The following is a 71034-nucleotide window of genomic DNA, read 5'->3' on the forward strand; positions in this document are numbered from 1 at the left end:
CGTTCTGTGGTCAGAACCACTGCTCTCGCCTCCATAGATCAGCATCATCTCTTGCTACGTGTCGTCCAGCTTCTTGTTGAGTATTATTTGCTGCTGCATATTGTTTAACTGGTGGAAAGTTGCTATTCCAGCTAGAAAACAAATGCCACCGCTTCGATTCAAGTGCATGCATGCATGTGTGCCAATCACAAGTAAGGTTTTCATCCAGAGGTAATTAATAAAATTGTCGCGTATCGTTTGCACCAATCCGTATCAATGGAAGTAGAAATAATACCACAGACAGTGCCCAACAGATACTTGGTAATCCAGAAAGGTTGCCTTTCTGGACTGCATGCATCACTGCATGCTGCAGCACAAAGCGAGTTCAACTGACGAGAACAAACGTGAGACTGACTATACACATATACAATACAACGTCTGTTCCAGAATTAATGTCATAATGGGTTTTAGGGAATGACTTGGAACCTACTATAGAGTCTCACTTTTAATTTCAGGCCTCAGGCCTTAGTATTTGCGTCAACGTCGAAAAATTAATTACACGAGCAATGCGATAAGAGAATGTTGATTGACACAATTCCACCCTCTATCTCACTACCGTTTCCAAACAGTATGCCACATCTCATCTCTAATATACATGTACATGATAAAAACCAGAGGTAGGCATAATTGAATAAGGAAAACAGGAGCTTTCAATTGATACAGACCGTCAGTATTACCATACTTTAATGCTGGAACTCAGAATCTAAGTCGTTTCACCCCATTTGCGCATGCGTGCTCCGTAATAACTAAGACTGAGGTGCTGGCCATCTCACGCGAATTTGTATCATGCATTCATCCAAACCACAATTTGAAGCCTGGTCTGCTGCGTTGCAACCAATCCTACTTGAATGGTCAAGTTAGAAAGACGATTAGAGCTTGAATTGGAACAAGATGAGGAACCAGCTATGGACATCATAGTTGATTCCCATAGCTAGTTGCAGGGGCTCAGTAAAATTTATAAAATGGCCACTCCAACCTTGGATGCAGCCACAGTACAGTATCAACAACTATTGACCAAATAGGCACGAGTATCCAGCCGGTCATTTCCTCCGACAGGACAAGGTCTTTCTTCCTGGAGGGGGAGATGACCGGCTGGACACTAGAGCCTACTGACCAAACTGCTTGTGTGTTAATTTAATGTAAAAATACCAACGTAATTTAGTGCCTATTACCATCTGTTATAAAACCGTAATGTAGGTTGGCTTACTGCTAGACAGCAAGTGGCCAACCAAAGCTGGAAAAACCATTGAAATACTAACAAACTGCATGGTCAGTTAGAATAACCAAGAAGACATAAACCATTTTGTCTGCAAGAGCTTTATTATGTCATATTATTATTATCTCACCACTAAATATACAATTACTACTAATCGTTAAATGTAATGACAAGACAGCAACATCAGTTAGGATGTAGAACCATAAAGTGGGTTCGTGCTGTACTTCCCAGTAGAACCCGTCAACGTGCGACGCTCACTTGTATCATACATGTTTTCACTGATTCTGGGAGTCGCTCCTTGTGGCAGATTCATCACCTCGTACGTGCCACTCCCATTAGCATCTCCACCCGATGCAAGCAATCTCTGATCTATAGACTCGTATATCTCATTACCAGCATCTGTAGCCATGCAACCATGTGACTGTTCGGAAACAATTCGTTTTGGCAATGGAGGCCTGAATCAGATGAAAAATTGGTCAGGCAGTGTGCATGGTTGTCAAAGTACACTCGAACCTCCCTAACACAGACCTCCAAGATCCCGGCACCTCCCTAGACCGGACATCTTTACCAACGCATACAAGGCCTTGGGACTTCAAGGGTAAACACTTGGAGAGAAGAAACTCCCCATATAAACACGTACAGTTCCTCAGTTTACGATAGCAGATAAACTAACTAAAGTTGTGCAGACTTTTACATCTACTAAATCCTAGTTTGATACTTGTTGTTGTGGCAGCTGTTTGCTCTTCGTAAAAAGTGGTACGATTCACATAATTCAAGATTCGATTGTTCAATTTTTGCTTTTGAGTACGTAATTGTAGCACAAAGTACCTATACGTTACAGTGCAGCACAAGCGTGCACTGTACTGTACGTAGAACTGGAGTATCAGACCTTTACATTACACCAGTCTGGGATTCCAAGAATAGCATGTGTTACCTCTTTCTATCTTCTGGTCCCATACTGCACAGATTAGAGAGGTTCGAGTGTAGGCCACATTACAAGTGTCAACATTAGTAAACCAATACAGTCAAATCCACTCAAACAGCCATCGAGTAGAACAACCACTCGTGGTAACTCTCAAATTTGTTTGCGTAGCGTGCACTGCCTTCTACATCAAGTGAGCAACAAGTAGAGTCATCCCCAGTATATGGTGGTTGTCTCCAAATACAGCAACAATGTCCTATTCGGATTCAAGTCTCTCGTATTCAGACCGTTTAGCTCCTTATCTTCTTCCTCTGCTATTTCTGGTCGGATGAAAAGATAAGGAGAGAAAAAGGTCTGACTATGTGAGACTACTCTGATGGCATAGTCTGTGTATAATAGCAATGAGCATCTAACCAAGTGAAAGTACCAGTATTATATGTATATATATATATATATATATATATATATATATATATATATATATATATATATATATCACCTGACAACAAGCTCTTACAGTGTAATCATGAAGCCTACATACCTTAGGTTTCAGCCAATTAATGACAACACTGTACTGGCAATTACTTTCTTCAAGCAATTAGTTGGTAAAAATCAAAATGAGTCAAACATGTAAGTGTCTGCTGACACCACATTCATGTTGTTCTTTGACTTTGTACTGCCAGCATTATCTCTCCTTAGTGCTTAGTGGGCATAAAAGCAACATTGTGGTTTCCAACAACAAAACCCATTATCTGCAGGTTTGACTGTACAGTATTTCATAATTTATGAAATTCAAAAACTACCCACATAGATGAGTCGCAAATGCTACCTAATAATATCCAAGTTATGATTTCAAGATACCAACATGTAAATTCATGTAATTTCAAAATTGATTGCTTGCATTGTTTGTTCAATATCTCAAATAATATAATTCAGCAAAACAATGTGTAAACAAACCAAGCAAATGCTTCAAGAACCAATTTCATCTCACACACACGATTGTAGATCACTAGACTTCACACTGAGCTTACTTGGTAGCAAGACGTTTGACAACCACAATTAGCAAGATGACAACGAAAAAAAGAAGAGTCAGTATCGCTGATTGAATTCCCACCATAGCATCTTCAACACCTGCTCCTCTCACAAAGCAAATGTTTTGAAATATTGACACTGTTAAGATTAGCAGATGCAGACAAGAAGATCTGGCTGCCATAATCTGCGCAAAATAATACCAATTAACTCAACTGTTTTGAACTAAGCATCCTATTATGTACTGGAAATAATTCAAACGAGTGCAAAATTAAGCTCCCACAGAGGTCATACAGAAGCTGCAATCAATGACATTTGGTAGAGGTAAAGGTCTATCTGCAGTAGCTAATGAAGTGTCTGTACCACGTACATCAGCTCACCATACAAACCAGTTGACTAATCACTGCACACAATTGTTCAACTGATTCCATCATATCACGACCTGATTCAAGTACACTACAGCAGTTTTGCTTAGGAAACGAGCTACGACTCAATCAATCAATACCTTCAATATTCCATGTAATATCCAGCAAGCAAATGTTAGTGTAAGTCAATCAATTTATCTGTATCCTAATATACATAAATAAATTTCTGTTTTCCAAAAAAATAGTTCATGTCCAGAGTATAAACTGGGTCGCCTTCAATTGCGAGTATTATTTTATGAAGTATGTAACACTTCGCTCACATTTCCCTTGTCCCGATGACTTGATACCTCGCTATCAGCCACTGTACACTTGAGCCGGAAGTATGACGACCCCGCTGGAGAAATCTATAATTATCAGATTGACTCTCCTTTCGTTGAGTTAGCAAACAACTTACCTCGTTTGTACACGAAAGTCGGCGTATCTGAGTGTCTCCAAGACTCTCACGTCACGCTCACGCAAGACATGACCCTTATCCGGGATTCTAAACTTGTCACTACTCTGACACTCACTCCGCCCTTGTCATTCCCCGGATTGTACCAAACAGTTATATTTATCGCACGTCACAGTAATCAGTCTCAGACATTAAGCTACTAATGAGTCTTAAATCAAATTGTCTTTCCAATAACTATGATATCGTAACAAATCTCTCTTCACGAGAATTCAACTGCATTCCTCAATTCAGCAAGGGCTCGTTGAATTTCGTTCTCGACGGCCAACAGGGACCCTAAGACAATAATTCAATTGCTCCAGTCTGTGTACAGCCATGCAATCAATACAATGATGTGAGTGTAGGTACAGTACCTGTGTTTGCACTCTCTTGAGCAATCAATGATACCACAACTGGATGATAGTTGAACTGAACAAGCTATGTACATGACAACACACATCTATTACTACAGTAATGTGAGAGCAGCATTCAGTTGAGTTATTTTAAATTAATTAATTAATTCAATTAATATTAAATAGGTTTGTCACTACAGGTTGGTAAACTTTCGTGGATGCTCACACATAATACAGTACTAGAGACTAGTGTTGTGTGATATAGTAGCATATCAATGATCATTGTAAATATTAATTTATCGTGATGCAACAATTATCACGGGTCAGTGGGTGATTGGGATTAGGCCATTCAATTTTTGGCATTCTAATATTTACAATTCTAATTTTTCTTTCCCACTTTTTGTTTTGTTTTTTAATTATAATTTTTGCAATAAACAGTTACTCAAAATGGCTAACTTTCTTTACTTTCTAAAATTTAAAATTTAAGGTTTAATATATTAATTTTTTTAATTTCTATTTTATTATTTTTAAGCTTGTATTTTCTTATTTTCGATTTCTAAGTTTTATGCTCTAGGGTTTAATGTATAAGTTCTATGTGCGCTTGTGCTGCAGACAATGACGGCCATCAGGATAATTTTAATAAAAGACTTCAAGATGAAATATTGAACAAAAATGCACATTTGACACCTTATCATGTAGAAAAACTAGTCTGTCAACATTTCCGGGAAGAAGTCTGTTGAGTGGCTTGAATGGCTGACATACAGCTGATGGGCCAGTAAGAGTTACTTCATCTAGCATTGCCTTTCTTCACATGATGTTGCAGTGTCATGAGCTAACCACATCTATTACTAAAGTAATGGTGGGCAAGTTCAGTTAAGGTATGTTAATTTAATTAATTAATTTATTTATTTACTATTAAATAGGTTTGTCACCACAGATTGGTAAACTTTCATATATGCTCACACAGATTACGGTTGATAGAAACTGGTAGAGTTATTGTGGTTATGTTCTCACATCCAGAAAAGGGCTGTAAACAGAGGGGCTAATGTTTGCTTGCATTAGCTAGTTTGACCTCCTCGACAATAAAAAGCATTTTCCATTTTTTTGTGGAGACAACATTCATTTGCTATAAGGGCCCAGCCCATAGTAAAAGACACATGAGTTGCTTTTCCAGTGGCAAGAGTGTGCAATACCCCGTTACAACTGACTAAAGTTTCTTCGCCACGTTTGAATGGCAATGCAAATACAAACAGTGAGCATGCATAACACACCTCTCTACCAACTTCTACCAGATCACGAGCTGGTAGAGGTCGATAGAGCTGGTAAAGACTTCTGGTAAAGATGGGAGTCAATAGACCGCGTCTACCCATTTCTACAAGTTCTGACAAGCAACCGCACTCCACACTAACTACTTTCTTGAAATATACCTGATGACCAGAATACATGCATATAATACTCTTGTTCTGTGACAGTCCCAATTTGTTAGCCTAAAAGTACACAAAATAAAAAAACCACCACACTGCCCCAATACAAAGATACCACATACCTGTTCAGACGCCATAGCAAATGTGCTCAAAAATGCAGGTTTCAATGCCAGCTGTGGTACCGACCCAGAACTAGCTATAACAAAACCCACATTTCCCAAATATTCGTATTTGTATTTCCTAAGTTATAAACTGTACGAAGCAACACAAGTTTACCTTTTGCAATAGGAATGCCATCCTTGTCTGTAACGACAATGGCCTCTAGACCCTCAATCCTAAAGAACAGCCAGTTAGTTTGAAGGCGAAGGTAGTGATAATATCAAGTCTACTCACGTTGGCAGAATCAGTTTGAAATACTCCTGTACTTCCTAGATTAGCAGCAGAAACGATTATAGTATGAGTTTCTACGAAATAGTCTACAGGTCGGCACAGTAAGTCTATTGATCGCATGCGAGTACAGAAAATATCAGAGTAAGTTGGTCTGGTGCCTTGCTGCTTCGAAAATAGTAGTAAAACAGTGAGAAATCACATACCTCTGCCATCTTTATTGCAATGACCCGGATAACCCCGCGAGGATACCCAGACCGCTGTGTGCTCGGGGGGCTCGTACCGGGTGCACAAACTGTAAGTATGACAAGTTTAGTGGGACACACGCACCTCTTGTTCAGTTGTGTGACGTAGCTGGCGGCTGCAACTTCAAATTTATTTTGATAATATCGCTCTATGTCATAAAATTGCTATCGATCTAATTAATTAGCACACAAACAAAATCATTGACATCAAGCAAGTAAACAATAGTATCAGCTGAAGCAGTTCTTAGGCAACCTATTGCTATATAGGCAGCGCACAGCATCATATTACAATCTTTAGCTAACAAACAACAGTAGCACCAGCAGGCAAACGTTAACTAGCGTGTAAACTACGTCCTCTCTCCGAAAGGACAATAGTTGTCGCTCATTTCTTCCAGTCTGATCACAATCTCGTGAAACGTAGGTCTGGAGGTCTCATCACACGCCCAACAGTCACGCATTAGCTTGACGTAGTTGATGTGTTCGTTTTGTGGAACGTTTGGCCTGACGCCACCGAGAACGGCTGTTTTCAAGTCGAGAATAGAGTGGAAACTGCGATCAACATACGGGAGTTCTCTCGACCAAATTTCCCACATCACAATACCAAAACTAAATATAAATAGTAAATAGTAAAATATAATTATCGTTTACGTAGTTATATAACAATGAGAAACGTTTGATATGTGCAAGAAACCATTTCTCTCACCTTTCAGGAAGTAGCGGATCAGATAGGGAAACACAACCCCTTAATTAATTAACTGTTAATTAAATATGTAGCTCGTTAAATACCTAGACAATTAGTATAGTCAAGAGAGGAGGTAGAATTAAAGGTAGCGTACGTCCGTCCATTGACGAATTTGGTCTTCTAGACCTTCTTGGCTTTGTTTGTGTGCTGCTATATAGTTGAATGTTCTTTAAACGATGACTTATACAAGCTGCTTTTGTGAATTGATGTCCAAAGCCCTAGATATTAAAGATCAGGTGGACTTTACATGGCTAGCTAGTTTGTTGCGTTTTTCGTGGTTCAAGTACGTATCTTTATTTTCTATTGACTGTGTGAGACAAAACGAGTCGTTTTAGAATGATGTTTTGAGCGTTATTCCGCGCTGTTTTCGGTGAGTAGCCACCACAACATCTGTGCGACGTAGAAAGCTAGCGTGCGTTAAAGGCACGCTCATAGCGAATTTTGTCTTCTCTACACCCAGACCTCAAGGCAGTCAAACGTAACGGTAATCAGACGTCTTCAACTAATAGTACACCTTACTCTGAGTATACACCTTACTCTAACCCTAAGAGGATTCTGAAAACGCTTAGTGTCAAAATTCCTATGCAAAGCAGTGACCAACAGTACTATATGATAATAAGACTATCACACCTTCTGATTCGAACGAAATCTTAGGAGTTACGACCTGTGGCAGCATTACTCCATCAAGTAGCCATGGTCGAATGAATCCGTGAAATGTCGTATACCTCCCAATGCACTTGGGCTAGCTGATTTACGCCATGCAGAAAAAAGCGCATAAGCGGTGCTTCCATGCACCACGAGAAAGCAAGAGAGGGAGCGATTCCCTGCTGCAGTATCCCCACAGCCGTCACAGTACAAACTATACGTTACAACGGCTACCGACTGCTCCTTCCACCGACAATATACAAGATAGAAGCCGACGCTATATATACCACCCCTTTATACGAATTTGTCTCAACTCGTTTGGCAAAGATGGTGCATGAACAGTACACCGCCAACTGGGTACTCCCACCCCACCAGTCGCTTCACTCTCTCTCTCTCTCTAGAGCTTCCATTTAACCAATCGGCTCACACAAGTTGTTGGAGTAGTACGAAAAGTTGTAGTAATCACAAATTTCACGTGCAAATCCAAGTTGGGGATACCGGAGTCACGCCGAAGGAAATTTTAATAAAAAAGTCACGACCTCTCAGAACAATCAGACACATGTATATCCGAATGTTACACACACAATCGCTCAAGCCAGACTGAAGCAGGCACGTGGTTCAAATACGGGGGTTAGAAAGTGCTTATTGCCTAAATAGTAAGACCGTTCATGAAGGTAGCACTGCGCTAGCTTTCTGTCTTCTCTGTATAGACACAATCCTACCTGTACACATCTGCTGATGTTCCATATCCTTGTCCACTCAGTATCTCTGGAGCACACCAACTTGGTGTTCCAACCCCTGATGACAACTGATAATCTGCACCAAGCAGTGGAGCTGTCAGGTCGAGTGGTCTCGCTCCTCGTACTGCCTCTTGACTGATTCCTTCATCTTTCACCAATCGAGCCGATCCGAAGTCGGCCACCTTGACTACCCATTGTTGACTCACCAACAGATTGCTGCTCTTCAAGTCACGATGCACTCGAGGTGGACGTTGACTGTGCAGAAATCTCATTCCTATGGCCGTGTCAATAGTAAACCTCAACTTTAGATTATCTTCCAAATCTATTTTCCTATTTTTTAAAATACTAGTTAGTGATCCTCTCGCCATGTACTCTACTACAAGGAACGGACATCCATCGTCGTGATACCGACCTCCTCCTAGAAACAGAACAATGTTTGAATGTCTGATGGCTCTCATCACTTCGATCTCTCTCTCGAGCTCTAACTCGATACGATCGAGTTCCATATGTATTCCTTGCATCTCCTTGACAGCTACCATCATTACTCTATACTCTGCTTGGTACACTTCACCGTATCCACCAGGACAATCTTTATCAATTCGTTTTCGTAGTTTTAACTCTTTGGAATCAATGTTGAAAACATTAGTCAGTTCCATCAGTTCGTTGTCTTTGTTCTTTATTATGACTTTGTCATCTTTTCTCGCTTTTCTAAATTTTTTGTGACCAACACAACAATTAGTACGAGAAGTGCCACCCCTGATACGAGACCAGTACCAGCGACATATACATAGTAGGCGGTCACGGTGCACAATCCTATATTGTTTTCAGTAAATCCAAACTGACACTCACAGCTAGGAGAAGAACTCGGCAATGTGACATAACACGTACCATATCCACAATAGTTATCCACACATCGACTGCAGGTGCTAGAACCTTCGTGTTCTGTTGTGAGACCGTCTGGACACGATGAACAAGAAGAATGCGAAGCTACCGAAAACTGACCGACGGGGCAATTGTAACACATTTCATGTTGAAGATTTTTGCTGGTCATACCTGCTGGACATGAAGGTTTAAAGTAGAAGAAGCCATTCCTGTCGCCATGGATCTGACTTGCTTCAAGCGGCTTTACCGGAAGTCCACCAAAAGACAGTAAAACATCGCTCCAGACAACACCATAAGTTCCAAATACGCTGATGTGTTGTTGCGCGGGTAACTGTAACCAACTGAGTGATTGGGTCGTAAATCCATACACCTGCCGTTTGTCTGTCTTCTTTACAATTAATATCAAAACTAGTGAGACTGTTGAGCTTTATAGGAAACTCATTGCTGCAACTTCCTGTAAGCAACATTTTGTTGCCGTAAGCATGTGATTGATGAAAGCAGCGATTTCCTGGACTTTTTCTTTGTAACGAATTTGCACCCATCCGGTGTGGTTTGAGTGATTGTATGTCCACAATGTGTTTAGACATCTGGATAACACATTCTTATCATCAAAATTTGTATAAAAAATTCAGTGATAGTGGAAACTGTTTCTTATCCACCATACATATACAAAACGTTATAAATGTTTACTAGTGACATTGCATAAGATACGTTAGGTCGTTATCGATCTATTCTTTTCCACTGTGATCCATGCTGTTGATCTGCATGGCAAGTTTACTAAAATGTTATTTAGAGGTGGAACACTAAAAGTCCAAACATCATTTAGAAATTTCATGTCAAGATTAATTCCTCCATATATCAATCACCATTGTTTGTGCGTCAATTGCTGTAGCAGCGTGGAATATTCTTCCAGAAGGCTTCTTTCCTTTAGTCGAGTACTTTATCCACAATCTTGCGGTCATTTGATTGTAGTAGCCCCAAACGTCGTTTAGCGGTTCAACATCATGGAGTGCATATAAGCTTCCCTTAGACGTATACGAGTATGTGTGCATCAACCCTCCATATACGACCAAAATAGAATCAAAAAGAACGGTGGCAGTACAAAATGCTTCGAAATACAGTTTTGTCGTGTCACTACTGCCAAGCATCTCTGTTGACCATTGTAACGTTTTCAAATCTAATTGGTAAAGATGATGATCAAGCTTAAGTTGACTTTCGTCGTTGATTACATCTAATGTTACTGCACCATACAGCAATATTTCTTGTTGTTTTTGCATGAAATCGCCCGTGCTAAGAACTCTTGGTTTAACCGTACTCAACTTCGGTAAAGGCATTTTTACAATGCTCCATTGACTGTCATCATCAGACAACATCAGTAACGACATCTGGTTTAGGTTACTTGGCGCGAACAACTGTCTACTGAAAATAATACCATAATTTCCGACTTTGGTTATGATAACCCTTCTGGCTGTTACCGTTGGTAGCACAAAATTTGGGTTTTCAATATGAGACCACTCTTCACTATCCAGATCAAAAGCAACAAGAGGATAGCTAAAGCCATAACAACAACACAAAACTAGAAAGTGACACGATTTGTTAGAATTCGAAAAGTAGGTTGCCAGCGAAGAATATCGTAATTTGTCGCTCAAATTAAAGTATCTTTTCCACCAAGCAGTTGACACCCGATATGACCACACTTCTCTTGCCTTCAATGTTACGGGAGTATTTGTAAGATACTCTCCATAAGCGTAAACGACAGTGTTGCCAAACACTGAAATGATTGCAGGAGAAATGAGTTTCGGTGAATTCTTATCTAGAAGTATCCACTCATAAACAAGAGAAACGTCGTCTTTGCACCTCAAAAGCCACAAATCGTTTAGACTATAGTTAATCGTTGACGTCCACTGTTCCTGATTATCATAAAATCCACTATATACAGTTATAGATTCTTTGCAGATGCAAGTACTGTTGGGTGAATGCACTACCGTAGCAACGTGTCTGCATCGAGGAGTGACGTAGTCGCTCTTGTTGTGAGAATGAATGATGGTGTCGAGTCTCCTCCACGTTTTATCCTTCATTCTAAATATCCACGTCTCGTTGTTGCACTTTCCGTTTTGTGAAGCCAGTGAAGATGAAACGCCGCCGAAAAGTAAAACCGACGTTCTACAAAGAGATACGAGTGCGTGATGGATGATACCTTTCGGTCCCGATTGCTCTCCAACGGTCTCCCACGAATTCGTCTGTGTGTCGTAAAGCCACGTTCTGTACTCAGAGTGACTGCTTTCCTCTCCATACATTAGCATCATCTCTCTCGTCGTTCCGTCCAACTTTTATCAAGGATTTCAGTAGCCACTTCATATTTGATGTCCCGTGGAGTGTTACTACTCCAACTAGAGAACGAATGCCATTGATTCGCTAGCGACGTCTTCCATGCAGAAGTAAGGTTGCGATGTTCGGAAGAGTTGACGACCTCATCTCCACCCGCCGTCTGCACCAATACACACTCAAGCAGCAAAACGAAAAACATTTAGCAAATACTTGCAGAGACTGAACAGGTCGTCGTCATTAAGTACGAGCACATCTCAAATGAAGATTAAAAGTTACGAATTCAACTAGCAACGCTAATTATATATAGGTGTCTAGATAAATGTTGATAGATTTATACCTTTCATTGTTGTTAATTAACGTTTTGAGAAACTTCGCTCATTAACCTAGCTACAAGACTCTAGGTGTTACTAGAAACACCACAGCACTGCCCTAATGAATTAAAATGAATTAGCAGAGCGTTATCACAAGGACCTTCATGTGGTCCCGGATGTGAATTTTAATTTTCAACTGCAAACAAAAATGGTTCCTGACAATGTAAATTCAATATTAAATTCCTGTTTTTTCATTTTTTAAGAAATTGATTTAGCAGTTATTGCAAACCATTTTATTAAAATCCAATTTGCAAAACCAAAATTGAAAATAAAATGGACGTTTCGTACACTGAATACACTGTCTCAATACAAAGAAACTAGCATATCTGTTCAGACGTACGCCATAGCAATGTGCTCAAAAATGTAGCTTTCAATGCCAGCTGTGGCACCGACCCAAAACTAGCTACAAGAAAATCTCATTTCGAAAATATTCGTATTTCCTAAGTTCTAAACTGCACGAAGCAACACAAGTTTACCTTTTGCGATCGGAATTTCATCCTTGTCTGTAATGACAATGGCCTAGCTCTAAAATTGAAAATGAATGGACGTTTCATACACTGAATCTAGACCCTCAATCCTAAAAAAACAGCCAGTTAGTTTGAAGGTCAAAGTAGTGGCAATAGCAAGTACACGTAGGGTAACAGAATCAGTTTGAAATACTCCTGTGCTTCATCGATTGGCAGCAGAAACGATTATAGTATGAGTTTCTACGAAATAGTCTACAGGTCGACAAAGTAAGTCTATTGATCGCATGCGAATAAAGAAAATATCACATACCTCTGCCATCTTTATTGCAATGACCCGGATTTGGAGTATTCGGATACCCAGTCCGTTGTGATCGGGCGTTCGATCATTGCTCGGTACGCGGTATATATCGGTACTCAGTGCTTAAATCGTAAGTACCGGTATGACAATTTTAGTGGGATACACGCACGACTTGTATACTTGTGTGACGTAGCCAGAGGCTGGAACTTCATATTACGATAAATAATATCGTTACAAGTTGATAGAGTCATAAAATTGCTATTGATCTAATTTAATTAGACCAAACAAAAACAAGCAAGTAAAAATATCAGCTGAAGCAGTTTCTAACTAGGCTTTAAATTGCTACATGCGCAGCACAGCATCATATTCTAATGTCTATCTATAGTAACACTAAGCAAACGTTTAAAGCGTAAGCTACTTCCTTTCGCCGAAAGGACAATAGTTGTCGCTCATTTCTTCCAGTCTAATCACAATCTCGTGAAACGTAGGCCTGGAGGTCTCATCACACGCCCAACAGTCACGCATTAGCTTGACGTAGTCGATGTGTTCGTTTTGTGGAACCCTTGGCCTAACGCCACCGAGAACGGCTGTTTTCAAGTCGAGGATAGATTGGAAACTGCGATCAACATACGGGAGTTCTCTCGACCAAATTTCCCACATCACAATACCAAAACTAAATATAATAAAGTAAATAGTAAAACATAATTATCGTTTACGTAGTTATATAACAATGAGAAACGTTTGATATGTGCAAGAAACCATTTCATTCATCTTTTAGGATGTAGCGGGTCAGATAGGTAAACGTAATCCCTTAATTAATTAACTGTTAATTAAATGTATAGCTCGTTAAATATCTAGACAATTTAGTATAGTCAAGAGGAAGTAGAAAGATATAGCGTGGGTCGTCCATTGACGAATTTGGTCTTCAAGACCTTCTTGGCTTTGTTTATGTGCTGCTATATGTCTGAATGTTCTCTAAACGATGACTTATACGAGCTACTTTTGTGAACTGATGTCCAAAGCCCTAGATATTAAAGGTCAGATGGACTTCACATGGCTAGCTAGTTTGTTGCGTTTTTCGTAGTTCAAGTACGTACCTTTGTTCTCTATTGACTTGTGAGACAAGACGAGTCATTGTAGAACAATGTTCTGAGCGTTATACTGCGCTGTTTTCGGTGAGTAGCCACCACAACATCTGTGCGACGTATAAAGCTAGAGTGCGAATTCAGTAAAGGCAAGATCGCGAATTTTGTCTTCTCTACACCCAGACCTCAAGGCAGTCAAGCGTAACGATAATCAGACGTCTTCAACTAATAGTACACCTTACTCTGAGGATACACCTTACTCTTACCCTAAGAGGATTCTGAAAACGCTTAGTGTTCACAATTCCTATGCAAATCAGTCACCAACGGTACTATATGATAATAAGACTTTTACGCCTTCTGCTTCGAACGAAATCTTAGGAGTTACGACCTGTGGCAGCATTACTCCATCAGTAGCCATAGTCGAATGAATCCGTGAAATACCGTATATCTCCCAATGCATTTGGGCTAGCTGATTTGCGCCATGGAGTCAAGTGCGCGTAAGCGTTGCTTCCATGCACCACGGGAAAGCAAGAGAGGGAGCGACTCCGTGCAGTATCCCCCCCCCCCCAGCCGTCACAGTACAAACTATACGTTGCAACGGCCGCCGACTGCTCCTTCCACTGACCGGATATAGAATAGAAGCCAACGCTATATATATATACCGCCCCTATAGTTATACGAATTTGTCTCAACTAGCTAGTTTGGCAACGTCGGCAACAATGGTGCATGAACAGTACACCGCCGACTGGGTACTGTACTCCCGCCTCACCAGTCGCTTCACTCTTCCACGCCCTATAGCTTCCATCCAACCAATCGGCTCACACAAGTTGTTGGAGTAGTACGATAAGTCGTAGTAATCACAAAACTTTACGTGCAAGACTAGGTTGGGGATACTTGAGTCGCGCGAAAGAGAATTTTTAATAAAAAGTCACGACCTCTCAAAACAATCAAAAACATGTATATCCCGACGTTGCACACACAGTCGCTCAAGCCAGACTGAAGTAGGCACGCATGGTTCAAATACGGGGGTTAAGAAAGTGCTTATTGCCTAAATAGTAAGACCGTTCATGAAGATAGCACTGCGCTAGCTTTCTGTCTTCTCTGTATAGACACAATCCTACCTGTAAACATCTGCTGATGTTCCATATCCTTGTCCACTCAGTATCTCTGGAGCACACCAACTCGGTGTTCCAACACCTGACGATAACTGATAATCTGCACCAAGGAGTGGAGCTGTCAGGTCGAGTGGTCCCGCTCCTCGTACTGCCTCTTGACTGATTCCTTCATCTTTCACCAATCGAGCCGATCCGAAGTCGGCCACCTTGACTACCCATTGTTGACTCACCAACAGATTGCTGCTCTTCAAGTCACGATGCACTCGAGGTGGACGTTGACTGTGCAGAAATCTCATTCCCTTGGCCACGTCAATAGTAAACCTCAACTTTAGATTATCTTCCAAATCTATTTTCCTATTTTTTAAAATACTAGTTAGTGATCCTCTCGCCATGTACTCTACTACAAGGAACGGACATCCATCGTCGTGATACCGACCTCCTCCTAAGAACAGAACAATGTTTGGATGTCTGATGGCTCTCATCACTTCGATCTCTCTCTCGAACTCTAACTCGATACGATCGAGTTCCATATGTATTCCTTGCAGCTTCTTGACGGCTACCATCATTTCTCTATACTCTGCTAGATACACTTCACCGTATCCACCAGGACAATCTTTATCAATTCGTTTTAGTAGTTTTAACTCTTTAGAGTCAATGTTGAAAACATTAGTCAGTTCCATCAGTTCGTGGTCTTTGTTCTTTATTATAACTTTGTCATCTTTTCTCGCTTTCCTAAATTTTGTAACCAAAACAACGATCAGTAAGAGAAGTGCTACCCCTGATGTAAAACCCGAAGCGGCGATATAGAATGTGGCCACGGTGCACAATCCTTTATTGTTTTTAGTAAATCCAAACTGACACTCACATGTAGAAGAAGGACCCGGCAATGTGACATAACACGTACCGTATCCACAATAGTTATCCACACAACGACTGCAGTTGGCTGGACTGCCAGAACCTTCGTGTTCTGTTGTGAGACCGTCTGGACACGGTGAGCAAGGAGAATGGGGAGTTGCGGAAAAGTGACCGACAGGGCAATTGTAACACATTTCGTGTTGAAGATTCTTGCTTGCCATACCTGCTGGACATGAAGGTTTAAAGTAGAAGAAGTTATTCCAGTCGCCATGAAACTGGCCTATTTCATACGAGTTTACCAAAAGCCCACCAAAAGACAGTAAAAAATCGTTCCACACAACACGAAAAGGTCCAAATGGGTATTTGTAATATAATGGTTGAGCGGTCAACTGTAACCAACTGATAGTGATCGGGTCGTAAATCCACACACCCGCCGTTTCTCTGTCGTCTTCACAATTAATCTTAACAAAAAAAGTGTGACGGTTGATCGTTATTTCAAACTCATTGATGCAACCTCCTGTAAGCAACATTTTGTTCCCGAAAGCATGGGACTGATGAAAGCACCGATTTCCTGGACTTTTTCCTTTGTAACGAATTTGCACCCATCCGATGTGGTTTAAGTAGTTGTATGTCCACAATGTGTTTAGACATCTGAAAACCAAGTTAAAGGTTTCTTCAATATTTGAATAATAAACGTCATCCAAAGTAAACACTGTGTCTGATCCACCATACATGTACAAAATGTTATCAATATTTACTAGTGACATGGCATAAGATGTGTTAGGTCCTAAAAAATCTATCAATCTCCACTGTGATCCGTTTTGTTGTTCTGCCAAGTCTATTGAATTTTCGTTTAAAAGTGGAAGAGTGAAACTCCATAAATCATGTAGAAATTCTATGGTAATGTTATTTGTAGCCAAACCATGAAATGCTATTCCTCCGTATATCACCATTGTTTGCACGCTATTTGCCGTAGAAGCGTGGAATATTCTTCCAGAAGGCTTCCTTCCTTTAGTCAAGTACTTTATCCACAATCTCGCGGTCAGTTGGTTGTAGTAGCCCCAAACGTTGTTTAGCGGTTCAATATCATGGTCCATAAAGTGTATCGGTTCAAGATCATGATCTGGGCTTGCCTCCAACGCGAATATTTGCTTCCACCCTCCATATACGACCAAAACAGAATCCAACAGAACCGTGGCAGTTGAAAATGCTTTGAAATACAGTTCTGTCGTGCCACTACTACCAAGCATCTCTGTTGTCCATTCTAACGTCTTCAAATCTAATCGGTAAAGGCAATGAACAAGTTCGTCTACCCTGGTGGTTGTATCAAATGTTACTCCACCATAGAGCAATACTTCTTCTTCTTTTTGCATGAAACCGCCCGTGCTAATAAAAGTTTGCTTGAGCGGACTCAACTGCGGATACGGAATTGTTTCAAAGATCCATTTACACTCATCAGACAACATCACCAACCACATCTGATTTAAACTACCCGGCAAAGTCCAATGTCTATCAAAAATGATACCATGATTTCCGACTTTAGTCATGAGAAGCTTTCTGTGTGCCGTTAGAAGCACAAAATATTTGGTTTCCAATTGAAACCACTCTTCACTAACCAGATCAAAATCAATAAAAGGATCAAAACTATTATATCGACAACACAAAAGCAAAGAGTGACACGATTTGTTTGAATTTGAAATGTAGATTGCCAGTGGAGGATATCGTAATTGTTCGCTATGATTGGAGTGTCTCTTCCACGTGCCAGTTGACACCCGATATGACCACACTTCTCTTGCCTGCGATCTTACAAGAGGGTTTGCAACATAGTCTCCATAAGCGTAAACGACAGTGTTGCCAAACACTGAAATGATTGCAGGAGAAATGAGTTTCGGTGGATTCTTATCTAGAAGTATCCACTCATAAACAAGAGAAACGTCGTCTTTGCACTTCAATAACCACAAATCATTAAGACCTTTGTTCGTACTTGACCTCCACTCTTCCCCATTATCGTAAAATCCGCTATATATAATCATAGATTCTTTGCAGATGCACAAACTGTTGGGTAAATGCACGACCGTAGCAACGTGTCTACATCGAGGAGTGACGTAGTCGCTCTTGTTGTGAGAATGAATGATGGTGTCGAGTCTCCTCCACGTTTTCTCCTTCATTCTAAATATCCACGTCTCGTTATTGCACTTTCCGTTTTGTGACGCCAGTAAAGATGAAACGCCGCCGAAAAGTAAAACCGACGTTCTACAAAGAGATACGAGTGTGTGATGGATGATACCTTTCGGTCCCGATTGCTCTCCAGGTGTCTCCCACGAATTCGTGTGTATGTCGTAAAGCCACGTTCTGTACTCAGAGTGACTGCTTTCCCCTCCATACATTAGCATCATCTCTCTCGTCGTTCCGTCCAGCTTTTTATCTAGAATCTCGGTAGCCGCTTCATATTTGTTGTCCTGTGGAGTGTTTCTGCTCCAACTAGAGAACGACTGCCATTGGTTTGCTAGCGACGTCTTCCATGCAGAAGAAAGGTTGATGTGTTCGGAAGAGTTGACGACTTTATGTCCATCCGCCGTATGCACCAATAAATGCTCAAACAGCAGAACGAAAAACATTGAACAAATACTTGCAGCGACTAGACTGGTCTTCATCATCGAGTACGAGCACATCTCAATGAAGACTAAAAGTTGCAAATTCAACTAGCAACACTAATTATAAGTGTCTATAGATAAATGCTGTTATAGATAATGCTAAGCTTTCGTTATAGTTGTTATAGTTCTGCGTAATATCACTTCTCAATTAACCGTTTACCAACAAAACTAGTTAAATGTGCTCTTACTTCAGAGAAACGTCTGAAACGTTTACAATGTATTTTCATTAAAGCATAACTCCTTTCAAATGAAAGAAAAGTGTTTGGCTGACTTTCAAATGGAAACCGCCTGCACAAACGAAAATATTACACAATCGCTATTATTTTCGTTGTGTTTTATCGGTACACTATTGATTGTGTACCGTGATTGCAGTACATGATCTGATCATCGAGCGAATAGAAAAGCATTCGTTGCAGTGACAAACGGGGAGTTCTCTATACGCAGCTGACTTCGGGTGCCCCTGTACTCATGCACGTACTTTTTGCAAAATGAGCAATGTGCCTAGGATTCAGGTCCTAGAAACCATCGTCGTTACAGACAAGGACGTAGAGCAGTCAGTTAGTTTGTAGCTCAACACAGCTTTATCAACTCGATCCAACTATGTAGGCAGAATCAGTTTGAAATACTCTTGTACTTCCTAGATTAGCAACAAGCAGACACAACTAGGATGAGCTTCTACAAAATAGTCGGCACTAGCTTCGACACTAAAAGTCCTTAGTCCTTCCTTTGCTTTTCGTGGTCCTTCCACACAAGGATAGCAACGGGGCTGTATTACGTGATGTTGTCATACGGAGACAACGGAGACAACATCACGTGATACAGCCCCGCTGCTATCCTCGCGTGGAAGGACCACCGAAAGCAAAGGAAGAACTAATGTTAATTAATAAGGCTAAGTCGGCACAGTAAAGAAAATACGTTGGTCTGGTACCTTGTTGCTTCGAAAAAAGCAGTAAAACGATCATAAATCACACACTTCTGCCATCTTTAGTGTAATAACCGGAATTAATGTGCTCGGATGCTCAGACTGGCAGTACTCTGTGTTCGGGCGCTCGATATCCGGTGCTCGATATGTCCAAACTGTAGACAAGTACTAAGTACCTAAGTACTGTATGGAAAGTTTAGTAGAACACAAACACCATTTGTTAAGTTGTGTGACGTAACTGACGGCTGGAACTTCAATTTCGTTATTATTAGCTAGAAGTCCTAAAATTGCCATCAATCTAATTAACCAGTACACAAACAAAACCGTTGTAATCGTAAACAAGAGTATCTATTAGCTGAAGCAGTTCTGACACTGCCTATTGCTAATTATGAATCGAAGATAATGCATTATTCAGTTTTTAGCAAACAATTAACATTAACGCTAGCAAGCAAACGATAACGTGTAAACTACTTCTTTTGGAAAGGACAATAGTTGTCGCTCATTTCTTCCAGTCTGATCACAATCTCGTGAAACGTAGGTCTAGAGGTCTCATCACACGCCCAACAGTCACGCATTAGCTAGACGTAGTCGCTGTGTTCGTCTTGTGGAACGCTTGGTCTAACGCCACCGAGAACGGCTGCTTTCAAGTCGAGGATAGACTGGAAATTGCGATCAACATACGGGAGTTCTCTCGACCAAATTTCCCACATCACAATACCAAAACTAAATATAAAATGGTAAATAGTAAAATAGAATTATCGTTTACATATACATATATAACAATAGATATGTACAACAAACCACTCAGAAGTGCTACGCTCTCCGCTCAGCGATTAGGAAGTATGTCGTGTCAAATACAAATAGACACGACCTTCTAGATAACAAATTACAGTTATGCTTACATGTCTTTTCCTATTAGAAAAATTTAGCAAAAGCATGCCAACTACCTCTAAAACAAGTAGTTGCATTGCTTGCAAGATAAACCTTTTATTGAGAATCTGAAGCCAGTCAAGCAGAAAGCTAAGTGGTCTGAAGATCACTTGCTCAATGACGCAATTTTTCGGCCATAAACTTATTTGTCAGAGCCAAAACGTCTAAGACTTTCCGAAAACCCTTTTTACTCATGCGTCCACCTACGCGATGAGTGTCTCATCTTACTCTACTGAAAGCTTTCCAGCACCGGCAGGAAATGCTCTAAAACATGTTCGAATATTACCAATGGAGGTCTCACAGAGTGATATCCTATTTCAAATGTCACTGCTAGTCGGCGCAACCAACAAGATTTATGCAGTTTTGAAGTTAGCAATGTAGAGACACCGAAATTTTGATATAACAATAGGTGCTGATTTTAAGACGTTGTTATTCCTCTTACCGGCTTACATGCAAATTTACAAACATTTTGCAACTAAAATGCTGCAGAGAAACAGGCTCAGTTAATCTGAAAAAGCTAAAGTATTGATTGATTGCAATGCAGCGAAGTATTTCTAAATATCTAAACACACATCTGAATATTTAGTTAAGAACAATCCTACCTGTAAACATCTGCTGATGTTCCATATCCTTGTCCACTCAGTATCTCTGGAGCACACCAACTTGGTGTTCCAACACCTGATGATAACTGATAATCTGCACCAAGAAGTGGAGCTGTGAGGTTGAGTGGTCCCGCTCCTCGTACTGCCTCTTGACTGATTCCTTCATCTTTTACCAATCGAGCCGATCCGAAGTCGGCCACCTCGACTATCCATTGTTGACTCACCAACAGATTGCTGCTCTTCAATTCACGATAGACTCGAGGTGGACGTTGACTGTGCAGAAATCTTATTCCCTTGGCCGTGTCTACAGCAAACCTCAACTTTCAATTATCTTCCAAAACTACTATGTAATCTAGACATGTACTCTACTACAAGGAATGGACATCCATCGTCGTGATACCGACCTCCTCCTATGAACAGAACAATGTTTGGATGTCTGATGGCTCTCATCACTTCGATCTCTCTCTCGAACTCTAACTCGATACGATCAAATTCCATATGTATTCCTTGCAACTTCTTGACAGCTACCATCATTTCTCTATACTCCGCTTGGTACGCTTCACCGTATTCACCAGGACAATCTTTATCAATTCGTTTTCGTAGTTTTAGAGTCAATGTTGAAAACATTAGTCAGTTCCATCAGTTCGTGGTCTTTATTCTTCAGTATGACTTTGTGATCTTTTCTCGCTTTTCTGATCTTTGTGAGCAAAACAACGATCAGTTCTACTCCTAATACAAAAGCAGAAGCAGCAACATATATATATATATATATATATATATATATATATATATATATATATATATATATATATATAGTCAGCGGTCACGGTCCACACTCCTTTGTTGTTTTTAGCAAATCCAAATTGACATTCACAGCTAGGAGAAGAACTCGGTAGCGCGATGTAACATGCACCGTATCCACAGTAGTTATCCACACATCGACTGCAGTTGGCTGGACTGCTAGAACCTTCGTCTTCTGTTGTGAGACCGTCTGGACAAAATGAACAAGAAAATTGGGCAGTTGCAGAAAACTCACCGACGAGGCAATTGTAACACATTTCATGTTGAATATTTTTGCTTGTCATGCCTGCTGGACATGAAGGTTTAAAGTAGAAGTAGCTTTCCGAGTGGCCATAGATCTGACTTGTTTCAAATGTCTGTACCGGCATTCCCCCGATAGACAGCAAAACATTGTTCCACACAACGTTAAAACTTCCAAATACGCTGATGTGTTGTTGAGCGGGTAACTGTAACCAACTGCTAGTGATCGAGTCGTAAATCTATACACCCGCCGTCTTTCTGTCTTCTTCACAATTAATTTCATAAAGATATTGTGACGATCGAGCTATATTGCAAACTCATTGCTGCAACCTCCTGTTAACAACATTTTGTTACCGAAAACATGTGCCTGATGAAAGCAGCGATTTCCTGGACGTATTCCTTTGTAACGAATTTGCACCCATCCGGTGTGGTTTGAGTGGTTGTATGTCCACAATGTGTTAAGACAATTGAAAAACACCTTAATATTATCAAAATGTGCGCTAAAACCTTCAGCTAAATTGATAACTGTTTCTGATCCACCATACATATAGAAATGTTACCAATATTTACTAATGACATGGCATAAGATACGTTAGGTTCTAGTCAATCTATTTTTCCACTGTGATCCATGCTGTTGATCTGTTAAGTTTATTAAATTGCCATTTAGAAGTGGAATAGTGAACGTCCAGAAATCATGTAAAAATTTTGTAGCCAATTTACGATATATTGTAATTCCTCCATATATCACCATTGTTTGTGCATCGATTGCCGTAGAAGCGTGCAAAATTCTTCCGGAAGGTTTATCGCCGTTAGTCGAGTACTTTATCCACAATCTCGCGGTTTTTTATTGTAGTAGCCCTTAACATCGACTAGCGGTTCAAGATTAAAACCCCAGCGGCCGCCCTCCGTTTGCACCTGATCCAACCCTCCATATACGACCAAAACAGAAACGAAAAGTACCGTGGCAATAGAAAATACTTCAAAATACAGTTCTTTCGTGCCACTGCCGCCATACGTAAGCGTATCTGTTGTCCACTGTGACGTTTTCAAATCCAATCGGTAAAGACGATAAGCAAGTTTGTTTACGTAGTTGATTTCATTTAATGTTACTTCTCCGTAAAACAATATTTCTTGCTGTTGTTGCATAACACCGCCTATGCTCAAAACTCTTGGTTTGACCAGACTCGACTTCGGTAACGGCATATTTTCAATGCTTCATCTACTGCCATCAGACAACCTCAGCAACCGCATTTGATTTGGATTACCCAGTAACGTTCACTGTCTTCCGTAAATGATACCACGATTTCTGACTTTGGTCATGATCATGTCTGCTGCTATTGGTAACGCTAAATTTGGATTATTTATGTCAGATGATTCTTCACTAACCAGATCATAAGCAATAACAGGATTGGAATTATTAAGACGACAACACATAACCAAAAAGTGTTCCGATCTCTTAGAATTTGAAAAGTAGATTACAAGTGAATAATATGGTAAATCTTCGCTCAACTAGAAGTGTATCTTCCACGTGGCAGTTGACACCCGATATGACCACATTGCTCTTCCCTTCGCACTGTATCCATAAGCGTAAACGAAAGTGTTGCCAAAGGCTGAAATGAGTGCAGGATACGTTAGTTTCGGTGGATTCTTATCTAGAAGAATCCACTCTTACACAAGAGAAACGTCGTCTTAGCACTTCAAAAGCCACAAATCGTTATGACGTTTGTTCCACTCTTCCCGATCATCATAAAATCCGCTATATATAATCATAAATTCTTTGCAGGTGCACGAACTGTTGGATAAATGCACTAGCGTAGCAACGTGTCTGCATCGAGGAGTGACGTAGTCGCTCTTGTCGTGAGAATGAATGATGGTGTCGAGTCTCCTCCACGTTCTATTCTTTATTCTAAATATCCACGTCTCGTTATTGCACTTTCCGTTTTGTGACGCCAGTGAAGATGAAACGCCACCGAAAAGGAAAACCGACGTTCTACAAAGAGATACGAGTGTGTGATGGATGATACCTTTCGGTCCCGATTGCTCTCCAACGGTCTCCCACGAATTCGTGTGTATGTCGTAAAGCCACGTTCTGTACTCAGAGTGACTGCTTTCCCCTCCATACTTTAGCATCATCTCTTTCATCGTTCCATCCAACTTTTTATCAAGGATTTCAGTAGCCACTTTATATTTCATGCCTCGTGGAGTGTTTCTACTCCAACTAGAGAACAAATGCTATTGATTCTCTAGCGACGTTTTCCATGCAGAAGTAAGGTTGTGATGTTGGAAAGAATTGGCAATCTCATCTCCATCCGCCGTCTGCCCCAATAAACGCTCAGGCAGCAAAACGAAAAACATTAAGCAAATACTTGCAGCAACTGAATAGATCGTCGTCATCGAGTACGAGCAAATCTCAAATAAAGATTAAAAGTTACGAATTCAACAAGCAACCCTAATTACATATAAGTGTTTAGATAAATGCTGATAGATTTTTGTCTTCGATAGTTGCTATCGTTTTGTGTAATATCGCTCGTTAATTATCGTTTGCCAAGCTAAATCTCAACAAGATTAGTTGAACGTTGTAAAACTGCATAGCTCTTACTATAACTAGAAGACCGTCTCAAACGTTTGCACTTCCTTTCAAATTTTAATTAATTGCTTTTTTTAATGAGAAATAGAATGTTTGGCTGACTTTCGAATGGAAACTGTACAATCGCTTCCAAATGAAAAAATATTACACAATCGTTAGTGTTTTCGTTGCGTTTTATCGGTACAACAGATTACAAGTGTACTGAGATTGCAATAAGATACATGATCTGATCATCGAGCGAATAGAAAGCACGCGTTGCCGTCACGTGACAAACGTAAAGTCGCCTTTAAGCAGCTGACTTGGCATGCTCATGTATAGTCACGTTCGTACTTTTTGCAAATGAGCAATGTGCCAAAATGGCTAATACACACACACACACACACACACACACACACACACACACACACACACACACACACACACACACACACACACACACACACACACACACACACACACACACACACACACACACACACACACACGCACATGTTTAGATATATGTTGAAGTGACTGAAACATATTCAAATATACGTTTGAGATAACTATAGTCAAATTTGATCTGACATTACAACAACTTGGTGTGACAATGAATAGGCTTGAGTTGACATTAGTATCAATAGTATCTATAGTATCAGCTGCAGCAGTTCTGATGCAGTCTATTGCTAATTATCTAGACTAAATGCATAACAGCGTATTCTAGTGTTCGGCAAACAAAGAACTCTATTAATTAATTAAACGACAGCAAGCAAACGATAACGTGTAAACTACTTCTTTTCGCCAAAAGGACAATAGTTGTCGCTCATTTCTTCCAGTCTGATCGCAATCTCGTGAAACGTAGGTCTGGAGGTCTCATCACACGCCCAACAGTCACGCATTAGTTTGATGTAATCGCTGTGTTCGCCTTGTGGAACGCTTGGCCTAACGCCACCGAGAACGGCTGCTTTCAAGTCGAGGATAGATTGGAAATTGCGATCAACATACGGGAGTTCTCTCGACCAAATTTCCCACATCACAATACCAAAACTAAATATAAAATAGTAAATAGTAAAATAGAATTATCGTTTACATATACATATATAACAATAGATATGTACAACAAACCACTCAGAAGTGCTACGCTATCCGCTTAGCGATTAGAAAGTATAGCGTGTCAAATAAATAGACACGACATTCTAGATAACAAATTACAGTTATGCTTACATGTCTTCTTCTTATTAGAAAAATTTAGCAAAAGCATGCCAACTACCTCTAAAACAAGTATTCGCGTTGCTTGCAAGATAAACCTTTTATTGAGAATCTGAAGCCAGTCAAGCAGAAAGCATAGAGGTCTGAAGATCACTTGTTCAATGACGCATTGTTTTCGGCCATGAAGTCAGAGCCAAAACTTCTAAGAACTTCCGAACATCCTTTGTAGTCATGCGTCTAGCTACAGCGATGACTGTCTCATCTTACTCTATTGAGAGCTTTCTAGCACTGGTAGCTAATACTCTAAAACACGTTCGAAGACTACGAATGTTTATAAGTCTCAAAGAATAATACAATAATGATATTTATTCAAAGGTCACTGCTAATAAAATCGACACAACCAACAAGATTCATGCAGACGATACGACAATATTGATGTAATAAGAAAACTGATTCTAATGCGATGGCTTTGTACTTTCTCTTATTGTCTTCCAGATTTACAAACTATTTTGCAACTAAAATGCTGCAGAGAAATAATCGCAGCAAACACCTGAAAACACTACAAGTATTGATTGATTACAATGCAGCAAAAGTATTTCTAAATTGATATCTAAACAATAAATATAGAAACGATCTTACCTGTACACATCTGCTGCTGTTCCATATCCTTGTCCACTCAATATCTCTGGAGCACACCAACTTGGTGTTCCAACACCTGATGATAACTGATAATCTGCACCAAGAAGTGGAGCTGTCAGGTCGAGTGGTCCCGCTCCTCGTACTGCCTCTTGACTGATTCCTTCATCTTTCACCAATCGAGCCGATCCGAAGTCGGCCACCTTGACTACCCATTGTTGACTCACCAACAGATTGCTGCTCTTCAAGTCACGATGCACTCGAGGTGGACGTTGACTGTGCAGAAATCTCATTCCCTTGGCCGTGTCTACAGTGAACCTCAACTTTAGATTATCTTCCAAATCTATTCTCCTATTATTTAAAATACTAGTTAGTGATCCTCTCGCCATGTACTCTACTACAAGGAACGGACATCCATCGTCGTGATACCGACCTCCTCCTATGAACAGAACAATGTTTGAATGTCTGATGGCTCTCATCACTTCGATCTCTCTCTCGAACTCTAACTCGATACGATCGAGTTCCATATGTATTCCTTGCAGCTTCTTGACGGCTACCATCATTTCTCTATACTCTGCTTGGTACACTTCACCGTATCCACCAGGACAATCTTTATCAATTCGTTTTCGTAGTTTCAACTCTTTAGAGTCAATGTTGAAAACATTAGTCAGTTCCAATAGTTCGTGGTCTTTGTTCTTTATTATAACTTTGTGATCTTTTCTCGCTTTTCTAAATTTTGTCAGCAATACAACAATTAATACAAAAAGTGCTACCCCTGATACAAAGCCCGAAGCGGCGATATAGAACGTGGCCACGGTGCACAATCCTTTATTGCTTTTAGTAAATCCAAACTGACACTCACATGTAGGAGAAGGACCCGGCAATGTGACATAACACGTACCGTATCCACAATAGTTATCCACACATCGACTGCAGTTGACTGGACTGCCAGAACCTTCGTGTTCAGTTGTGAGACCGTCTGGACACGGTAAACAAGGAGAATGGGAAGTTGAGGAAAACTGACCGACGGGGCAATTGTAACACATCTCAACTTTTAGATTCTTGCTTGTCATGCCCGCTGGACATGCAGGTTTGAAAATTGAAAAGCCGTTCCAGTCGTCTGGAACGTGATTTGTTACAGATTCCTGCTCTACGGGTAGTCCACCAAACGAGAGAAGAAGATCGTTCCACACAACGCTAAACACTCCAAATACGTTGAGGTGATACAATGGTTGAGCGCTCAACTCTAACCAACTGATTGTGTCCGGATCATAAATCCATACACCCTCCGTATCTTTGTCTGCTTCGCACTTGATCTCGAATATGAGTGTGTAACGATTAACCCGTATTGCAAAATTGTTACTGCAACCTCCTGTGAGCAACATTTTGTTGCCAAATGCATGTGATTGATGAAAGCAACGATTTCCTGGACTTCTTCCTTTAGATTCCATATGTATCCAGCCTGCGTTGTGCACTAGGTTGTACGTCCATAATGTGTTTACACAACTGAAAGATATCTTAATATCTTCAGGCTGCGCTGAAAAAATTTTAGGCAAGTTCAGAACAGTATGTGATCCACCATACATATACAATATGTTATCAATGTTTACTAGCGACATGGCATAAGATGTGTTAGGTCCTAATCCATGCATCATTTTCCATTGTGATCCATTCTGTTGCTCTGACAAGTTCAGTAAGTTTTCATCTAAAGTTGGAAGAGAAAAACTCCACAAATCATAAAGAAGTTCACTTGAATCAAAATTTATTCCTCCATATATCACCATCGTCTGTAAGTCGATTGCTGTTGCAGCATGCAAAATTCTTGCAGGTGGCTTTTTTCCTCTTGGCAAGTACTTAATCCACAGTCTTGCTGTCACGTAATTATAGTAACCCCAAATATCGTTCAACTGTACGTCAGGGATGGACTTTACTAAATCGGTTCTCAGATCTAAGGGCGGGAATCCGTCATGTACAACTAGAACTGAATCCAAGAGAACCGTTACTGTGGAGAACGGTGTGAACTTCAGCTTCGTCGTGCCACTTTTGCCAGGTAATTCTGCTGACCATTGCAACGTTGTCAAATCTAATCGATGAAGGCGATTATCAATGGTTTCTTGATAACTGTTCGAAAATTGTAGTCCACCATACATCAAGATTTCTTGCTGTTTTGCCATAAAACCACCAGTACTAAGAATTCGTGGCTTGACCGGACTCAACTCAGATGACGGCATTCTGTAAGTATTCAATAGAAGGCCATCAGATAATTTTATCCCCCACACGCTATTTGCCAACCCCAAGAGCGGTCTCCCCAAAATGATACCATAGTTTCCGACCTTGGTTATGACCAGGTTTCTATAAAGTAAACTAGGTAACACGTTCAGCTGGCATTTAAAAGAAAGCCATTTTTCATTAACCAAATCAAAAACTGCATAAGAATTTTTTGGACAGCAAAAATACATTAAGTGATTTGATCTATCAGAATTTGAGAAGTAGATTGCCCGTGTACGAGTAGCATAAGACATTTTATCGGTGAAACTATCCGTAGAACTAAATAGTTTCTTCCACATGAAATTTGACAGCTGATATGACCACACTTCTCTCGCGTTCAATTTGCCAGAAAATCTTGTAAAATTGAGTCCATAAAAGTAACCAATTGTCTTGCCAAAAGCAGAAATTATTGCAGGAAAAATAAGTTTCGGTGGACTTGAATCGAGAAGTTTCCATTCGTAAATGTTAGAAGAGTCGTCTTTGCATGTCAAGAGCCACAGATCGCTCAAACTACTGTCCACTCTTAAACTCCACGTCTGACCACTACTCTTAAATCCGCTATATACGATCATGGATTCTTTGCAACCGCACGAGCTGTTGTGCATGTGCACTACCGTAGAAACGTGTCTACATCGAGGAGTGACGTAATGTATCTTACTTTGAAAGTGAACGGTGGTGTAGATTTGTCTCCACTTTCTATTCTCTATTTCAAATATCCACGTCTCGTTGCTGCAATCTTGGTCTTTTGACTCCCGTAGAGATGAGACGCCGCCAAAAAGTAAAACTGACGTTCTACAAAGAGTTACGAGTGTGTGATAGATGATGCCTTTTGGTCCTGATTCCTCTTGAACGGCCTCCCACGAATTCGCACCAATGTCGTAAAGCCACGTTTTGTTGCTTCCTCGGCCATATATTAACATCATGTGTCTTGTCCCCCCGGCCTGCTTCGTGTCAACTATTTCACTGCTTGCTGGACACATCATACCTCGTGGACTGTTGTTAGTCCAGCTAGAAAACACATGCCATTGATTGGCCAACGAGGTCTCCCAAGCAGATGTAAGGTTATGGCTCCGTGAAGACGTGACGACGCCAGACCCATCAGTTGCATGCACCAATTGACGCTCGAGTAGCAAAACAAAACATACGAAACGCAAACATCTAGTAAGACAGTGCATTGCCACCATAGAGAACGACCAAATTCTCTCACTTCATCAAAATGTGAACGAGAACTGGCGAGATTTGAGCTTTAATTAAAGATATAGATAGAAGATAAACACGGCTATATATCTTCAAGTTTTACGTAACATTAATGGCTTTGCGCAATTTCTCATTTCACTTGCTAGATCCCAATAGTATAGTGTTGATACCACACACAAATCACTAAATCATATTATACGCCGACACATTTCTATTGCTACATTGCATGCATTCCATGTTTGCTGTATTGTGCTTTGTCTATCACAGGGTGCGGTAGCGCAGTACCCTGTATATAGAGATTGCCCACGTTAGAGCGTTGTGAGGCGCGGTCGTCTTTTTGCACGCTTATAAAACATAGTAAATAAAGACTAAAATTTCTCAAAATCAACGAAATGAAATGTTCGTACGTCGTGTACTATATCCAATTTTTGTTTTGATCACGAATCATCTAACAACCTAGAAAACAGCTAGCCTCGGAGGCCCATGAGTCAATTTTGTTCTTCTTTCTTCTCCTCCACGGATATCTCTTTTCGTACGTTAGGCACGGCTGTGAAACTTGAGAAAACGCTTTAGAATTATTACCTGAACTCTATTCTTTTGGTGACTAGAGAAACCGAAATCAAATGTTAATTAAAAATGGTGTTTCTTTCAGGCAGATTTTGATCCAACGACCGTCATCAACGCTATAGCACAGTTTGAGCCAATCACGAAGTAGCATTTGCGATTGCTTGTCCATAGCAACCAGAGACAATGGGCGAAGAGCTAATCGGATAGGCCAAACGCGTTTATGAAAGAGTTTATCACCAAACTGTGTAATTCGATCATGTTTGCCATTGTCTAGTCTGAAATTGTTTGCGATCCGAGCAAAATTGACAAAGAATTACGTACACATAGCAATTTATACGGGAAATCATCATTTGCAAAGCATATCCCGTATGTGATAATCTTGGGCTTTGACTACTAAGCCAAGTTCTATTCCAAATGCCGTTGCATATTCAATTATACACGCACAGAAGAAAGAACAATGCAATGGCACTAAAAATTAAGATCCATATTCGTGCAACGTGCTCTGGGATACCATGGTACCGTATCTACCCGTAGACCGCTAGACCACTTTAGTAAACTACCTCTGAATCATGTCTAACGAAAGCTGTTACATATAAACAGGTTTAATTAACGCTAATGAAACCGCGCTAAATCCGAGACATGCTTATAAAGGGGGTATAGACCCTAATAAGGACATGTACACCCATATGGCGCGCATTTGCGCTCCTAAAAACTTACCAAACTAGAATTTTTAAAAATTTCTCTGAAAGAATAAATAGATGTAGAGATTGTATAAAAAGTAACAGAAACAAGATCTATAAATCAAGATAATATGAACCAACGCCAGACACCATTAGTGAACCCTTCCAACTCCCACATTCTCTACATTTCACATTTTGGGGGTTGGAAGGATTAACGAAGTCATAGAATGAGAGGAACAGCGTTGTTCTCGACGTACATTGGAGTTGTCTAAGGGCAATCAGTGGAAGATGACGTCACATAAGACATCGTGCCGCCTAATCCGAAGAGGACAACAGCCAAAAGCATGGTCACCAAATATGTCCAGTTCATGACCGCACACACAACGGACTGAGTGTGGGGGTGCTGGAAAAACCGGAATTCCCAAACGCAAACGCAGAGAAGTCACAAATTCACGCGGAGACATGGCCAGGCCTAGACTTGAGTTGGGGATTGCCCTCAACCAAGCTCCCGCATGAGGATATGCGACAGCACTGAAACGTGACTGTTCTCGCAGACTAACAAGGCTGACTTTAACGCTGGATCTCAAAGCATTATGCAGAGCCTTCTGGAAGGAAAGTTGTGTAGAAGAAACAGAGGACGAGACAGAACTAGTGGGTGCTAAAAGACTTGCAAGATGTTGCCGGCATTGCACTTCACCAGGCAAAAACGAAGAATGCCGAGTCCAATCGTTTCCTTCGTGTACCGGCATGAACGCTGAGTCGTTAAGAAGACGGAGAGACAACTGCCGACAAGATTTGCAGCTGCCAACGAAAGCTGCAGAGGAAGATAGAGAGGCCTCACGAAGACCTAGACCACCCAAACGATTTGTTTAGATATATGTTGAAGTGACCGAAACATATTCAAATATACGTTTGAGATAACCATAGTCAAATTTGATCTGACATTACACCAACTTGGTGTGACGATGAATAAGCAAGCGTTGACATTAATATCGATAGAATCAGCTGCAGCAGTTCTGACGCAGTCTATTGCTTATTATCTAGACTAAATGCAGAACAGCATCGTATTCTAGTCTTCAGCAAACAATTAACACTATTAATTAATTAAACGCCAGCAAGCAAACGATAACGTGTAAACTACTTCTTTTCGCCAAAAGGACAATAGTTGTCGCTCATTTCTTCCAGTCTGATCGCAATCTCGTGAAACGTAGGTCTGGAGGTCTCATCACACGACCAACAGTCACGCATTAGTTCGACGTAGTCGCTGTGTTCGTCTTGTAGAACGCTTGGCCCAACGCCACCGAGAACGGCTGCTTTCAAGTCGAGGATAGATTGGTAACTGCGATCAACATACGGGAGTTCTCTCCTTCAAATTTCCCACATCACAATACCAAAACTAAATATAAAATAGTAAATAGTAAAATAGAATTATCGTTTACATATACATATATAACAATAGATATGTACAACAAACCACTCAGAAGTGTTACGCTCTCCGCTCAGCGATTAGGAAGTATAGCGTGTCAAATACAAATAGACACGACCTTCTAGATAACAAATTACAGTTATGCTTACATGTCTTTTCCTATTAGAAAAAGTTAGCAAAAGCATGCCAACTACCTCTAAAACAAGTATTCGCGTTGCTTGAAAGACAAACCTTTTATTGAGAATCTGAAGCCAGTCAAGCCGAAAGCTTAGAGGTCTTAATAAAGATCACTTGCTCAATGACGCAATTTTGTCGGCCATAAACTTATTTGTCAGAGCCAAAACGTGTAAGACTTTCCGAAAATTCTTTTTACTCATGCGTCCAGCTACGCGATGACTGTCTCATCTTACTCTACTGAGACCTTTCCAGCACTGGAAGCAAATGCTCTAAAACGTGTTCGAAGACTACGAACGTCTATAGGTCTCAAAGAATAAAACAGTAATGATATATATTCAAAGGTCACTGCTAATAAAATCGATACAACCAACAAGATTCATGCAGACGATACGACAATATTGACGTAATAAGAAAAACTGATTCTAATGCGATGGCTTTGTTTTTTCTGTTATTGTCTTCCAGATTTACAAACTATTTTCTAACTAAAATGTGGCAAAGAAATAATCGCTGTAAACTTCTGAAAACACTACAAGTATTGATTGATTACAATGGATCAAAAATATTTCTAAATTAATATCTAAACAATTAATATAGAAACAATCTTACCTGTAAACATCTGCTGATGTTCCATATCCTTATAACTCAATATCTCTGGAGCACACCAACTCGGTGTTCCAACACATGATGATAACTGATAATCTGCACCAAAAAGTAGAGCTGTGAGGTTGAGTGGTCCCGCTCCTCGTACTGCCTCTTGACTGATTCCTTCATCTTTCATCAATCGAGCCGATCCGAAGTCGGCCACCTTGACTATCCATTGTTGACTTACCAACAGATTGCTGCTCTTCAAGTCACGATGCACTCGAGGTGGACGTTGACTGTGCAGAAATCTTATTCCCTTGGCCACGTCTACTGTAAACCTCGACTTTAGATTATCTTCCAAATCTATTTTTCTATTTTTAAAATATTAGTTAGTGATCCTCTCGCCATGTACTCTACTACAACGAACGGACATCCATCGTCGTGATACCGACCTCCTCCTATGAACAGAACAATGTTTGGATGTCTGATGGCTCTCATCACTTCGATCTCTCTCTCTCTCTCTCGAACTCTAACTCGATACGATCGAGTTCCATATGTATTCCTTGCAGCTTCTTGACGGCTACCATCATTTCTCTATACTCTGCTTGGTACACTTCACCGTATCCACCAGGACAATCTTTATCAATTCGTTTTCGTAGTTTCAACTCTTTAGAGTCAATGTTGAAAACATTAGTCAGTTCCATCAGTTCGTGGTCTTTGTTCTTTATTATAACTTTGTGATCTTTTCTCGCTTTTCTAAATTTCGTCAGCAATACAACAATCAGTATGATAAGTGCTATCCTTGATACAAAACCCGAAGCGGCGATATAGAACGTAGTCACGGTGCACAATCCTTTATTGTTTTTAGTAAATCCAAACTGACACTCACATGTAGAAGAAGGACCCGGCAATGTGACATAACACGTACCGTATCCACAATAGTTATCCACACATCGACTGCAGTTGGCTAAACTGCTAGAACCTTCGTGTTCTGTTGTGAGACCGTCTGGACACGATAAGCAAGGAGAATTCAAAGCAGAAGACACCTGACCGACAGAGCAATTGTAACACATTTCATGTTGAAGAGTTTTGCTTGTCATACCTGCCGGACATGCAGGTTAAAAGTAGAAGAAGTCATTCCGATCGCCATGAATCTGACGTATTGTAAATGACTTCATCGGAATTCCACCGAAAGACAGTAAAAGATTGTTCCACAAAACGGTAAAAAATAGCTTGATGTGAGGTTGAGCGGTCAACTGTAACCAAGTGATAGTGATTGAGTCGTAAATCCATATATTTGATGTTTCTCTGTCTTCTTCACAAATAATCTCAAAGAGCGTGTTGGGGTTGAGCATTATAACAAACTCATTGCTGCAACTTCCTGTTAACAACATTTTGTTGCCGAAAGCATGTGACTGATGAAAGCAACGATTTCCTGAACTTTTTCCTTTGTAACGAATTTGCACCCATCCGGTGTGGTTTGAGTGGTTGTGTGTCCATAATGTGTTTAGACATCTGGGAAACACTTCCTTATAATGAATCCTTAACTTAATAAAAGAATAAAAATTAGTGATAGCGAAAATTGTATCTGCTCCACCATACATATACAAACGTTACCAATATTTATAATGACATGGCATACGATACGTTAGATCCTAATTGATCTAATCTTTTCCACTGAGATCCATTCTGTTGATCTGCTAAGTCTATTGAATTGTCATCTAGATGTGGAAGAGTGAAAGTTCAGAAATCATTTAGAAATTTTGTAGCCAAACCATAACATGTTATTCCTCCATATATCACCATTGTGCATCAATTGCCGGAGCAGCGTGGAAAATTCTTCCAGAAGGTTTCTTTCATTAGTCGAATACTTTATCTACAATCTTGCGGTCAGTTGGTTATAATAGCCCTAAACGTTGTTTAGCTTTGCAAACTTATAAAGTGAGCTATTGAGCGGAAACGTCAATGTGTGGTCCAACCCACCATATACGACCAAAACAGAGTCGAAAAGAAACGTGGCAGCAGAAAATGCTGCGAAAGACAGTTTTGTCGTGCCACTGCTGCCAAGCATCTCTGTTGACCATTGCAACGTTTTCAAATCTAATCGATAAAGATGATCATCACGCTTACTAAGTTGAAGTAGATAGCTCATTTCGACTACTTTTACTCCACCATACAGCAATACTTCTTGCTGTTTTTGCATGAAACCGCCCGCGCTAATAATTCTTGGCATGACCGGACTCAACTTCGGCAACGGCAATTTTTCAGTGCTCCATCGATGGTCATTATCAGGCAACATCAACAACCACATCTAATCTGGACTACCCGTCTCTATCAAGTGTCTACCGAAAATGATACCATAATTTCCAACTTTGGTCGTGGTAATTTCTCTGTCTGCTATCATTGATAGACCTAACTTTGGATCTCTAATATGAGACCACTCTTTGCTGGCCAGATCAAAAGCAATAAGAGGATCTATATCATCATTACGACAACACAAAACCAAAAAATGATAAAAAATTTCTTAGAATTTGAAAGGTAGATTGCCAGTGGAGGATTTCGTAATTCTTCGCTATAATTGGTGTGTCTCTTCCACGTGCCAGTTGACACCCGATATGACCACACTTCTCTTGCCTGCGATCTTACAAGAGGGTTTGTATCATACTTTCCATAAGCGTAAACGACAGTGTTGCCAAACGCTGAAATGATTGCTGGAGACATGAGTTTCGGTGGATTCTTATCTAGAAGTATCCACTCATAAACAAGAGAAACGTCGTCTTTGCACTTCAATAACCAAAAAGCGTTATGATGTTTGTTCGACCTTAACTTACATTTTTTACGACTATTAGAAAATCCGCTATATATAATCATAGATTCTTTGCAGGTGCACAAACTGTTGGGCAAACGCACTACCGTAGCAACGTCTTTGCATCGAGGAGAGACGTAGCCGCTCTTGTTGTGAGAATGAATGATGGTGTCGAGTCTCCTCCACGTTTTATCCTTCATTCTAAATATCCACGTCTCGTTATCGCACTTTCTGTTTTGTGACGCCAGTAAAGGTGAAAGGCCGCCGAAAAGTAAAACCGACGATCTACAAAGAGATACGAGTGTGTGATGGATGATACCTTTCGGGCCCGATTGCTCTCCAACGGTTTCCCACGAATTCATTTGTGCGTCGTAAAGCCACGTTCTGTACTCAGAGTTACTGCTGCTTTCCCTCTATGCATTAGCGTCATCTCTCTCGTCGTTCCGTCCAGCTTTCTAGTAAATATTTCAGTAGCCACTTCATATTTCATGACTCGTGGAGTGTTTGTACTCCAACTAGAGAACACATGCCATTGATTCGCTAGCGACGTCTTCCATGCAGAAGTAAGGTTGTAGTGTTGGGAAGAGTTGACAACCTCATCTCCATCCGCCGTCTGCACCAATAAGCGCTCAAGCAGCAGAACGAAAAACATTAAACAAATACTTGCAGCGACTAGACTTGTCGTCGTCATCGAGTACGAACACATCTCCATGAAGACTAAAAGTTGCAAATTTAACTAGCAACACTAATTATAAGTGTCTATAGATAAATGCTGTTATAGATATAGCTAAGCTTTTGCTATAGTTGTTATAGTTCTGCGTAATATCGCTTGTCAATTAACCGTTTACCAACAAGACTAGTTGAATGTGCTCTTACTTCAGAGGACCGTCTGAAACGTTTGCAACGTATTTTCATTAAAGCATAACTCCTTTCGAATGAAAGAAGAGTGTTTGGCTGACTTTCAAATGGAAACCGCCTGCACAAACGAAAATATTACACAATCGCTATTATTTTCGTTGTGTTTTATCGGTACACTATAGATTGTGTACCGTGATTGCAGTACATGATCTGATCATCGAGCGAATAGAAAAGCATTCGTTGCAGTGACAAACGGGGAGTTCTCTATACGCAGCTGACTTCGGGTGCCCCTGTACTCATGCACGTACTTTTTGCAAAATGAGCAATGTGCCTAGGATTCAGGTCCTAGAAACCATCGTCGTTACAGACAAGGACGTAGAGCAGTCAGTTAGTTTGTAGCTCAACACAGTTTTATCAACTCGATCCGACTATGTAGGCAGAATCAGTTTGAAATACTCTTGTACTTCTTAGATTAGAAACAAGCAGACACAACTAGGATGAGCTTCTACGAAATAGTCGGCACTAGCTTCGACACTAAAAGTCCTTAGTCCTTCCTTTGCTTTCGGTGGTCCTTCCACACAAGGATAGCAACGGGGCTGTATTACGTGATGTTGTCATACGGAGACAACGGAGACAACATCACATGATACAGCCCCGCTGCTATCCTCGCGTGGAAGGACCACCGAAAGCAAATGAAGAACTAGTGTTAATTAATAAGGCTAAGTCGGCACAGTAAAGAAAATACGTTGGTCTGGTACCTTGTTGCTTCGAAAAAGCAGTAAAACAATCATAAATCACACACTTCTGCCATCTTTAGTGTAATAACCGTAATTAATGTGCTCGGATGCCCAGACTGGCAGTCCTCTGTGTTCGGGCGCTCGATATCCGGTGCTCGATATGCCCAAACTGTAGACAAGTACTAAGTACCTAAGTACTGTATGGAAAGTTTAGAAGAACACAAACACCATTTGTTAAGTTGTGTGACGTAACTGACGGCTGGAACTTCAATTTCGATATTATTAGCTGCTAGTCACCTAGAGGTCATAAAATTGCCATCAATCTAATTAACTAGTACACAAACAAAACCATTTTAACGTAAACAAGAGTATCAGCGGAAGCAGTTCCGACACAGCCTATTGCTAATTATAAATCGAAGGTAATGCATTATTTCAGTTTTAGCAAACAATAACACTAACGCTAGCAAGCAAACGATAACATGTAAACTACTTCTTTTGAAAGGACAATAGTTGTCGCTCATTTCTTCCAGTCTGATCACAATCTCGTGAAACGTAGGTCTGGAGGTCTCATCACACGCGCAACAGTCACGCATTAGCTCGACGTAGTCGATTTGTTTGTCTTGTGGAACACTTGGTCTGACGCCACCGAGAACGGCTGCTTTCAAGTCGAGGATAGATTGGAAACCACGATCAACGTACGGGAGTTCTCTCGACCAAATTTTCCACATCACAATACCAAAACTAAATTTAAGATATTAATTATAATTAGTAAAATATAATTCTCGTTTACATATTAAAATGGATATATATGCAACCAACCATTTAAGAAGTACACTACACTCATCTCTCGGGGATTAGTAAATAAGTACAAGTGTGTGTATACTCATAAGCGCATAAAACCACGGCGGCTACGGGGGTAGGGGAACCAAGGGGGCATTGCCCCCAATCAGTAGCCTATGGTCACTATACACAAAATAGGTCATCGTGAAAACTACCTGCAAGTGGAAGAAAACAAGGAGCTCCCATAGACGACAGTACAAAAACTACACTTGCATGCAGACGTCCTGAGTACACGAGGCTACATTTGCCGCGCATTGAAGTTTGACTCCCCCCCCCCCAACTTCGATGCCATTCTACGGCACTGATGGCTACAGCTAGTAGCCTGTCGAAAACAAAGCGACACGACCATCTTGAATTAATTAATTAATGTTATACCTACATGGCTTCCTCCAGTATTAGTAAACGCAGGTATTCGCGTTGCTTGAAAGACACAATTACAACTTTTCGTTGAACATCTGAGGCCACAGTCATTTTATGAGGTGAAAAAGAATTAAAGATTGTATTTATTAATAAAAGTGAAAACCAAAAGCCAAGAGGAGTAACGACTCATTACTCAATAAAGCAATCTTGGTCTGCCACAATTGATTTGCTAGATTAAAAATGCTAAAACATTCCAAAAATCCTGTTTACTCGTAACGCCTACGACGGTCTAGTCTCTTTATCTTACTCTACTGAGGGTTTTACAACATCATCTGCAAACGCTCTAAAACAGGTTCGAATATTACCAATGGAGGTCTCAAAGAGTGATAAAATATTTCAAAATGTTACTGCTATTTGGCACAACCAACAAGATTCATGCAGTTTTGAAGTTGGCAATGTAGAAACGACGACATTTTGATACAACAATATGTACTGATTTTAAGGCGTTGTTATTCCTCTTACCGGCTTACATGCAAATTTACAAAACATTTTGCAACTAAAATGCTGCAGAGAAACAGGCTCAGCTAATCTGAAAACACTAAAGTATTGATTGATTGCAATACAGCGAAGTACTTCTAATTATCTAAACACACATTTGAATATTTAGTTAAGAACAATCCTACCTGTACACATCTGCTGATGTTCCATATCCTTGTCCACTCAGTATCTCTGGAGCACACCAACTTGGTGTTCTAACACCTGATGATAACTGATAATCTGCACCAAGAAGTGGAGCTGTCAGGTCGAGTGGTCCCGCTCCTCGTACTGCCTCTTGACTGATTCCTTCATCTTTTACCAATCGAGACGATCCAAAGTCGGTCACCTTGACTACCCATTGTTGACTCACAAGCAGATTGCTGCTCTTCAAGTCACGATGCACTCGAGGTGGACGTTGACTGTGCAGAAATCTCATTCCCTTGGCCGTGTCTACAGTGAACCTCAACTTTAGATTATCTTCCAAACCTATTTTTCTATTTTTTAAAATACTAGTTAGCGATCCTCTCGCCATGTACTCTACTACAAGGAATGGACATCCATCGTCGTGATAACGATCTCCTTCTAAGAACAGAACAATGTTTGAATGTCTGATGGCTCTCATCACTTCGATCTCTCTCTCGAACTCTAACTCGATACGATCGAGTTCCATATGTATTCCTTGCAACTTCTTGACGGCTACCATCATTTCTCTATACTCTGCTTGATACACTTCACCGTATCCACCAGGACAATCTTTATCAATTCGTTTCCTTAGTTTTAACTCTTTAGAGTCAATGTTGAAAACATTAGTCAGTTCCATCAGTTCGTGGTCTTTGTTCTTCAGTATGACTTTGTGATCTTTTCTCGCTTTTCTAAACTTTGTGAGCAAAACAACGATCAGTGCTACGCCTAATACAAAACCAGAGGCAGCGACATATATATATATATATATATATATATATATATATATATATATATATAGTCAGCGGTCACGGTGCACAATCCTTTGTTGTTTTTAGTAAATCCAAACTGACATTCACAGCTAGGAGAAGAACTCGGTAGTGCGACGAAACATGCACCGTATCCACAATAGTTATCTACACATCGACTGCAGTTGGCTGGACTGCTAGAACCTTCGTCTTCTGTTGTGAGACTGTCTGGAAAAAATGAGCAAGGAAATTGGGCAGTTGCGGAAAACTCACCGACGAGGCAGTTGTAACACATTTCATGTTGAATATTTTTGCTTGTCATGCCTGCTGGACATGAAGGTTTAAAGTAGAAGAAGCCTCCCGAGTGGCCATGGATCTGACTTGTTTCAAATGGCTTTACTGGCATTCCCCCGATAGACAGTAAAACATCGTTCCACACCACGCTAAAAGTTCCAAATACGCTGATGTGTTGTTGAGCGGGTAACTGTAACCAACTGCTAGTGATCGGGTCGTAAATCCATACACCCGCAGTCTTTTTGTCTTCTTCACAATTAATCTCATAAAGATAATTGTGACGATCGAGCTTTATTGAAAAGTCATTGCTGCAACCTCCTGTTAACAACATTTTGTTACCGAAAACATGTGCCTGATGGAAGCAACGATTTCCTGGACTTTTTCCTTTGTAACGAATTTGCACCCATCCGGTGTGGTTTGAGTGGTAGTATGTCCACAATGTGTTAAGGTATTTCAAAACACCTTAATATTATCAAAATGTGCACTAAAACCTTTAGCTAAATTGAAAACTGTTTCTGATCCACCATACATATACAAAATGTTACCAATATTTATTAAAGACATGGCATAAGATACGTTAGGTCCTAGTCGATCTATTCTTTTCCATTGTGATCCATGCTGTTGATCTATTATGTTTATTAAATTGTCATTTAGAAGTGGAAGAGTGAACGTTCAGAAATCATGTACAAATTTTGTAGCCAATTTACAATATAATGTAATTCCTCCATATATCACCATTGTTTGTGCATCAATTGCCGTAGAAGCGTGGAAAATTCTTCCAGAAGGTTTATCGCCTTTAGTCGAGTACTTTATCCACAATCTCGCGGTCATTTGATTGTAGTAGCCCTTAACATCAACTAGCGGTTCAAGATTAAAACCCCAGCTCCCGCCCTCCGTTTGCACATGATCCAACCCTCCATATACGACCAAAACGGAACCGAAAAGTACCGTGGCAGTAGAAAATACTTCAAAATACAGTTCTTTCGTGCCACTACCGCCAAATGTAAGCATATCTGTTGACCACTGTGACGTTTTCAAATCCAATCGATAAAGACGATAAGCAAGTTTGTTTACGTAGTTGATTTCATTTAATGTTACTCCGCCGTACAGCAATATTTCTTGCTGGGTTTGCATAACACCGCCTATGCTCAAAACTCTTGGCTTCACCGGACTCAACTTCGGTAACGGCATATTTTCAATGCTCCATCGACAGTCATCAGACAACCTCAGCAACCACATTTGATTTGGATTACCCAGTAACGTCCACTGTCTTCCGTAAATGATACCACGACTTCCGACTTTGGTCATGATCATGTCTGCTGTTATTGGTAGCGCTAAATTTGGATTATTTATGTCAGATGATTCTTCACTAACCAGATCATAAGCAATAAGAAGATTCGAATTATTAAGACGACAACACATAACCAAAAAGTGTTTCGATTTCTTAGAATTTGAAAGTAGATTGCCAGTGGATAACATGGTAAATCTTCGCTCAACTAGGAGTGTCTCTTCTACGTGGCAGTTGACACCCGATATGACCACATTGCTCTTCCCTTCGCACTGTATCCATAAACGTAAACGAGAGTGCTGGCAAATGCTGAAATGAGTGCAGGATAAGTTAGTTTCTGTGGATTCTTATCTAGAAGAATCCACTCATACACAAGAGAAACGTCGTCTTTGCACTTCAAAAGCCACAAATCGTTATGACGTTTGTTCCACTCTTCCCGATCATCATAAAATCCGCTATATATAATCATAGATTCTTTGCAGGTGCACGAACTGTTGGGTAAATGCAATACCGTAGCAACGTGTCTACATCGAGGATTGACGTAGTCGCTCTTGTTTGTGAGAATGAATGATGGTGTCGAGTCTCCTCCACGTTCTATTCTTCATTCTAAATATCCACGTCTCGTTATTGCACTTTCCGTTTTCTGACGCCAGTGAAGATGAAACGCCGCCGAAAAGTAAAAAGCGACGTTCTACAAAGAGATACGAGTGTGTGATGGATGATACCTTTCGGACCCGATTGCTTTCCAACGGTCTCCCACGAATTCGTCTGTGGGTCGTAAAGCCACGTTCTGTACTCAGAGTGACTGCTTTCCCCTCCGTACATTAGCATCATCTCCCTCACCGTTCCGCCCAACTTTTTATCAAGGATTTCAGTAGCCACTTTATATTTCATGCCTCGTGGAGTGTTTCTACTCCAAATAGAGAACAAATGCCATTGGTTCCCTCGCGACGTCTTCCAGGAAGAAGTAAGGTTGTGGTGTTGGGAAGAATTGACAATCTCATCTCCATCCGCCGTCTGCACCAATACATGCTCAAGTAGCAAAACGAAAAACATTAAGCAAATACTTGCAGCAACTGAATAGATCGTCGTCATCGAGTACGAGCAAATCTCAAATGAAGATTAAAAGTTACGAATTCAACAAGCAACACCAATTATATATAAGTGTTTAGATAAATGCTGATAGATTTAAGTCTTCGATGGTTGCTATCGTTGTGTGTAATATCGCTCGTCAATTGTCGTTTGCCAAGCTAAATCTCAACAAGATTAGTTGAACGTCGTCAAACTGCATAGCTCTTACTATAACTAGAAGACCGTCTCAAACGTTTGCACTTTCTTTTAAATTGTATCTTCTTGCTTTTTTAATGAGAAATAGAATGTTTGGCAGACTTTCGAATGGAAACCGTACAATCGCTTCCGAGTGAAAAATATTACACAATCGTTAGCGTTTTCGTTGCGTTTTATCGGTACAACAGATTACAAGTGTACTGAGATTGCAATAAGATACATGATCTGATCATAGAGCGAGTAGAAAAGCACGCGTTGCCGTCACGTGACAAACGCGGAGTTGCCTTTAAGTAGCTGACTTGGCATGCCCATGTATAGTCACATTCATACTTTTGCAAAATGAGCAATGTGCCAAGATGGATAATACACACACACACACACACACACACACACACACACACACACACACACACACACACACACACACACACACACACACACACACACACACACACACACACACACACACACACACACACACACACACACACACACACACACACACACACACACACACACACACACACACACACACACACACACACACACACACACACACACACACACACACACACACACGTCTAGATATATGTTGAAGTGACCGAAACATATTCAAATATACGTTTGAGATAACCATAGTCAAATTTGATCTGACATTACACCAACTTGGTGTGACAATGAATAAGCAAGCGTTGACATTAATATCAATAGAATCAGCTGCAGCAGTTCTGACGCAGTCTATTGCTAATTATCTAGACTAAATGCCGAACAGCATCGTATTCTAGTGTTCAGCAAACAATTAACACTATTAATTAATTAAACGCCAGCAAGCAAACGATAACGTGTAAACTACTTCCTTTCGCCAAAAGGACAATAGTTGTCGCTCATTTCTTCCAGTCTGATCGCAATCTCGTGAAACGTAGGTCTGGAGGTCTCATCACACGACCAACAGTCACGCATTAGTTCGACGTAGTGGCTGTGTTCGCCTTGTGGAACGCTTGGCCTAACGCCACCGAGAACGGCTGCTTTCAAGTCGAGGATAGATTGGAAACTGCGATCCACATACGGGAGTTCTCTCGACCAAATTTCCCACATCACAATACCAAAACTAAATATAAAATAGTAAATAGTAAAATAGAATTATCGTTTACATATACATATCTAACAATAGATATGTACAACAGACCACTCAGAAGTGCTACGCTATCTGCTCAGCGATTAGAAAGTATAGCGTGTCAAATAAATAGACACGACCTTCTTGATAACAAATTACAGTTATGCTTACATGTCTTTTCCTATTAGAAAAAGTGAGCAGAAGCATGACAGCTACCTCTAAAACAAGTATTCGCGTTGCTTGAAAGATAAACCTTTTATTGGGAATCTGAAGCCAGTCAAGCCGAAAGCGGAAACGTCTGAAGATGACTTACACACTGACGCACTGTTTTCGGCCATGAAGTCAGAGCCAAAACTTCTAAGAACTTCCGAACATCCTTTGTACTCATGCGTCTAGCTACAGCCATGACTGTCTCATCTTACTCTACTGAGACCTTTCTAGCACTGGCAGCTAATACTCTAAAACACGTTGGAAGACTACGAATGTTTATAGGTCTCAAAGAATAATACAGTAATGATATTTATTCAAAGGTCACTGCTGATAAAATCGACACAACCAACAAGATTCATGCAGAAAATACGACAATATTGATGTAATAAGAAAAACTGATTCTACTGCGTAGCTTTGTTCTTTCTCTTATTGTCTTTCAGATTTACAAACTATTTTGCAACTAAAATGCTGCAGAGAAATAATCGCAGCAAACACCTGGAAACACTACAAGTATTGATTGATTACAATGCAGCAAAAGTATTTCTAAATTAATATCTAAACAATTAATATAAAAACAATCCTACCTGTAAACATCGGCTGCTGTTCCATATCCTTGTCCACTCAGTATCTCTGGAGCACACCAACTTGGTGTTCCAACACCTGATGATAACTGATAATCTGCACCAAGAAGTGGAGCTGTCAGGTCGAGTGGTCCCGCTCCTCGTACTGCCTCTTGACTGATTCCTTCGTCTTTCACCAATCGAGCCGATCCGAAGTCGGCCACCTTCACTACCCATTGTTGACTCACCAACAGATTGCTGCTCTTCAAGTCACGATGCACTCGAGGTGGACGTTGACTGTGCAGAAATCTCATTCCCCTGGTGACATCAATAGTAAACCTCAACTTTAGATTATCTTCCAAATCTATTCTCCTATTTTTTAAAATACTAGTTAGTGATCCTCTCGCCATGTACTCTACTACAAGGAACGGACATCCATCGTCGTGATACCGACCTCCTCCTATGAACAGAACAATGTTTGAATGTCTGATGGCTCTCATCACTTCGATCTCTCTCTCGAACTCTAACTCGATACGATCGAGTTCCATATGTATTCCTTGCAGCTTCTTGACGGCTACCATCATTTCTCTATACTCTGCTTGGTACACTTCACCGTATCCACCAGGACAATCTTTATCAATTCGTTTTCGTAGTTTCAACTCTTTAGAGTCAATGTTGAAAACATTAGTCAGTTCCATCAGTTCGTGGTCTTTGTTCTTTATTATAACTTTGTGATCTTTCCTCGCTTTTCTAAATTTTGTCAGCAATACAATAATTAATACAAAAAGTGCCACCCCTGATACAAAGCCCGAAGCGGCGATATAGAACGTGGCCACGGTGCACAATCCTTTATTGTTTTTAGTAAATCCAAACTGACACTCACATGTAGGAGAAGGACCCGGCAATGTGACATAACACGTACCGTATCCACAATAGTTATCCACACATCGACTGCAGTTGACTGGACTGCCAGAACCTTCGTGTTCTGTTGTGAGACCGTCTGGACACTGTGAACAAGGAGAATGGGAAGTTGAGGAAAACTGACCGACGGGGCAATTGTAACACATCTCAACTTTTAGATTCTTGCTTGTCATGCCCGCAGGACATGCAGGTTTGAAAATTGAAAAGCCATTCCAGTCGTCTGGAACGTGATCTGTTACAGATTCCTGCTCTAAGGGTAGTCCACCAAACGAGAGAAGAAGATCGTTCCACACAACGCTAAACACTCCAAATACGTTGAGGTGATACAATGGTTGAGCGCTCAACTCTAACCAACTGATTGTGTCCGGATCATAAATCCATACACCCTCCGTATCTTTGTCTGCTTCGCACTTGATCTCGAATATGAGTGTGTAACGATTAACCCGTACTGCAAAATTGTTACTGCAACCTCCTGTGAGCAACATTTTGTTGCCAAATGCATGTGATTGATGAAAGCAACGATTTCCTGGATTTCTTCCTTTAGATTCCATATGTATCCAGCCTGCGTTGTGCACTAGGTTGTACGTCCACAATGTGTTTACACAACTGAAAGATATCTTAATATCTTCAGGCTGCGCTGAAAAAATTTTAGGCAAGTTCAGAACAGTTTGTGATCCACCATACATATACAATATGTTATCAATGGTTACTAGCGACATGGCATAAGATGTGTTAGGTCCTAATCCATGCATCATTTTCCATTGTGATCCATTCTGTTGCTCTGACAAGTTCAGTAAGTTTTCATCTAAAGTTGGAAGAGAAAACCTCCACAAATCGTAAAGAAGTTCAATTGAATCAAGATTTATTCCTCCATATATCACCATCGTCTGTAAGTCGATTGCTGTTGCAGCGTGCAAAATTCTTGCAGGTGGCTTTCTTCCTCTTGGCAAGTACTTAATCCACAGTCTTGTAGTTACGTAATTATAGTAACCCCAAATATCGTCCAACTGTACGTCAGGGATGGACTTTACGAAATCGGTTTTCAGATCTATGGGTGGGAATCCGCCATGTACAACTAGAACTGAATCCAAGAGAACCGTTACTGTGGAGAACGGTGAGAAATACAGCTTCGTCGTGCCACTTTTGCCAAGTTTTTCTGCTGACCATTGCAACGTTGTCAAATCTAATCGATGAAGGCGATTATCAGTGGTTTTTCGATAACTGTCCGAAAATTGTAGTCCACCATACATCAAGATTTCTTGCTGTTTTGCCATAAAACCACCAGTACTAAGAATTCGTGGCTTGACCGGACTCAACTCAGATGACGGCATTCTGTAAGTCCTCAATAGAAGGTCATCAGATAATTTTATCTCCCACACGCTATTTGTCAACCTGAAGCGCGGTCTCCCTAAAATGATACCATAGTCTGCGACCTTGGTTATGACTAGGTTTCTATAAAGTAAATTAGGTAACACGTTCAGCTGGCATTTAAAAGAAAGCCATTTTTCATTAACCAAATCAAAAACTGCATAAGAATTTTTTGAACAGCAAAGATACATATAGTGATTTGATCTATCAGAATTTGAGAAGTAGATTGCCCGTGTACGAGTAGCATAATGGATTATATCGGTGAACTTATCCGTAGAATTAAAGTGTTTCCTCCACATGAAATTTGACAGCTGATATGACCACACTTCTCTCGCGTTCAATTTGCCAGAAAATCTTGTAAAATTGAGTCCATAAAAGTAACCAATTGTCTTGCCAAAAGCAGAAATTATTGCAGGAAAAGCAATTTTCGGTGGACTTGAATCGAGAAGTTTCCATTCGTAAATGTTAGAAGAGTCGTCTTTGCATGTCAAGAGCCACAGATCGCTCAAACTACTGTCCACTCTTAAACTCCACGTCTGACCACTACTCTTAAATCCGCTATATACGATCATGGATTCTTTGCAACCGCACGAGCTGTTGTGCATGTGCACTACCGTAGAAACGTGTCTACATCGAGGAGTGACGTAATGCATCTTACTTTGAAAGTGAACGGTGGTGTAGATTTGTCTCCACTTTCTATTCTCTATTTCAAATATCCACGTCTCGTTGCTGCAATCTTGGTCTTTTGACTCCCGTAGAGATGAGACGCCGCCAAATAGTAAAACCGACGTTCTACAAAGAGTTACGAGTGTGTGATAGATGATGCCTTTTGGTCCTGATTCCTCTTGAACGGCCTCCCACGAATTCGCATCAATGTCGTAAAGCCACGTTTTGTTGCTTCCTCGGCCATATATTAACATCATCTCTCTTGTCGCTCCGTCCTGCTTCGTGTCAACTATTTCACTGCTTGCTGGACACATCATACCTCGTGGACTGTTGTTACTCCAGCTAGAAAACACATGCCATTGATTGGCCAACGAGGTCTCCCAAGCAGATGTAAGGTTGTGGCTCCGTGAAGAGGTGACGACGCCAGACCCATCAGTTGCATGCACCAATTGACGCTCGAGTAGCAAAACAAAACATGCGAAACGCAAACATCTAGTGAGAGAATGCATTGCCACCATAGAGAACGACCAAATTCTCTCACTGTATCAAAATGTGAAGGAGAACTGGCGAGATTTGAGCTTTAATTAAAGATATAGATAGAAGATAAACACGGCTATATATCTTCAAGTTTTACGTAACATTAATGGCTTTGCGCAATTTCTCATTTCACTTGCTAGATCCCAATAGTATAGTGTTGATACCACACACAAATCACTAAATCATATTATACGCCGACACATTTCTATTGCTACATTGCATGCATTCCATGTTCGCTGTCTTGTGCTTTGTCTATCACAGGGTCCGGTAGCACAGTACCCTGTATATAGAGATTGCCCAGGTTAGAGCGTTGTGGGGCGCGGTCATCTTTTTGCACGCTTATAAAACATAGTAAATAAAGACTAAAATTTCTCAAAATCAACGAAATGAAATGTTCGTACGTCGTGTACTATATCCAATTTTTGTTTTGATCACGAATCATCTAACAACCTAGAAAACAGCTAGCCTCGGAGGCCCATGCGTCAATTTTGTTCTTCTTTCTTCTCCTCCACGGATATCTCTTTTCGTACGTTAGGCACGGCTGTGAAACTTGAGAAAACGCTTTAGAATTATTACCTGAACTCTATTCTTTTGGTGACTAGAGAAACCGAAATCAAATGTTAATTAAAAAGTGTGTTTCTTTCAAGCAGATTTTGATTCAACGACCGTCATCAACGCTATAGCACAGTTTGAGCCAATCACGAAGCAGCATTTGCGATTGCTTGTCCATAGCAACCAGAGACAATGGGCGAAGAGCTAATCGGATAGGCCAAACGCGTTTATGAAAGAGTTTATCACCAAACTGTGTAATTCGATCATGTTTGCCATTGTCTAGTCTGAAATTGTTTGCGATCCGAGCAAAATTGACAAAGAATTACGTACACATAGCAATTTATACGGAAATCATCATTTGCAAAGCATATCCCGTATGTGATAATCTTGGGCTTTGACTACTAAGCCAAGTTCTATTCCAAATGCCGTTGCATATTCAATTATACACGCACAGAAGAAAGAACAATGCAATGGCACTAAAAGTTAAGATCCATATTCGTGCAACGTGCTCTGGGATACCATGGTACCGTATCTACCCGTAGACCGCTAGACCACTTTAGTAAACTACCTCTGAATCATGTCTAACAAAAGCTGTTACATATAAACAGGTTTAATTAACGCTAATGAAACCGCGCTAAATCCGAGACATGCTTATAAAGGGGGTATAGACCCTAATAAGGACATGTACACCCATATGGCGCGCATTTGCGCTCCTAAAAACTTACCAAACTAGAATTTTTAAAAATTTCTCTGAAAGAATAAATAGATGTAGAGATTGTATAAAAAGTAACAGAAACAAGATCTATAAATCTAGATAATATGAACCAACGTCAGACACCATTAGTGAACCCTTCCAACTCCAACATTCTCTACATTTCACATTTTGGGGGTTGGAAGGATTAACGAAGTCATAGAATGAGAGGAACAGCGTTGTTCTCGACGTACATTGGAGTTGTCTAAGGGCAATCAGTGGAAGATGACGTCACATAAGACATCGTGCCGCCTAATCCGAAGAGGACAACAGCCAAAAGCATGGTCACCAAATATGTCCAGTTCATGACCGCACACACAACGGACTGAGTGTGGGGGTGCTGGAAAAACCGGAATTCCCAAACGCAAACGCAGAGAAGTCACAAATTCACGCGGAGACATGGCCAGGGCTAGACTTGAGTTGGGGATTGCCCTCAAGCAATCCCCCGCATGAGGATATGCAACAGCACTGAAACGTGACTGTTCTCGCAGACTAACAAGGCTGACTTTAACGCTGGATCTCAAAGCATCATGCAGAGCCTTCTGCAAGGAAAGTTGTGTAGAAGAAACAGAGGACGAGACAGAACTAGTGGGTGCTAAAAGACTTGCAAGATGTTGCCGGCATTGCACTTCACCAGGCAAAAACGAAGAATGCCGAGTCCAATCGTTTCCTTCGTGTACCGGCATGAACGCTGAGTCGTTAAGAAGACGGAGAGACAACTGCCGACAAGATTTGCAGCTGCCAACGAAAGCTGCAGAGGAAGATAGAGAGGCCTCACGAAGACCTAGACTACCCAAACGATTTGTTTAGATATATGTTGAAGTGACCGAAACATATTCAAATATACGTTTGAGATAACCATAGTCAAATTTGATCTGACATTACACCAACTTGGTGTGACAATGAATAAGCAAGCGTTGACATTAATATCAATAGAATCAGCTGCAGCAGTTCTGACGCAGTCTATTGCTGATTATCTAGACTAAATGCAGAACAGCATCGTATTCTAATCTTCAGCAAACAATTAACACTATTAATTAATTAAACGACAGCAAGCAAACGATAACGTGTAAACTACTTCTTTTCGCCAAAAGGACAATAGTTGTCGCTCATTTCTTCCAGTCTGATCGCAATCTCGTGAAACGTAGGTCTGGAGGTCTCATCACACGCCCAACAGTCGCGCATTAGCTCGACGTAGTCGCTGTGTTCGTCTTGTAGAACGCTTGGTCTAACGCCACCGAGAACGGCTGCTTTCAAGTCGAGGATAGATTGGAAATTGCGATCAACATACGGGAGTTCTCTCGACCAAATTTCCCACATCACAATACCAAAACTAAATATAAAATAGTAAATAGTAAAATAGAATTATCGTTTACATATACATATATAACAATAGATATGTACAACAAGCCACTCAGAAGTGCTACGCTCTTTGCTTAGCGATTAGAAAGTATAGCGTGTCAAATACAAATAGACACGACACTCTAGATAACAAATTACAGTTATGCTTACATGTCTTTTCCTATTAAAAAAGTTAGCAAAAGCATGCCAACTACCTCTAAAACAAGTAATCGCGTTGCTTGCAAGATAAACCTTTTCTTAAGAATCTGAAGCCAGTCAAGCAGAAAGCTAAGTGGTCTGAAGATCACTTGCTCAATGACGCAATTTTTTCGGCCATAAACTTATTTGTCAAAGCCAAAACGTCTAAGACCTTTCAAAAATCATTTTTACTCATGCGTCTAGCTACAGCCATGACTGTCTCATCTTACTCTACTGAGAGCTTTCTAGCACTGGCAGCAAATGCTCTAAAACACGTTCGAAGACTACGAATGTTTATAGGTCTCAAAGAATAAAACAGTAATGATATATATTCAAAGGTCACTGCTGATAAAACCGACACAACCAACAAGATTCATGCAGACGACACGACAATATTGATGTAATAAAAAGAACTGATTTTAACGCGATGGCTTTGTTTTTTCTGTTACCGTCTTCCAGATTTACAGACTATTTTCTAACTAAAATGTGACAGAGAAATAATCGCTGCAAACCTCTGAAAATGCTACAAGTATTGATTGATTACAATGCAGCAAAAATATTTCAAACTTTAATATCTAAACAATTAATATAGAAACAATCCTACCTGTAAACATCGGCTGCTGTTCCATATCCTTGTCCACTCAGTATCTCTGGAGCACACCAACTCGGTGTTCCAACACCTGATGATAACTGATAATCTGCACCAAGAAGTGGAGCTGTGAGATCGAGTGGCCCCGCTCCTCGTACTGCGTCTTGACTGATTCCTTCATCTTTCACCAATCGAGCCGATCCGAAGTCGGCCACCTTGACTACCCATTGTTGACTCACCAACAGATTGCTGCTCTTCAAGTCACGATGCACTCGAGGTGGACGTTGACTGTGCAGAAATCTCATTCCCTTGGCCGTGTCTGCAGTAAACCTCAACTTTAGATTATCTTCCAAATCTATTTTCCTATTATTTAAAATACTAGTTAGTGATCCTCTCGCCATGTACTCTACTACAAGGAACGGACATCCATCGTCGTGATACCGACCTCCTCCTATGAACAGAACAATGTTTGAATGTCTGATGGCTCTCATCACTTCGATCTCTCTCTCGAACTCTAACTCGATACGATCGAGTTCCATATGTATTCCTTGCAGCTTCTTGACGGCTACCATCATTTCTCTATACTCTGCTTGATACACTTCACCGTATCCACCAGGACAATCTTTATCAATTCGTTTTCGTAGTTTCAACTCTTTCGAGTCAATGTTGAAAACATTAGTCAGTTCCATCAGTTCGTGGTCTTTGTTCTTTATTATAACTTTGTGATCTTTCCTCGCTTTTCTAAATTTTGTAAGCAATACAATAATTAATACAAAAAGTGCTACCCCTGATACAAAGCCCGAAGCGGCGATATAGAACGTGGCCACGGTGCACAATCCTTTATTGTTTTTAGTAAATCCAAACTGACACTGACAGGTAGAAGAAGGACCCGGCAATGTGACATAACACGTACCGTATCCACAATAGTTATCCACACATCGACTGCAGTTGACTGGACTGCCAGAACCTTCGTGTTCTGTTGTGAGACCGTCTGGACACTGTGAACAAGGAGAATGGGAAGTTGAGGAAAACTGACCGACGGGGCAATTGTAACACATCTCAACTTTTAGATTCTTGCTTGTCATGCCCGCAGGACATGCAGGTTTGAAGACTGAAAAGCCGTTCCAGTCGTCTGGAACGTGATCTGTTGCAGATTGCTGCTCTAAGGGTAGTCCACCAAACGAGAGAAGAAGATCGTTCCACACAACGCTAAACACTCCAAATACGTTGAGGTGATACAATGGTTGAGCGCTCAACTCTAACCAACTGATTGTGTCCGGATCATAAATCCATACACCCTCCGTATCTTTGTCTGCTTCGCACTTGATCTCGACTATGAGTGTGCAACGATTAAAACGCATTACAACATTGTTACTGCAACCTCCTGTGAGCAACATTTTGTTGCCAAATGCATGTGATTGATGAAAGCAACGATTTCCTGGACTTCTTCCTTTAGATTCCATATGTATCCAACCTGTGTTGTGCACTAGGCTGTACGTCCACAATGTGTTTACACAACTGAAAGATATCTTAATATCTTCAGAATGCCCTGAAAAAATGTCAGGCACGTTCAGAACAGTTTGTGATCCACCATACATATACAATATGTTATCAATGTTTACTAGCGACATGGCATAAGATGTGTTAGGTCCTAATCCATGCATCATTTTCCATTGTGATCCATTCTGTTGCTCTGACAAGTTCAGTAAGTTTTCATCCAAAGTTGGAAGAGAGAAACTCCACAAATCATAAAGAAGTTCAATTGAATCAAGATTTATTCCTCCATATATCACCATCGTCTGTAAGTCGATTGCTGTTGCAGCGTGCAAAATTCTTGCAGGTGGCTTTCTTCCTCTTGGCAAGTACTTAATCCACAATCTGGCTTTCACGTAATTATAGTAACCCCAAATATCGTTCCACATGATGGACTTTACCGTAAGCGTTTCTTTATTTAAGCGCGGGAATCCGCCAAATACAACTAGAACTGAGTCCAAGAGAACCGTTGCTGTACACAACGGTGCGAAATACAGCATCGTCGAGCCACTTCTGCCAAGTGCTTCTGCTGACCATTGCAACGTTGTCAAATCTAATCGATGAAGGCGATGATCAGAGGTTTTTCGATAACTGTCCGATAATTTTAGTCCACCATACATCAAGATTTCTTGCTGCTTTGCCATAACACCACCAGTACTAAGAATTCGTGGCTTGACCGGACTCAACTCAGATGACGGCATTCTGAAAGTCCTCAATCGAAGGCCATCTGATAAACCTAACAACCACACGCTATTTGTCAACCCCAAGAGCGGTCTCCCGAAAACGATAGCTTTGTTTCCGACCTTGGTTACGACTAGGTTTATAGATATCAATATCGGTAACGCATTCAGCTGCTCGAATTTAACAGAGAGCCATTTTTCCTTAACCAAATCAAAAACTGCATAAGAATATTTTGAACAGCAAAGATACATATAGTGATTCGATCTATCAGAATTTGAGAAGTAGATTGCCCGTGTACGAGTAGCATAGGACATTTTATCGGTGAAACTATACGTAGAACTAAATAGTTTCTTCCACATGAAATTTGACAGCTGATATGACCACACTTCTCTCGCGTTTATTTTGCCAGAAAATCTTGTAAAATTGAGTCCATAAAAGTAACCAATTGTCTTGCCAAAAGCAGAAATTATTGCAGGAAAAATAAGTTTCGGTGGACTTGAATCGAGAAGTTTCCATTCGTAAATGTTAGAAGAGTCGTCTTTGCATGTCAAGAGCCACAGATCGTTCAAACTACTGTCCACTCTTAAACTCCACGTCTGACCACTACTCTTAAATCCGCTATATACGATCGTGGATTCTTTGCAACCGCACGAGCTGTTGTGCATGTGCACTACCGTAGATACGTGTCTACATCGAGGAGTGACGTAATGTATCTTACTTTGAAAGTGAACGGTGGTGTAGATTTGTCTCCACTTTCTATTCTCTATTTCAAATATCCACGTCTCGTTGCTGCAATCTTGGTCATTTGACGGTAGAGATGAGACGCCGCCAAAAAGTAAAACCGACGTTCTACAAAGAGTTACGAGTGTGTGATAGATGATGCCTTTTGGTCCTGATTCCTCTTGAACGGCCTCCCACGAATTCGCATCAATGTCGTAAAGCCACGTTTTGTTGCTTCCTCCGCCATGTATCAGCATCATCTCTCTTGTCGCTCCGTCCTGCTTCGTGTCAAGTATTTCACTGCTTGCTGGACACATCATACCTCGTGGACTGTTGTTAGTCCAGCTAGAGAACACATGCCATTGATTGGCCAACGAGGTCTCCCAAGCAGATGTGAGGTTGTGGCTCCGTGAAGAGGTGACGACACCAGACCCATCAGTTGCATGCACCAATTGACGCTCAAGTAGCAAAACAAAACATACGAAATGCAAACATCTAGTGAGAGAAAGCATTGCCACCATAGAGAACGACAAAATTCTCTCACTTCATCAAGATGTGAACGAGAACCGACGAGATTTGAACTTTAATTAACTATATAGATAGAAGATAACACGGCTATATATCTTCAAGTTTTACGTAACATTAATGGCTTTGCGCAATTTCCCATTTCACTTGCTAGATCCCGATAGTGTAGTGTTGATACCACAAATTACTAAATCATATTATACGCCAACACATTTCTATTGCTATATTGCATGCATTTCATGTTTGCTGTATTGTGCTTCGTCTATCACAGGGTGAGTAGTACCCTGTATGTAGAGATTGCCCACGTTAGAGCGTTGTGGGGCGCGGTCGTCTTTTTGCACGCTTATAAAACATAGTAAATAAAGACTAAAATTTCTCAAAATCAACGAAATGAAATGTTCGTACGTCGTGTACTATATCCAATTTTTGTTTTGATCACGAATCATCTAACAACCTAGAGAACAGCTAGCCTCGGAGCCCCATGCGTCAATTTTGTTCTTCTTTCTTCTCCTCCACGGATATCTCTTTTCGTACGTTAGGCACGGCTGTGAAACTTGAGAAAATGCTTTAGAATTACCTGAACTCTATTCTTTTGGTGAATAGAGAAACCGAAATCAAATGTTAATTTAAAATGGTGTTTCTTTCAAGCAGATTTGATCCAACGACCGTCATCAACGCTATAGCACAGTTTGGGCCAATCACGGAGCAATATTTGCGATTGCTTGTCCATGGCAACCAGAGACAATGGACGAAGAGCTGATCAGATAGGCCAAACGCGTTTATGAAAGAGTTTATCACCAAAATGTGTAATTCGGTCATGTTTGCCATTGTCTGGTCAAGTCTGAAATTGTTTGCGATCTGCGTCGCACACAGGAGCAAAATTGACAAATAATTACGTTCACATAGCAATTATACGGGAACCCATCATTTGCAACGCATATCCTGTATGTGATAATCTTTGGCTTACACTAAGCCAAGTTCTATTCCAACTGCCGTTGCATATTCAATTATAGCCGCACAGAAGAAAGAACAATGCAAAGGCACTAAAAATTAGGATCCATATTCGTGCAACGTGCGCTAGGATACCATGGTACCGTATCTACCCCGTAGACCGCTAGACCACTTGAGTAAAATACCTCTGAATCATGTCTAACGGAAGCTGTTACATACATGTATAAACAGGTTTAATTAACGCTAATGAAAACGCGCTAAATCTCAGACATGCTTAAAAATTGGGTACAGGCCCTAGTGAAGACATGTACACTCTAGGTATCTAGGGTGCACTTTTGCGCTCCTAAAAACTTACCAAACTAGAATTTTAGAAACTTTTTCTCTAAAAAAATAAATAGATGTAGGGATTGTATAAAAAGTAACAGAAACAAGATCTATAGATAATATGAACCAAAGCCAGACATCATTAGTGAATCCTTCCAACCCCCACATTCCCTACATTTAACATTTTGGGGGTTGGAAGGATTCACTAATGATGTCTGGCTTTGATTCATATTATCTACAGATCTTGTTTCTGTTACTTTCTATAAAATCTCTACATCCATTTCTTTTTTCAGAGAAAAAGTTTTTAAAATTCTAGTAGCTGTGTTGGCTATTTTGCATACAAGTAATTCGTTCATCATTAACACTATTATAAATAAAACGCTAGCAAATGCGAACCTAACAATTATCTGACCATGCATGCATCGCTTTCTTGCTCAAAAGACATAGTTTTCACTCATTTCTTCAGGTCTGATGACAATCGCGCAAAAATTGAATCCGCACCTTTATAATCAGCACGTGCCCCAACAGTGGCGCATTAGTGCATGCGTGTCTTCTTATATATATATATATATATATATATATATATATATATATATATATATATATATCGTAGTATATACGACTGCAGAATCAACCTTTTGCAGCAGCTCTTGCCGAAGTCAGTTAGATTGACTTATATTTCTATCACTTCTTTGTTGTTGGCCTCTCTTCTGTAGTTGTTCTGTCTTTTGTTGGTATAGAAGCAATTAACTAGCCCCTATAGCACACGCATGCTGAGGCGGTCGACTTAATTAATTAAGTTAACCTATGTTCCTCTCGCACAAATATTGGTAGTCGTACCTCTGTTTACATGTGCAATGTACACACAGCACATTATGGCAGCTCTTGGTCAAGCCAACTAAATGGTTGGTATTACACTGAACACTATCTTTTCGAGGTCTCATCCTTCTTATGCATACAGTATAGTAGATAAAGATGTCTGTACTTCCTTCTTTTATTGTCTTCACTGATTGATGTCAACCGGGCTTCTCATGTTACGTAACTCTGTGGTTAGTCCCAGTCTGACCACGTCCGTTCCCGTCGTTTCTATACAACTCTAAATATCTCCTCGTCTCTCACTCTTTCTGCTTGTCTGCCGGCCCACGCATATTGCCAGTTTACACCCAATAACTAGCTTGAAATGCACAAAGAATGTGATGCAGTTTTAGGAGTTGTAAGTGAGTTAGAGCTTACTAAATCTACTCTATGTTTAGCATCAACATACCTGTTTGAAAATAAAGGATACTATAATAGCAGTAATCAATGCTGGGTACTGCACAGTTGCATAAACTCGTTGACAATAAATTTCCGCCAACTGTCATTATTCTTAACAGACCTGTCAACGTACGTGACAAACCCTCGTGATTGTGGTTCGTTACTAAATATTCAATAATAACCCACGCCCTCTGGACAATTCGCGAGCTATTCAACAGGGGTCATCTAGACAACCCACATTTCATTGATGATCATACTAACCCTTACCTGAAGACAACTGCTTAGTCAGCTAGAACAGACAAAATGTCAAGACGTACAAACGAAACCATGAACCAGTTCCGGCATAATGATCAGCTCATGTTAAGTAGACCTCAAATAGCAGACCAGAAGATGGTATTTAAATATTAGAAAAGATGGTGTTCAACGTCTAAACTATGTCCCTCAATTGTCTCTATTTAGAATACCATACGAATCGAATTCTAGGTAGCACGCTAGCCAATTTTTTGTCGCCTAAGTAAAAAGGAACTAAGGTGGTTCCACAAGAATAGCTGCATGTGGCTTGAAACTGCTTAGATGCCATGCAGCTTCATTAAATATGTAAGAACAACACAGACTACCAAAGCAATCACCTCAACGAAAATTTCCAGCAGACAAACCTGTAAAAATTACTGCCTTTGTGTCAGCTGACAACGTGGAATAATGTCTTAATTAAAATATTTAGAGAAAATGGCAGTAGTCTAGAGTTAGAGTCACACAACATCACATGACACATTCTTATACAAGTAGCATTTGGGGGGATCAATACTATTGATCAAGTCTAATACTGCTACTACGGAAATGAACTCGTGCCACCTCAACAATTACATGCAATTAGATGAAACCACGGAGTGTCTTCCGGACGTGCTCCACATACCCAAAAACTGGCTCAACAGCACATGTACACTGTACACCTATTATTCCAAACGTCAACTAGAGTACATGGTACGCTTGTGACGTTTGTCGTACATCTGCATTTCAGCCAATTGCCTAGCAGCTATTCACCTTAGTATGATGACAGAAACCATTTGGACAGGTCTTGGTTTGTCACTTAACGGTACACCATCCAGCACATCAAACCTATAAGACGTATTTCAGGAAATGGGTCGATAAATATTTTCAAGCACTGGTCCTTGGCATACATGCATATACTGCATGTTTTGCAGTGTATTGAGTTGGTCATCGTCAAGGATGAGCATACGAAGTTGTGTGCTATTATAGTCAAAGTGAATGGCAAGGATCTGATCAAAGTCATAATTCAAGTCCAATTGTCTCAAATACAACTCTTGCATCAGTTACTGTAGTATATAGTTATATAATACTAATTGATAATTTTTGTCTGACTGCAGGTCTAATCTGCCAGTCAAATGAAAACCTTATGTGTGTATGCAAGTATAAAAAAGACTGTTGTCCCATGACGTAGAGCATAACAATTTCTTGATGATCACTGAGAGTAGACAGACTCAAGACGTTTGTCTAAGTTTATATCATAACAGATCCAAGGGCATCGCTCAACCTCCAAAATTGGGGAGGCCAGCTGCTGGGTCTAAGAGACTACACTTACTAATATTGGGAGAACCATGCATGGCCTTCCCAGGCCCATGAGTAGCGACGCCACCGATAGAACACATACATACTAAGCATTTGGATGAATGAAAATCAAGCTAAGCTCTATCCTGCAACACACCCAACGCACAACTGCAAAAAGAATATTGAATGTAAACAAAATAATAAGATGTGCATAAGACGTTGCTATATTAAATGATTCGGATTCGTCTAACAAATAAGTTTGTACTTTAATTATAATTCATAAGGGACTTTCTAGGGACATTTCCTAAAGATCAAGCTACTGAATTTAGCTGCTATAACCGTTCTTCATCCCCCAAAACAAACTAGCAAATTGCAACAGCAGGTAGCAGCTGTTTGTCAGGACTGTCTGCAAAAGTCCAAGAGTTCAGGAGTGCGTAGATGCATGCTGCGTCTACAGGCAGGATCTCACGAAAACAGCAAGACACGTTTCTGATGAGCCTAAAGCAAGATCAGGTAATACCCTCTCGATGAATTTTTGAATGAGCTAGAACAGTATGAACTTTATATACCAAAGTTAATTGTCCTTGGACAATCTGCCATACCAACTGCATGACAAACGGAAATGAACGGGAAAGGCTTTGCTTATACATCTTTGACGTCAACTGAAGCCTTGTAGCCCGGTCACATATAGCATACCCTACCACAAGATCATAGGTCACACGGACTCTCTAGTAAACCTCCAAATTCAACACTAGACAGTCAAAGAGTTGCTTCTTGCATCCAGATGGTTATAATGTACACACATGCATGTGCAACACCAATTCGACTAGATGTTTCTTTCCCATAAATATTCAATCCCGGAAATTAGATTAATTGAATTGAGCACTGATGAACCCGTTTAGTATCCAAGCAATAGAACAACAGCAACAGCACAACATCCCACCAAATATCAATAAAATGTTTGGAATCTACAACTGTCAAATGACAGATTCAAACGCTGGAGGCAACTGTCCAACAGACAATTGAGTTTCTCTTCACTATGTTGTCGGTTCGATACATAAAGATGTCCGAGATGATAATACCATTTAGGCACACAAAGTAGTTGCAGTCTCAATTCCGTGCCTGTCAGTCTGTCATCGAGACCATTCATCTTCACCAGCTGGTACCAACCAACAAGTGAACCATAATTATCAGTACAAAGGTCATGATATGATTAGCAGTGTGTAAAAAGAGAAAGGGCAAAACGAACTTCATGAGTACAAATGCAAGGAAATGACATAGGGGGTATAGACAATGAGCACGTCTACTGTGCACACCTCTTGCTTCCTTTCCATTTCCTTGTGTTTATAAATTAAGGTGCATCGGCGTTGGCCGTACCAGTATACGAGGTATTAATCGAATCAATGACCTATGCGTTGGGTGGTGCCACAACGTTGGTACCTGTACACAGAAGAACGTCAAGGGCAAGTGAATGTCATAACACCGGGAAAACAGCAGACCAAGAAACGATGAAACAGAGAAGCCGTGCAGTAAGGCCAATGTTTACAAACGTAATTGGCAAAGGTAGCTGACGAGACGCCGCGCTCGTGCCTTCTTGTACACGTCTAGAGCAAACGTTACGCGAATCTCGGTTTTTTTAATGAAATCCTATTACCAGGGTAGTACAATTGGAAAGACAAGAGTCTTAATTCTCATTACATAGATACCAGCTGTTTGGGTCTTAATTTCCATCCGGCAATCAGAGTTAGCTAGCTACAAAGTATTTTTCCAGAAGCAAACGCGAACCTTGTGTCTTGTCTTCTGGTGCTGCAGCAATATATTTACCACTTCTTGACGTTTAGTGCTTAGACTAGCTTTTAAAGACGATTTGCAGTTAGTGCACTACTAGATCTTCTAGGGTCATCCGAAATCGCGGCAGCCTTGTTGCTAGCGAGCTCCAAATGCTGCACGCAGTAGGAAACTCTCAAAAGAGGCAATGCGAGCAAAATGGCTGCCGTTCAAGCGATCTGTGTTCCGCAGCATGACGCCAATTAGTGGGCTTAATTCCTAGATGGAAGCCACATTAAATCTTGTGTCCCGTGCTGGAGCTCGAAGACGTTCTAGAAGAAAGGTCATGTTGTAAACACTGACGTAATCCCTTCTTGGTTCTCAAACAAAACAACGGAAACTGAGAACGATTGACTACAAGTAGTTGCGTGGAGTATACGGTGGTTTGATTACGTAGGTGTCTTCTCTTCTTACAAATCAGCAGCCGCAGATGTGTTGCTGCACGTGTTTGAGTAATCTGCCATATCGTCAACAAAAGCAATTTAGCAAAAACACAGTCGTGTTTACAAAAGTCGAGCAAATCTAATATATCTGAATATCATGTATCCCTTTTTGGCACCTTTGACGTAAGCTCCAGTCGACATCCAGCCAATTGACAGGATGTTACGAGCCCTAGGGGATACTTTGTCTTGAACAAGCTGTGGTTTCCCAAATGCTAATTCGCCCCATTCTAATATTCAAAGCCAAACGAGCTTGATAGTCGCTAATCAATTTCGTTAAACAAGCAAATTGCAAACTCGGTCCCTCCCAAAGGGAATATCATGAGTGCACACTAGCTGAAGACTCATTCGATACCAGTCTCAACTACAGTCATGTCAACTTACATGTCCGGGTGTGAGTCCTTCTCTATGATAAGTCAACTCTCACCGGCGTCTTCAACAGAAAGTTCCACCGGATCGGATTCGTCCTACTCGAGAAAGAGACCGTACTGTGCATTCAACACGTACAGTGATGAATACGATGCAAGCAAACAGGTTGAAAAAGAAATCAAAAAGGTGCGTCGACGAGACAAGGCCAACGCGAGAGAGCGCGTACGCATGAACGACATCAACGCCGCATTCGACAGCCTCCGCAGTGTCGTTCCAACCTACCCAACATCGAGAAAGATGTCAAAAGTCGATACACTAAGACTGGCAGCCATGTACATAACAGACCTCAAAGCATTGCTCCGAGAGACTGAACAATCACGCCACAGTCCAGACGTCACTCTCAAGCACTTTTCCAACCTCAGCTCGCCAACTTCCAGCCGCCCAGTCACACCGAGTGAAGCCCAGCCAGTCAGAGTACCGCCTCCTCATTCAATGAGTCCATCATTTCAGCATCGAAAAGACGATTTGCAGCCATTACTGACGCCTAGAAATTTGTCGTCGGTATCGCTCCAGCATCCTCCTGCGCCTCCGATTCAGCAAATTCACCAAGCGGCTACGGATTGTCTGCTAGACGGATGGGACGACACAGAAGATATCTTCTCTTCTTATCAGGTACGTTGTGATTCCTTGTTCCACGTGCGATGCAAATACACCCGCGCATCAAGTGTAGATTTGCTGCACGAAAGCAAACGAACCTTCTAAACATTCACTATGCACAGAGAGCCAAGCGATAAAAATTCACTGTTGCGTTTTGTCTGTCTACTAAATTATATAATCTTGACAGCACTCTAATCTGATTCTGTCTGCTTGGCTTCTTTCTTACAGATCGGCGAGATGAACTACCACGTCTCACTGGACCAGATCACTACCGACTTCTGCCTGTGACGTTGAGCAGGCACTGCGACAGAGTCTTCTGCCTACATGACCAGTTGTGATATCACAACATGAATATTTAGATTGGCGGAGACTAGCCTATATCAACTCTGACAGTACCTGTCCACAAGTCTACATAGAATTAGAAAGATGCAGCCGTCTTCTTTGGCCTAAAATGACAATGATCAAGTGTAACGCGAGTCGAATGACAGTATGTAGCTGTATGTAGCCATATACAGACTCATAGCTCAGTTACAGTAGACATAGTCGCTCTTTTACTCGATGGATGACGCCAACAAGGCAGAGATTCTATTTATTTTTATTCCTACTATTCTGCAGAGACGTCTGTGAATGTTCTCATATACTCTTTGAAAGAACAAGAACTGAATCTAAGATGAACACGACTAAGAGAGTCTGGCGGTGAATAACTGTCCTGCATGTTGTTTCTTGCCCCGTTATAAATCACAAAGATACATAAAGAACCCTAAGTGAGAGAGAGCACCAAACACCAAACACCAGATGAACATGGTAACAACCCACATCATGCTGTGCACGTGTTCCATCTCATGTTTAAACACACTAGATTTGATTACAGTCAGCAACTGAAATCAATCCTCACAATCACAACACTAAAACGGAGTCACACCATACTACAGTCAATAGTCTATCACTTCACGACTACTGCTCGTCTCCTGAGCTCGATTCTAACAACAACAAACAAGAACAAAACCAGTCATTTCATTTGCTGCAAAGTTCTTTCTTTCCAAGAGACACAATAGGGTTTACATTGCGTGAGAACCAAAGAATCAAAATAGAAAGGCTACACTAATACTTGCGAACAAATAAATAACAGTAAAGTTGCCTAAGGTGGTAAAAATACAAATCACTCAATACATTAAACAGACACAAGCGACGCACTTAGAACAAACGGAAAAACATTGACAAATGCAAAGCTTTCCTTGTGATACTTTGGTATAAAGCAGCTCTCCACTAGAGAGCCGAGTCAACATCTCGGTTTTTAGAGCAACGAGTGCACTAAGTGTCACACAAATGATCCGAAATTACGTACCTTCCTCTGCACTTTGCAGCCATTCGACCATTTTCTTCATCTGAGCAAGAAAAACACTCTTTCCCTTCGGCGAGTGGTCATCCTTATACCATTTCAAAATGCAGTCCTCGCTCAAGACGTCAGCTAAAGACAGACACAATTCAACCACACAAAACGTACTCGTAATACAAACTTTTTACTCTTGTACAGCAGCATTATGATCTTCTGGAAAACCTTCATGAAGTTCATATTCTCATAACAATACTCCTGTCACACACTAAGTCGTACAACATCATGGTATGAACCGAAAAACAGACTCACTTGTATGCGGACGATTAGAGTCAATTCTGACCGACTCTGTGTTGAAAAAGCAGCAAAGAGGGGAGCATACACCTACATTGTATATCGTAAAATTGTGAGACTACATAATCCTTGCCTATTCGAAACTGTTAAAGCTAAATAAGTTAGTGCAAATTGCGTATATGGTATCGACCTTCAGATGCTTCAAAGCTTGCTCAGCTACAAACTCCTCTTTCTTGTTCCATTCTACAGATGACATGATCACCTTCCAGATCTACAACAAACCGTATCTCAGTGTCATCAAACACCACGTCTGTAAGTGACTCACGAGTACTATCACATCTGGTTCTGCCAATGCCAGTATTTGCATTTGTCCCTTCGCATCGGCTACCATCTATACCATGAGCATGACACCGAGACATCATAATTACATTGAGACAAGAACCTACCTCTTCCACGGGAATTTCATTCTCGAGCATTTCTTTAATGTGGCTCTGCAGCTCTCGACGAACCAGAGCTGCCTGTTGCGACTTCTAAACAACAAAAACACACTCACAAAACGATTACACAAACAATCACATTTCATTACCTGAAAGCCAATTACAACAGGTAACTTGTTCTCGGTGAAGTGTTTCTCGAAGGCTTCAAATGACTGACGTCCAGGCAGAAACTCCTGCAAAAATCTGTTAGCTCACAAACGTTTCGCACACAACTAGATAACTAACGAGAAGCTTGGAGTTTAGACCAGCTTTTTTGAGAGCGCCACCCACACTGGTCATGTCCTTCTCTCCCAGCCACGTTTTCAATACGTTCGTCATGAAAGTCAATGCCAACCCGGGCTTGACTAAATGTTCACTGAGCAACTTGCAAAGAGCGCTCGCCGGAGCAATGCCACCAGATATTACAAGACCTGTATACAATGCCAGCTTATGACGTTGTTCGTCTGTGAATCCTTTCAGAAACTGAAGAACCTGCCAAACATCAAACACTATTCCTTTCGTTACACGTAAAAGTGCCAAACGAATGGAAGAGAAAACATGAGTGTCGTACAAAAGTGTACGACAGACTTACACAAACACGTATGAGGGTGTCAATATGAAGGCATACCTTGTTCATCTCATCTTCAAAGTTCTTCTGAAGGTACTTGTAACGACGCATCAGGGAGTTCAAGAGCTACGACACAAAGCAATAAGCTAACACTTCAATGCCAACACGCACGTGCGTGCACACACACACACACACACACACACACACACACACACTCACTCACACACACACACACACACACACACACACACACACACACACACACACACACACACACACACACACACACACACAATAAACAAAAATACCCAATCAACAAACCCTACACATGCACTTTGTGTATAACCGATTATAATCACCCATAATGTGGTGTGTGTGTGTGTGTGTGTGTGTGTGTGTGTGTGTGTGTGCGTGCGTGTGTGTGTGTGTGTGTGTGTGTGTGTGTGTGTGTGTGTGTGTGTGTGTACTGCACAAAGGTAGAGACTTCAAACTCAAAGGTCTATTACAACACCAAAGCATGTACGTTCCTTGACAAGTACGTGTACAGTAGTACCTGAACATGCTCTTTCACTGCCTCCAAGCTGTCTTCTGCGTCAAACAAACACATGGTTGTTTTGTGAGGCTGACCTTCACTACATTCGAGAACAATACCACCACCAGGAGCTAAACAACAATAAAATGTTATCAACCAGGTATTTCACAGGGTCCACACAAGTATGTGTATGTCTCCAACAAGATTCCCTTTTTATATTTCATTCATTGCAAGCGCTACCGCCTGCAGCTACTAATTGCAAGGGCACTTATCTATTCCCCAAAAATATATGAAAAACGTGTAACTGGTAAAAGTGGTGAACATGATATGATACCACGTCGATAAATCAATTCCAAATATGTTTACTTGTTAGCTATTACAAGATCCACGTCCACATTTCTTTTTTTCTATTCACTAAGTACAGCTGTAGTTGTCACTCAGATAAAGCTCGTTCTATTACTATACAATATCTAAACATTATGACATATTCAAATTCTTCAGGTACTGATTCCATACACAGTATTCTTGCAAATCAATAAAAACCAGCCCTCCAGTCGTGTGAAGCAGACCTTCTTAAATCCAAAACCGAGGACACCAGGCTCCATACATGCAACAAAAGTACGAAAATGCTTCAAATGCACATTACAAAGTAAAATACCACCAAACCACCAAACCACAACAAGACAAACATATGAACCATATTCATTACAGTTGAACGCTGTACCGCACTACAAATCACTTGATTGCGTCTATTTAAAACAGTTTGCCACACAATCGTGAAGGAAAAAGTGGAACACATGCATCTACATTTCCAGCTGCAAGGATGAGAGACTTTACAAGTACAAGAGAAGACCACCAGAACTGTATATTCATGAAATTAAGCTCTTCACACAATCACTGGATACATTCATTGACACCAACAAAATTTTACATACCAGTAATGCATCAAAAATTGTGAAACATACACAATTTATAAAAATTAGACAAAACCCTAATCACACAAATTCAAACATATAGAGTTTGTGAACGACTACACTAAGTGGTCAGACACAATAGAAAAGATTTGATGACAAGGAAATAGGACTAGTCTAAGCAGTTTCAATTCTTACCATAACAATACCACTAAATCAATTAATCAATTAATTAAAGTCCATCTAATTGCTTGGCACCTGTGTTGACAAAACAAAACAAAACTTCAAAATCAAATCCAACGCAATTTAATTAAAGACACGGAACTGTTCACCAGTCCTACTACGATAAAGCAACTAATTGACTAAAATCCAATGCCTTGTCAGACCAAAATGTTGACCGATGCAGCTTAGCAAACACATTAAGCAACTGCCTGTTTTATTCGCCTCTCTGTAATGGCACACAATCGTGCAAGATAGAAACCTTGCCACATGACCTACACTTAACCATGCAATACAAACAACCAACTCTCTCCCCGTTTATTGTTACAAAGTGCATGCAAAATGTACATTAGCACCAATCTCTAGCTGAACAATGATCCTTTTCAACCAATCTGCCCGATTGATTAAGATATTCATATTGTACTTACCTAGCATGCCCCCAGCTATCAAAACATCGAATAGCACTTCGGCATAACGATGATAGTCCAGTGAACTAGCGGCTCCATCTAAATACTTTGAGGCCTGCAACAATCAAACAGAACGATGTAGAGGTATAAGCACAATCATGAAAAAATGACACTTACCTTCTCAAGATCCCCACTTGCATTTAAGCCGGCAATAATTGAATCTCGAAAAGTCAGAGGTTCATACTTCTCCTTTTCATCTACACATTAACTATTATAGTCCACCTCACAATAGACAATGGGTGTCCACATATTGTATGTCAATGTATACTAACGCAAACAAATGGTCAACCAGGGCCTTGTTCGTGCTGATTGAGAGCTACTTACATGAACTGTATGTGTTATTTTGACTAGAATGCAAACCCGATTTGTGTGATAATTTGGCAACACTTCCCAACAGCATATCAACAAAAATCAATCACACCTATTATGGCTACACTATCTCATGTAGTTAGGGCAAAGCCAAAGGAATAGAAAAGATAAAGTGTGACCTCATCTAAAATCATCAGTCCGAATGTGATAACAACCCATACATAACTTCAACAGATCATTGTTTCGCAAAGATCAATGCGTTTAATTCACTACAAACAGTACAAGCTACTTGTACAACAAATTGCTCAAACGCACTGCTTTAATCCGTTCAACCAGAAAGCTAAATAGTTTCAATTTATGTGCTAACTGACTGCATCTACCTATCGGTGGGACAAAAAGCAGAGAATCAGCAGGAGTGTCTGCATCACCCTATCAGCAACACAGTGCTCCTCAATCTGATGTGAGTGGCTATGCCTAGTCCCGATAAGGCTTCTGATTCCTACAAAAAGGCTTCTTCCTCCTATAGCTTGGTATCAGTAGAGTACACTGTACTCTACACTACCACCAAGCACATTGATATCAATTCTAACTCACTGGTATTGATAATATATTATCTAAAGCAACCTAATTAATTAACACATCATTTCTGGCTGTGTTGGAGACGTTCAATAATACAACTAACATCAAATACAAGGGCGTTCAACAGCAATTGAAATTCTAAATACCCTGAAAGAAGGAATTTGTGCGGGAGAAAAATTATGCTTTTTCTAGAAACATTACTACTTGTGCGGAATTAATTTGTGCAACAATAAGGCCATGCGCAAAAAGATCATCCGCAAGGGAAAAATATATGTGGAATTTATTTTGTGCGATGGGCTTGTGATTGCACAAAATCGCACGAATTTTTCTCCCGCACAAATTTCTTCTTTCAGGGTATTCAAGTTGTCGTCCAATGCTCCATCACAAACTCAATCTTTACAAAGCAACATTTTATATCCGGAAGACACAAACGTACACACAAGCAAACTGTTATCGCAGAGCAAGAATAGACTAAGCTCAAATCGCAGAGCAGAAATAGACTCTACTGAACTCAAACAGCATTTCAATAGCTGAAGAAACAAAGCATGTCACTATAATGAACCTGCCCGTAAAAAGTTGTTTCTGACAGATTGATATGTAATACAAACTTTTGTTATCGTCTGTCTGTTAGATACTAATAGCTTATTGTATTGTCATATATTTATCCTGTCTAGATGTAGATGACCAGGTCTCTGAGTGGACTAGATAATACTAATCCTACTATCAGTCTAATGTCTCATTACCAACAGTATAGGGATAACTTGTAATGGATAATCCTATAGGTAATATTTTGTAAGGCGACTACTTGAGATAACCACCAATGTCTAAGTGTGTTTATGTGTGTTTAAACATTTCAACACACAATTTGTGGTCTGATCTCACCACGTAAGAACATATCACATCTTCAGGTTAAGTAAAAGTACACCAACTAGACTTTTCTGGAGCAATGCAGCCCAAACGGATATGCACCAAACCATATGCATACAATTACTACAGTCAATATGTTGTTAGAGTAATAGACCTGCAGTAATAGACACAACCACTAGTCGAAAGCAAACAACTATAGTGCCAGAAGGTGAATACAGAGAATTGATACAATGTCACGATTTCTGCACAAGTACAAAAAAAGTCAGCAATAGAAACTGAGTCTATACGATTTGAAATACATGAAACTCTCGTTCTGAATCAAGTCTGGTTGGGTTCTTCACCACTTCTCATTTAATTATTTACAATTTGTTAAATCATCAAACAACTTGCTGCTTGTCTGATCATCACACCAATACAGATGACTGTTGACTGTCTTGGTAAAACAGTCAGCATCATGTCATCTATTGTTGTTCTCACAGTTGGCCAGACTACTCTCCTATCTCGATTCTCTTCTACTCTCAGTGTAAGCATTCGGCACTCAGCAACACACACAATGACATCATTACCAACACACTGGCGTAAGCCAAGTCGAATTCAACAGACAACAAGCCTTGTTTGTTGCTCGAAAACTGCCAAGCAACCACAACGTCAACTATCAGACTATCAACCAACTGGCTACGGCACTGCTATTACACGTGCCAGCCGTCGTATTTATTTAGTTATTAAGCTTCACACAATGGACTACTGAAATGCATGCGTTTGTTTGAGCATCACTGGGCCACACCGGAAACCCGAGTTCGTCACGAAAATAGGCCCCTCGTTGAGCAAAAACGTCATGACGTGTGCCAAGCTTCAACTAAACAGTGAAGCAGGCGTTCACCTCGTTTGCGGGTCCGAATCCGCTGTCCAGTGAGCGTCGGCTTCAGTTGCTTTTGACTCATACAAATTCACCACCTGAAGGCAAACGTAGATGCGTTAAACGCGTTAATGTCAAACTAGCTGTTGCTTAAAACGCACCGATTCGCTGTTTTCGTTCCTCGTTAGCCGCTTCGCCTGCACGAAAGTCGATGAAGTGTTCACGTGGTCGTGACGTCATCCGACGGGTGCAACAATTAGGTTGTCCGGCTGTTGTGCTCTCTGCGTGTGCGGGTTTGTGTGTGATCGATGTCGGACGAAGACAGGCGATGTGTGGAAGCAGCGCTTCCTAATTTGAGTGAGTGGGGCTCTTTTTGGGTTTTCTGTGTTTGTTTCCCGTCCACGTGGGTTGGTAGTCCTCGATCTTTCTTTCTCCAGTGTCTCGTCCGCAAGGAAAACGACGCGTGAAGCCTATTCCAGCTCATCTACTTCAGTTGACGTTTGGCATGGAGTCAGATCCGGACGATGACGACACAGAGTACACCTGTGTTGGGGGTATGTAAAGAAGATGGCAGTACAACA

General features: G+C 40.7%; 9 protein-coding genes across 10 annotated transcripts in view; 1 reads left to right on the plus strand and 8 right to left on the minus strand.

The window, feature by feature from the left end:
- Positions 1 to 1350: 1350 nt before the first annotated feature.
- Positions 1351 to 4134, minus strand: LOC134194814 (uncharacterized). Of its 2 annotated transcripts, none has more exons than XM_062663782.1 (4): positions 4026 to 4134; positions 3892 to 3975; positions 3209 to 3393; positions 1351 to 1710 (listed from the first exon to the last, which is right to left on the minus strand). In XM_062663782.1, the coding sequence occupies exons 3-4, from the start codon at positions 3388 to 3390 to the stop codon at positions 1443 to 1445; spliced, it is 450 nt and encodes a 149-aa protein (XP_062519766.1). In that variant the 5' UTR covers positions 3391 to 3393; positions 3892 to 3975; positions 4026 to 4134; the 3' UTR covers positions 1351 to 1442. The 2 variants fall into 2 exon arrangements, with proteins under 2 accessions (XP_062519766.1, XP_062519765.1); XM_062663781.1 differs by having other exon boundaries at positions 3892 to 3965; positions 4026 to 4115.
- Positions 4135 to 4147: 13 nt separating this feature from the next.
- Positions 4148 to 6461, minus strand: LOC134194816 (ragulator complex protein LAMTOR3-like). Its single transcript, XM_062663783.1, has 7 exons — positions 6429 to 6461; positions 6229 to 6263; positions 6112 to 6170; positions 5958 to 6031; positions 5839 to 5898; positions 4433 to 4496; positions 4148 to 4355 (listed from the first exon to the last, which is right to left on the minus strand). The coding sequence occupies exons 1-7, from the start codon at positions 6435 to 6437 to the stop codon at positions 4282 to 4284; spliced, it is 375 nt and encodes a 124-aa protein (XP_062519767.1). The 5' UTR covers positions 6438 to 6461; the 3' UTR covers positions 4148 to 4281.
- A 353-nt stretch (positions 6462 to 6814) lies between these two features.
- LOC134194600 (probable serine/threonine-protein kinase drkA) lies at positions 6815 to 9250 on the minus strand. Its single transcript, XM_062663543.1, has 2 exons — positions 8577 to 9250; positions 6815 to 7073 (listed from the first exon to the last, which is right to left on the minus strand). Exons 1-2 carry the CDS (start codon positions 9248 to 9250, stop codon positions 6815 to 6817), a joined length of 933 nt encoding a protein of 310 aa, XP_062519527.1.
- A 16066-nt stretch (positions 9251 to 25316) lies between these two features.
- On the minus strand, positions 25317 to 27211 carry LOC134194601 (probable serine/threonine-protein kinase drkA). Its single transcript, XM_062663544.1, has 2 exons — positions 26559 to 27211; positions 25317 to 25757 (listed from the first exon to the last, which is right to left on the minus strand). Exons 1-2 carry the CDS (start codon positions 27116 to 27118, stop codon positions 25499 to 25501), a joined length of 819 nt encoding a protein of 272 aa, XP_062519528.1. The 5' UTR covers positions 27119 to 27211; the 3' UTR covers positions 25317 to 25498.
- A 16831-nt stretch (positions 27212 to 44042) lies between these two features.
- LOC134195147 (probable serine/threonine-protein kinase drkA) lies at positions 44043 to 46103 on the minus strand. Its single transcript, XM_062664158.1, has 2 exons — positions 45297 to 46103; positions 44043 to 44496 (listed from the first exon to the last, which is right to left on the minus strand). Exons 1-2 carry the CDS (start codon positions 45968 to 45970, stop codon positions 44238 to 44240), a joined length of 933 nt encoding a protein of 310 aa, XP_062520142.1. The 5' UTR covers positions 45971 to 46103; the 3' UTR covers positions 44043 to 44237.
- Positions 46104 to 50903: 4800 nt separating this feature from the next.
- Positions 50904 to 54636, minus strand: LOC134194923 (probable serine/threonine-protein kinase DDB_G0278509). Its single transcript, XM_062663905.1, has 2 exons — positions 52211 to 54636; positions 50904 to 51400 (listed from the first exon to the last, which is right to left on the minus strand). The coding sequence occupies exons 1-2, from the start codon at positions 54427 to 54429 to the stop codon at positions 51142 to 51144; spliced, it is 2478 nt and encodes an 825-aa protein (XP_062519889.1). The 5' UTR covers positions 54430 to 54636; the 3' UTR covers positions 50904 to 51141.
- Positions 54441 to 55446, minus strand: LOC134194603 (uncharacterized). The gene is made up of 2 exons (XM_062663545.1): positions 54532 to 55446; positions 54441 to 54464 (listed from the first exon to the last, which is right to left on the minus strand). Exons 1-2 carry the CDS (start codon positions 55444 to 55446, stop codon positions 54441 to 54443), a joined length of 939 nt encoding a protein of 312 aa, XP_062519529.1.
- An 8421-nt stretch (positions 55447 to 63867) lies between these two features.
- Positions 63868 to 70704, minus strand: LOC134195083 (eIF5-mimic protein 1-like). Its single transcript, XM_062664094.1, has 15 exons — positions 70615 to 70704; positions 70478 to 70551; positions 67960 to 68039; positions 67804 to 67897; positions 66267 to 66376; positions 65774 to 65839; positions 65392 to 65637; positions 65256 to 65339; positions 65116 to 65199; positions 64995 to 65060; positions 64860 to 64940; positions 64688 to 64759; positions 64567 to 64633; positions 64388 to 64510; positions 63868 to 64022 (listed from the first exon to the last, which is right to left on the minus strand). The coding sequence occupies exons 2-15, from the start codon at positions 70536 to 70538 to the stop codon at positions 63997 to 63999; spliced, it is 1260 nt and encodes a 419-aa protein (XP_062520078.1). The 5' UTR covers positions 70539 to 70551; positions 70615 to 70704; the 3' UTR covers positions 63868 to 63996.
- LOC134195082 (PHD finger protein 14-like) overlaps positions 70695 to 71034 on the plus strand; it is a 10687-nt gene continuing 10347 nt past the window's right edge. Inside the window, exons 1-2 of the mRNA XM_062664093.1 lie at positions 70695 to 70810; positions 70891 to 71007. Coding sequence (XP_062520077.1) covers positions 70762 to 70810; positions 70891 to 71007 — 166 coding nt within the window. The 5' untranslated portion in view covers positions 70695 to 70761. The remainder of the gene's footprint in view (positions 70811 to 70890; positions 71008 to 71034) is intronic.

This window comes from Corticium candelabrum, chromosome 19 (assembly GCF_963422355.1).
Source record: "Corticium candelabrum chromosome 19, ooCorCand1.1, whole genome shotgun sequence".
Taxonomy (NCBI): domain Eukaryota; kingdom Metazoa; phylum Porifera; class Homoscleromorpha; order Homosclerophorida; family Plakinidae; genus Corticium; species Corticium candelabrum.

Excerpts from the sequence above, each read along its gene's own strand:
- LOC134194814 (XM_062663782.1), bottom strand. The coding sequence starts at position 3,390 with ATGGCAGCCAGATCTTCTTGTCTGCATCTGCTAATCTTAACAGTGTCA. Across the intron at positions 1,711-3,208 it reads GTCAAACGTCTTGCTACCAA|GCCTCCATTGCCAAAACGAA; the intron begins GTAAGCTCAGTG and ends CATCTGATTCAG.
- LOC134194816 (XM_062663783.1), bottom strand. Across the intron at positions 6,032-6,111 it reads TGGCATTCCTATTGCAAAAG|CTAGTTCTGGGTCGGTACCA; the intron begins GTAAACTTGTGT and ends GTTTTGTTATAG. Across the intron at positions 5,899-5,957 it reads TTGCTATGGCGTCTGAACAG|GCTAACAAATTGGGACTGTC; the intron begins GTATGTGGTATC and ends GTGTACTTTTAG.
- LOC134194600 (XM_062663543.1), bottom strand. The coding sequence starts at position 9,250 with ATGGAACTGACTAATGTTTTCAACATTGATTCCAAAGAGTTAAAACTA. Across the intron at positions 7,074-8,576 it reads ACATCAGCAGATGTGTACAG|TTTTGGTATTGTGATGTGGG; the intron begins GTAGGATTGTGT and ends ATTTATATTTAG.
- LOC134194601 (XM_062663544.1), bottom strand. The coding sequence starts at position 27,118 with ATGATGGTAGCCGTCAAGAAGCTGCAAGGAATACATATGGAACTCGAT. Across the intron at positions 25,758-26,558 it reads ACAGCAGCAGATGTGTACAG|TTTTGGTATTGTGATGTGGG; the intron begins GTAAGATCGTTT and ends TTTTATATTTAG.
- LOC134195147 (XM_062664158.1), bottom strand. The coding sequence starts at position 45,970 with ATGGAACTGACTAATGTTTTCAACATTGACTCTAAAGAGTTGAAACTA. Across the intron at positions 44,497-45,296 it reads ACAGCAGCCGATGTTTACAG|TTTTGGTATTGTGATGTGGG; the intron begins GTAGGATTGTTT and ends TTTTATATTTAG.
- LOC134194923 (XM_062663905.1), bottom strand. The coding sequence starts at position 54,429 with ATGCCGTCATCTGAGTTGAGTCCGGTCAAGCCACGAATTCTTAGTACT. Across the intron at positions 51,401-52,210 it reads ACAGCAGCCGATGTTTACAG|TTTTGGTATTGTGATGTGGG; the intron begins GTAGGATTGTTT and ends TTTTATATTTAG.
- LOC134194603 (XM_062663545.1), bottom strand. The coding sequence starts at position 55,446 with ATGTGTCCAGCAAGCAGTGAAATACTTGACACGAAGCAGGACGGAGCG. Across the intron at positions 54,465-54,531 it reads TAAACCTAGTCGTAACCAAG|GTTTATCAGATGGCCTTCGA; the intron begins GTCGGAAACAAA and ends TGTGGTTGTTAG.
- LOC134195083 (XM_062664094.1), bottom strand. The coding sequence starts at position 70,538 with ATGAGTCAAAAGCAACTGAAGCCGACGCTCACTGGACAGCGGATTCGG. Across the intron at positions 67,898-67,959 it reads CAAGTGGGGATCTTGAGAAG|GCCTCAAAGTATTTAGATGG; the intron begins GTAAGTGTCATT and ends TGATTGTTGCAG. Across the intron at positions 65,340-65,391 it reads GTCTAAACTCCAAGCTTCTC|GAGTTTCTGCCTGGACGTCA; the intron begins GTTAGTTATCTA and ends AGATTTTTGCAG.